Source organism: Cimex lectularius, unplaced genomic scaffold, assembly GCF_000648675.2.
Source record: "Cimex lectularius strain Harlan isolate CLEC.00 unplaced genomic scaffold, Clec_2.1 scaffold33, whole genome shotgun sequence".
Taxonomy (NCBI): domain Eukaryota; kingdom Metazoa; phylum Arthropoda; class Insecta; order Hemiptera; family Cimicidae; genus Cimex; species Cimex lectularius.
Window position 1 is genome coordinate 1,750,253 of NW_019392683.1, and position 60,948 is coordinate 1,811,200.

The 60,948-nt window shown below is 35.5% G+C and overlaps 4 protein-coding genes across 6 annotated transcripts; 1 reads left to right on the forward strand and 3 right to left on the reverse strand.

Annotated features, from left to right (window-relative positions):
* Positions 1-7,339: 7,339 nt before the first annotated feature.
* On the forward strand, positions 7,340-15,036 carry LOC106662619 (transmembrane protein 19). 3 transcript variants are annotated; one of them, XM_014386823.1, is made up of 8 exons: positions 7,340-7,658; positions 7,872-8,071; positions 13,751-13,855; positions 13,920-14,057; positions 14,112-14,261; positions 14,327-14,431; positions 14,486-14,701; positions 14,755-15,036. In XM_014386823.1, exons 2-8 carry the CDS (start codon positions 7,930-7,932, stop codon positions 14,913-14,915), a joined length of 1,017 nt encoding a protein of 338 aa, XP_014242309.1. In that variant the 5' UTR covers positions 7,340-7,658; positions 7,872-7,929; the 3' UTR covers positions 14,916-15,036. The 3 variants fall into 3 exon arrangements, with proteins under 3 accessions (XP_014242309.1, XP_024081464.1, XP_024081465.1); XM_024225696.1 differs by having other exon boundaries at positions 13,920-14,261; XM_024225697.1 differs by lacking the exon at positions 7,340-7,658 and having other exon boundaries at positions 7,886-7,941.
* Positions 15,037-20,353: 5,317 nt separating this feature from the next.
* Positions 20,354-21,572, reverse strand: LOC106662445 (exosome complex component CSL4). The gene is made up of 6 exons (XM_014386538.2): positions 21,444-21,572; positions 21,261-21,376; positions 21,128-21,202; positions 20,752-20,925; positions 20,601-20,682; positions 20,354-20,522 (listed from the first exon to the last, which is right to left on the reverse strand). The coding sequence occupies exons 1-6, from the start codon at positions 21,463-21,465 to the stop codon at positions 20,428-20,430; spliced, it is 564 nt and encodes a 187-aa protein (XP_014242024.1). The 5' UTR covers positions 21,466-21,572; the 3' UTR covers positions 20,354-20,427.
* A 3,914-nt stretch (positions 21,573-25,486) lies between these two features.
* LOC106662587 lies at positions 25,487-35,140 on the reverse strand. The gene is made up of 7 exons (XM_014386782.1): positions 34,567-35,140; positions 28,054-28,169; positions 27,866-27,995; positions 27,609-27,808; positions 27,185-27,387; positions 26,712-27,126; positions 25,487-26,168 (listed from the first exon to the last, which is right to left on the reverse strand). The coding sequence occupies exons 1-7, from the start codon at positions 35,015-35,017 to the stop codon at positions 25,509-25,511; spliced, it is 2,175 nt and encodes a 724-aa protein (XP_014242268.1). The 5' UTR covers positions 35,018-35,140; the 3' UTR covers positions 25,487-25,508.
* A 32-nt stretch (positions 35,141-35,172) lies between these two features.
* On the reverse strand, positions 35,173-60,369 carry LOC106662588 (cationic amino acid transporter 2-like). The gene is made up of 12 exons (XM_014386783.2): positions 60,099-60,369; positions 43,888-44,113; positions 43,699-43,827; positions 43,417-43,572; positions 42,991-43,361; positions 42,831-42,934; positions 36,130-36,269; positions 35,971-36,073; positions 35,770-35,900; positions 35,547-35,713; positions 35,374-35,482; positions 35,173-35,306 (listed from the first exon to the last, which is right to left on the reverse strand). The coding sequence occupies exons 1-12, from the start codon at positions 60,120-60,122 to the stop codon at positions 35,212-35,214; spliced, it is 1,755 nt and encodes a 584-aa protein (XP_014242269.1). The 5' UTR covers positions 60,123-60,369; the 3' UTR covers positions 35,173-35,211.
* Between the last annotated feature and the right edge of the window lie 579 nt (positions 60,370-60,948).

Consider the following 60,948-nt stretch of genomic DNA (forward strand, 5'->3'; position numbering starts at 1 on the left):
TTATAAACAAACGACGAGAATGTTGATGACCCCGCATGAACAATGAGCCACCCAAAACACAAACAGAGAAACTTCCATAAAATTGTTCAGGAAAACAGCAAGAATTTCATGATGAAACTGCCTATAATAAAAGTATACACAATCACTCATCGTACAGATGAGATGGTCGATGGTCCTAAGGATCCTACATCACCCACTAAGCATTCTTAAATACGATACCATACCTAAAGCATACCTAAATACCAAACGATAAACATTGCATCCGTAGCAGTATGCTTAACTACAAGAAACTATCATACTTACTGATGGAAAACATCTAAAATTTGATTATGAGACTGCTTATAAGAGGATCAACGGTTCGTGGCCTGCATAAAGCATTACTGTTGCTATAAACAAGCAAAACAAATTTTCTTGATGCTATTGATCCAGTATCAACCATTACGTATTCCTAAAAACAAACAGCGATTATTTCACGACGAAACTGCTTTTTATCCTCCACGAACCATCACCCATCAAAAAATGAGTGGACTGCTTATGAAATTGTCCTCAAGTAGGTGGAATGGATTATGTGTCATCAACTTTCTCATGAAATCCTCGTTGTTCTCCGTTTATAATTCTTACAGGGTCATCAGTAGTTCAATGAAATTCTTGCCGTTTGTCCTTCAGTCAGCAGGGTCATCAATAGTCATATTATGTAAGTAATTAACTAACTGATTGTTTTTGATACTGTATCTATAATGGTTGGCGTAGAGTTATGAGCAGTATGATTGAAAACTACTACCGTTTGATCTTTAGTGTATTGGTAATTATAGATTCTTATGAAGACTTATCATGAAATTCTCAGTTAGACCTTCAGTATGTGTAGGCTAGCGTGCACGGTCATATCCAGTGTCATGAAGTTATCGTTGTTGAATCCTTCAATACGCATGATGGGGGTTATCAGTCATATAGGATAAAGCTTTTTTATAATCCTTTATGTACAAATATAACAGTACACTGGTTCATTTAACGTTCTTGACCAAGAAATTAAGTGCGAACCTTGCTTTAAGGAAAAACGATTTGAATTCTGTGTAACTAAAAATTGTCAAAAATAATAGCTAATTTTGAAAAGTTCTGTGTGTTGGTGATTGAGTTACTTATTTGGGTCCGTCTTTACTCGCGGATTTACAAACAATAAACTCATTTTAAACAAAATTAGCTATTCCATTACACATGACTATGATCCAAGATAGTTTCACCTAATTTTTTGTCGTGTAAAGGTCATAGTCCTCTACCAATGGGGGTCAAAATAAGAAAAAGTCCTTTTCAGGGATGGTAATTATTAAATATTCAAATGCAGCAAAACTGGTCCGCGAAGTGTGACCGACCGGGAAGGAATGCAAAATCCTCAAGAGCTTTTCGTTCTTTTTTCCCCCTACGAGTTTTGCCACCTGGAAGCACCTTGTTTTTTATTTTGGAGATTAGCAGGGGAATATACCAGCTAGCGGGATTACTGACCGGCCAGTTGTTTGGAGTTTTAATAAGTAAACGGTATCTTTTAATAAAGGAAAAACTTTTTTTTTGACCAGTTATGTATTGTCAAGATTTTTACACAATTTTTATTAATAGTTAGTGTTTTACTATGGTTGCATTTTTAATTTTCAATCTTGAATTGTTGAATGAATTTTGATTATTACATTTTATATAAGAAAAGTATAGTTTTACTTAAAATTATAATTTTTTCACTTTACACATAATTTATAGCCTTTTATAGAGTTTTTATATTACTAGAATCTGGCATCAAGTTTTATTGAGTCTTGAAATTTAAAAATACGCCCTAACTGTTTGAATATTCAAATGATTCTTCATTTCCGATGCAGTTAAAATATACGGGTGAGTCATTTTTTGACGCACCATTGGAAAATCAACGTGTGTGCGTTTAAATCTGACTCGAGGCTTGTTAGTCTCGTACCAAAAACTAGGCGAGTCACTTTTCGACGCACCATTCGTTACAAATTAGTTTTAGTAGGTTGGAAGGAAAATAAACAAAACCAATATTATTAAAACATTATTCAAACACAATGTAAAAATTTAAAAAAAAGTTCTTCACAAATTAATTTGATTAAGGTTTAAGAGTATTTTTTTCTGGCAAAGTAAAAAAATTAAATAAATGTAACAATCTCCTTTTTTCTGGTAAAGTAAAAAAATTAAATAAATGTAACAATCTCCTTTTTTCTGGTAAAGTAAAAAAATTAAATAAATGTAACAATCTCCTTTTTTCTGGTACAGTAAAAAAAATTAAATAAATGTAACAATGTCCTTTTTTCTGGTAAAGTAAAAAAATTNTATATATATATATATATATGAATAAACAACTATTTTCTTTTTCCTTCTCATCAGAGACAGTTTCCGTTCAATGTTTTGCAGTCGTGCCATGTCACCGGTGACCCTCGCCACTGGTCGAATGCAAAAGAAGGCTTTACGAGGTGAGGGATTTCCGAAAGGGTGAATTCAGAACACTGATGACTTTGGGACCATTGCCAGAAGGTCGTAAAACGAATCATTTTGCCGTCTTCTGTGGCAACAATGCGTCATTTGCATCAAACTACGTTCGCCTATAAAGATGATGACAAGCTATGCAAAATTTTGACTTATGATTTTACAAGTTGGTTTACTTTTTACTAATTCCGAAGATAATTTCGACGTATTTCCAAAATTTCCTTTTAGAAGTAAAAACACAAAACTCGCTTTTTATGGCCTTCTCAAACCGTTTCTCTAGGGCATTGAACAACCCTTGTCTAAATTGATGATTATAGTAATGGTGATGATAATGATGAGGGAATACCGGGAAGTAGGGGGTTTTGTATTCCCCAAGCACAGAGGTCTTTTGGTTTATTGTACTTTTCCTAGTTCCTTAGTTCAGTTCAATTGACTCAATTGACCTTCTTTTAAGAAGTAGAACATCATTGTCTCATTGCTGCAATTCATTTTCAGGATCTTCTTGGCACCCTAGGTTATGCCTCAATTGCGTGGTTGCTTCCCATTATGCCCATCCATTCTGCTACGCCTATAAAAAGTTCAGTTAATATTTTTCTTTCGTTGATTTCATTTGATATTATTCTGATCCTTAATCCTTTTTCAATGTCTCTCAGGTAGGCATTTAAATGGGTACGACAGTGTCAGGGCTATAACATTATTAGAAGAAGGATACAGCCAGCATGAAGAGACTGAGGATAAATAACTCTACAATAGGAAAGCGCATCAGAGAAACAGGGCTTTACACTAGAAAGCACTAGATAGGGTCGACCTAGATCTGCAGATGAAAGAGACGATAGATTCATCCGCCATCAGATTCTACGAAACCACAGCATTACAGTAATTAGATAAGAAATCTGGTAAGACAAGTTTGAAATGTTTCGTTTTCTCCAGGACGTAAGAAGAAGGATCAAGGAAAATAACCGCAGGCTCGTGGACCTATTTTTACCACAGCTCAGAAAATGGCTAGTCTTCAATTAGCACGGAAAACATGTGAATTGGACATTAGAAGATAGGGGATAAGTTCTCTTTACAGATGGGGTGAGAGTTGGCCTTAAATCTTCAGATGGGCAGAATTCTTTGTGGAGACGCTCAGGAAAAAGGCACGCCCCGTGCTGAACGGTTCTCCAGGTGGCATTCCATGGTGGGTCATTGATGTTCTGGGGAGGCATTCCTTGGACGCCCGCACCGAATTGGTTGTGCGAGGAAGATCTCTAACTTCACAGAGGTATTTACAAGACATAATCGAATAACATGTAGTGCCAAACCCCCCCCCCCAACGGTAAGAGATTTTTTCAAATGCAATATAATGCCAGGTTCTGTAGAGCAAATATTGTGGATGACTATCTGAATAAGGTTGGTATTGAGATCTTGATATGACGAGCTCGAAGTCCAGATTTGAACCCAATCGAACAGGACTTTAGGACAACTTTAGGACCAACTTAAGTGACGAGTACGAATGCGAAACTCAGGTCCTAACTCCCTAGAAGAATTGAAAACGAAGGGGTTTTATCAGATCATAAAGTTTTTAGGTGTATAAAGTTTGTAGTGGAAACCTACGGTTCACCACGGTACCCGCTAGGTGTTACAGGGATGGTTTGATCTCGCCCTCCACTCTGCGGCGAATCAGAGCAGAGCCAGTGTGTATATGCACATGCAGGAGCACTGCCTCACTGGATTCAGACTCGTCTACTCGGCGAGATCTCACCTATCACCTCGAGACTCGTCTCTTCGACGAGTTCTCGCTTGTCACTAATGAAGTACCTACGACAATGGCAAGAGTACTCTCAGCGTTAACCGTAGAGCCGACTTGGCTACAGGCAAACCGTTGGAATCGGCCAACTGCTGCACCAGAGTCCCTTCAACCGAAGTAGAGTCATCCGACTCACATCCACGGACCTCAACCAACTGCTCTCTGTACAAACAGGCACACACACTCGGTTTAGGCCTCGATACATCGTCTCAACGCTACGCTTCCAAACAACACCGTCCCTTGTCAGGGCCACCAAAAAACTCCCAGTCACTAAAAGTTAAATTAAAGTGAGTACGTATGTCCGCAAGTACTTGTCATCCTCGAGTATGACATGAGATAGCGAGACCCAGCGGACCAGAATAGTCAATCATGTTCAAACCTTCTTGTGCAAAAAAAATACCCGCAGGCTGTGTGTATCCGTCAGGCTTTGTCTTTTGAGGCCTCCATGCCATCGCACCAACAAGACTAGGACAAATTATGAAATGTTCCGCGGTTTCTTCTTCTTCCTGGCAATATCTGCTCAGACTTGTTTTGCTGCTCTGAGTCTATATATATCCTCAGGAGTCAGCGGGCCAAGTCAGCAGTTCTACTGTCATTCCATTCCTGAATCGTTCTAGGTTTGTAGTAATTGTGCTGTTAAATTCTACAACGTCCTTTGAAGGAACTAAATTTTATTATTCTGTCCTGGAAAAGCAACCCCATTGGACCTCGAACATTTCTTCTTAACCAGTTCTTAACCCATTATCTCATCGATTTATATTGTTGGTATGCCCCAAAAGGGTTCAGGGCCGATAGGTGTCCTGATTAACTATCCTTAGTCAGTTTATCGGTCTCGTCGTTGCCCCCAATGCCTGACAGTGTCTTGATGCAATCCAAATTGGTTCTTGACTTTCTGTCGATGAGGCTCTGAGTCTACATGCCTCCGGTGAGAGCAGTCCCACTATAATTCTACTTCTGGAACGCCCTAGGTTTAGTAATTATGCTGTTAATTTCTGCGGTCCTGTAACCAACATATGCCAGTCCTCGTATTTAAATGTAAGGCTTTTTACCAGATCCTAAAGTTTTTCAGGAATTCTTCAGGATTTTGTCAGAAATCTTTTCCTAGGAATAAAAAGTCGTTTAACGGATGTGATTCGATGTGAGGCAAAATACGAATAAACATAATACACACATATAATACATTAAAATTGAAGGGTGGCGGGTATGTTTTTCCAGTTAAATTTCTTCCTGAACAACATTCGTAGTATAACAAAGTTATTCAAGACTTTGCCACACACGGTTAAACTTCAAAAAGTTCACAGGAAACCAAAGTTGAAAAGTAGAGCAACAAATACAACATACACACAAAATATTAATTTAAAAATTACGTAAAGTTTAAAAGTTAAAACCTCACGCATCCCGACCAAAATTGGTCTATTGGTTGCAATCTTTATAAGACTCTTCTTTATGGGTAAGGATTTTTACCAGATCCTAAAGTTTTTTTTAGCGATTCTTCAGGATTTTATCAGAAATCTTTTCGTAGAGATGCAAAGTCGTTTAACGGACTTGATTCGTTTCACTAAAGGGAACAAAACTTCTTTTTTCTATTATAATTTTATATGTGCAATTTTTTGTACTTTACTCAATAATAATTGTTTTTTAAATGTCATTTTTACAACCAAACCTATTTTTGTAGGCAAAATATGATTAAACATACACATATAATACATTAAAATTAAAGGGTGGCGCGTATGTTTTTCCAGTTAAATTTCTTCCTGTACAACATTCGTAGAATAACAAAATTATTCAAGACTGAGACACACAGTTAAACTTCAAAAAGTTCGCAGGTAACCAAGTTGAAAAGGAGAGCAAAAAATACATCATACACACAAAATATTAATTTAAAAATTACGAAAAGTTTAAAAGTTAAATGTGTTAAAAGTTAAAACCTCACGCATTCCGACCAAAATTGGTCTATTGGTTGCAATCTTTATAAGACTCTTCTTTATGGATAAGGATTTTTACCAGATCCTAAAGTTTTTTTTAGCGATTCTTCAGGATTTTATCAGAAATCTTTTCCTAGAAATGTAAAGTCGTTTAACGGACTTGATTCGTGTCACTAAAGGGAACAAAACTTTATTTTATTTTAATTTTACATGTGTAATTTTTTTGTTCTTTACTCAATGATAATTGTTTTTTTAAATGTCTTATTTTTTACAATCAAACCTATTTTTGTAGGCAAAATATGAATAAACATACACATATAATACATTAAAATTTAAGGGTGGCGCGTATGTTTTTCCAGTTAAATTTCTTCCTGTACAACGTTCGTAGTATAACATAATTATTCAAGACTGAGACACAGTTAAACTTCAAGAAAGTTCACAGGTAACCAAAGTTGAAAAATAGAACAAAAAATACATCATATCCACAAAATATTCAGTTAAAAATTACGTAAAGTTTAAAAGTTAAATGTGTCGATCTCTGTTTACGACCTCACGCCCACCGACCAATATTGGTCTATTGTGCAATCTCTATCAGACTCTTCTTTATGGGTAAAGCTTTTTACCAGATCATAAAGTTTTTCAGGAATTCTTCTGGACTTTATGAGAAATCTTTTCCTAGGAATGCAAAATCGTTTAACGGCGTGATTCGTGTCACTGAAGGGAACAAAACCTTTTTTAAAACTTTTTTTTTAATTTTTAATTTTATGTATAATTTTTTTGTTCTTTACTCAATAATTGTTTTTTTTAAATGTCTTATTTTTAAACCAAACCTGTTTTTAGTAGGCAAAATATGAATAAACATACACATATAATACATTAAAATTTAAGGGTGATATTTTGTCCAGTATGTACATAAATATATTTTTTGTGGTTGATTTTTTTTTCCTTGGCTACAAGTGTTATTGTATTTATTATTTAGTTATAATCTGTTCTTTTTATCTAATGTTAAGTTTTTAAATACTAAATTTTTATGTATGTTTCGTGTACTCTTGACTGTTCACTTTTGGATTATTTGACTCGTTTGAACTGCAATAAAATGAAAAAAATGAATGAACTGCCGACCAAGTTAAACTATAAGTGAATTTATTGAAATATAAGTGAACTATTTTTCCTTTTATTTGGATTAAAGAATTGAAATTCAGTAAGTTTCTTAGAGTAATAATATTAAGCTCTCCAGTACTTTGGTGACGATGGAGTAAAAAAGTAGGCGATGGCGACGTCCAAAGATAAGAAGTAGGTGGTAGGTCAGGAGTCTCAACAGTTCTTTATCTTCTCGTAAAGAACATGATTATCTCCTCTAGGCCACAAACGCAAGCCTTTATTTTGATAAACTTTTAAAAAGACTGATTAATTTTAGTTCAACATGTCTCAAGTTCAATTCCATTTGAAGTGATTAAGTAATTTAGGTGAGTAAACTTCAGATTTTGTTGGTTGTTTATACTTGTCCCAATGACCTAAAGTGCATGTGTGTTTGTTATTCTTACCCTGTTCTTATTAATCTATTTCAATCCTTGGTTTTTTTTAAGTTTTAAACTGTGTTCAATGAATTCATCTTGCAATTTTATTAATTTAAATTATAATTCGACTGTCTTTTTGAAATAACGCTAAGAAATTTTCAGTTCCAGGAGAGAAAGAATCAGCAGCTGGAGTAAATAATCAAAACGATACTGGTTTATAATGGAGAACGAGGCGAGTAAAAGCTCGCAGTGGAAGCTTGAAACGTTTACGCCTGTTTTTCTCCTTCTAACTGCCGTCCCGCTTGCTATCATGCTCTGGTTGGGCAATGTAGCTTTCAATATAATCAAATCTGGAAATGATGGTATTGTTGTACATTTATATACTTTGGACAGCTATTAACTATATTTTTAAACTGTACACTAGATAAGGTTTGTTTTAAAGGGAGCTTTGGACCGCTGTCTCGTACAAGGCTTGGTTGAGATTTCGTTGGAGCCTCTTGTTTTGTCTGCTTTTCTTGTGTTCCTGGTTGACCTCGGGAAGATAATTTGTTCTCACTTCACTCAGACAAGTTTCATAATAGGAAAATCAACCCTCCCATTCCAGATTTCAACTAGTTGTGTTGTTAAATTAGCGAAAACATTATTAAGTTGAAGATGGGATGATGTATCGACCCGCTTGTTGAACAACTTGAACAGAGGGTCTTCGGTGAGGTCACAACAGAAACGACAATTTTTATTTTACAATTATATCGAAGCCCTGATGATGACGACATAATTGTCGAAAGCTCGGCAAAAACTTAAAAAATTGTCCTTTCTGTATTGACCTCACCGAAGATCCTTCTGTTGAAATTATTAAGTTGGTTCCAGACATGCGATATTCGCCGAATGCCGCCGAATATTTGCCAGGTCTCAAGATGCTCGTCTTGGCATTCGCCAAATAGAGTGCTTACGGGATTTTTACAACCAGTTTGTGCAGAAACAGCGAATATTCTGCTACTGTTCATATTCAATTACTGTTTTGAGTAATGGCTTCAGACTCGGCCACAAATCAGCCAGAGAGTACTGTTGCCCCATCTTACTTTCGATCAGTTTCAAAGCATTCCAAATTATTGGTTCATTTATATGGTGTTGATAGAGGAACTCCAAAATTGTAATGTTGGGCCAATCCATTCTTAACCAACAGAAACAATGCTATGTTGTTCTTTCATTAACACGTTTATACTAGTTAGGAATTGTTTATTATTTAAAAAAAAAAAACAGTAGTTAAGTACTAAAGTAGAAAGTAGAAATATACTTTTGATCCGTTTCCAAGCACTTGTTCTGATTTCTTAATTCGGAAGAGAAGCGTTCCAAATTTTTGGTTCAAATTGAGGAACTCCAGGACTGTTAAATTGGACCAACAGAAATAAAGTTATGTTTTTCTTTCATTAACACTTCTATACTTGTTAGGAATCGTTTATTATTAAAAAATAAATATCCGTAAATAGAAGTAAATAATAACTGTTGATTGATGATTACATTTCATGATTGATGAGTACAGTTGATTTCCGAATGTTTGGATGCTTTGAGTTGGGCAACTTCATCAATATTCATGCACTTTGAAGTGGACAAGAAAAACCAACAATTAGCTGAGGTGGTGAGCATCAAATATTGTCGCCCGGTGAATAACGAGCACCGATCCTCACTAGTCTGGATTTGGCGAACCTTTGCTCGGCATTTGGTGAATCCACATGTCTAGAGCTACCTTTACACTGCTTCATTTGGGATGCTTAACTTACTTTCAAAGAATATTGTAACTTATTAAATTGTAACGACTGTGTGCTACTCCCCCTCATTGCAAGAATGACTGATTTTTTTTAGCCCAGGGCTTTCTAATTGAGGTACCCTTATAAGCTCAGCCAGAATCCTGAACATCCTCTTCTCCTTACTAGGTTGATGCAATTGCAGCAGCTGCGCCAGATATTCTGTTGGAGATGGTCCTCAGAGTGTCTTATCCCCATTAAACCTGGGGTAGTGGTCTTCCTCAAGAGTACATGCAGCTCCTGCTTAGCTGTAATTCTTTCCAGGTCCTTGTGCACAAGGGTCGTCAATAGTAAATACTAAAGCTAGTTCTTTTTTACGACTTGCCCACGACATAGTAACCCTCCCTCTTATGGACTTAGGACCCTACTTCTCTTTCTCTTTTATGCAGTGATTTTCCCCCAGAATGCATCTTTTGTTTTTATCCATTTTTTTTTTTTTTTTCAAAAAATATACAATTTTATTCATCACGTCTGCCTTGTTTTAATAGGGTGACTTTGGGAAAAATATTAAGACAAATAAAATTTTATTATTTTGTCCAGTCTCTCATGAGCCAAAACGTTTTGATGTAACTTTCCAGAATAGTGAAAAGGAGAGACGTAACTATTTCAAATGCTCATCAATGTACATATTTTGAAAGGTTTTTTGATCTGAATTCATTGGTGCAAATGGTTTTCAATTTGAAAATCTCAGGTTATTCAAACCAAGAGCCAATTTTTTCTTGATTCACTCCACTTTTTCTTTTAACATTTTTTACCATAAGTCGAGCCGTATAAAAACTAAAATTTAGTGTGATGATTTTTAAGATGAGTGTTAACTATGTATTAAAACATTCCAGTCTTTTTTTGGGATTACTTAAAAGCCTCAAGTGCCAACAAAACAATTTTTATTTATGTTTTTTTAATTATCAGTTAATTCCTTCTTTTTTTTTCTTTTTTTTTTTCCGGCTGGCTAACTACTAGGGTCATTGCCGGCACCTCATGAATATAAGCTTCGTGCATTTTTCTTTGTTTCATTTCAACTTTATCTCTATCTCATTCACTATATCTCTTCTTTTAATTTTGTTTCCTACCGACCAAACGGAGGAGTGTCTTGTTGCTCTTTCCTACCATCCCACACGTGGTTTGTTAAAAATACTTCAATATTTACAGACTCACGAACAATACCCACTCACGCTTATTTATTACCTAATCTACAGTTGGCAGGGCTCAGAGTAAAGGTGCACGACTGAGGTCCTGCCCCTACAACTAAATAAAAAGTCGGTAGGATAGTCATAATCCTACCGACTTTCTTCTATTCATGCTAATAAATACATTCATACAGTATGTACAGCATTTCATTCATCCATTAGACTAATTTCCTTTTGACGGGCTTGTGGAGTACTCGATATTCCTCGACATCCACGTCCATTTACACAAAACATTCACGCTAATAAATACATTCATATTGGAGAGGTCACAGCATCTCGGTAGTATTACTACAACCTTGATAGCGACCTGTCCCTCACATCACACAACAAATATATAATTACCTAAACTAATTTGGCGGGCCTTTGAGTTAATTGATATTCAGTCACAGCCACAGCCAGATATACCTCATCACTCACGCTAATAAATACATTCACACTGCAAAATGGAGATATACCATGTTGGTTGGTTATATGTATCCATACGCATTTATCAATTTTAAGTACCTAATAAGATTATCTTTGAAGTCACTGTTATGCTTAAGAACTATTTCCAGATTAGATGGTAGGTCACACTGTTCTCGGTACTCTCTTAACTTATTACATTCCTCTAATAGGTGTCTCACCGTTACCGGGTTTCCACAGAGTGGGCAGCGTTTTTGACTTCTACCCACTAAGAGGTGACCGTGCGTGAGACGGGTGTGACCTATTCGCAACCTTGTTAATATTATTTTGTTACGTTTTTCAAAATTCTCCACGGGCCATGGCCTCACCGTACTTTTATGTATTTTTACTTTTTCATTACTTTCGTTCCAGCGAGCCTGCCATTTGCAATAAATCGAATTCATTTTTGTTTTTAGATCCTTCAGGCTAATGGTCGGGGTCATGTGGGGTCATTAATTCCTTTAAATTTGTATTTGTGGACCAAAATTTGCATCAAGCTGAATCACACTTTAATGGGCAACATCTAGAGCATCCTGTTAGCCATGTTATTTGACGGAATTATTGCTAAGTTTTGAAACATCTGAAACGATTAATTTACCTACCAGTTAAAATTATAAACAAATAGATTGATTCTTGGTTGAAGAGGATTTGATTTTTCTGAAAAACAATGTTCAGAAGTAGTATTTTACAAATAACTTGAGAAAGCTTGCTCCAAATTAAAAATTGTTTGCAATGTTGAAGTCAATGCAGAAAAACCGCCAGAAAAATTATTTCTGTATAATCTTGTGCCTCGAGCTACACTTCCGCTTGATCTCTCTACGCTAAACCTCGTTTTTACACCTATTTAATTACCTGTTTTATTTATCTTATGAGTCAGTTCTTATTTAATTTGTGAAATTTGAGAATAAGACTCCAAATTATACAAGACTATGATTGACTCAGGCCTAAAGTAGCGTTGTTGACTGAAATTGATATGTTACAGAAAAGACCTTGGAAATATTTTTTGACAAACGTACAATACATTTAAATTGTCCACATTGAATTCCTTTCCTTTTATATATACAGGGTGAGTCAATTTTCGGTGCACCATTGGAAAATCAACTTGTGTGCATTTAAATCTGACTCAAGGCCTATTTCTTTTGATTTTAACATTAAAAAAAGGAAGCGAGTCAATTTTTGATGCACCATAGGAAAATCAACATTGGTGCATCTAATTATGACTCGGCACATTTTATTTTGTTAGTCTCGTACCAAAAAAATAGGTGAGTCACTTTTCAATGCACCATTCGTTACAAATTAGTTTTAGTAGGTTGGAAGGAAAATAAACAAAACCAATATTATTAAAACATTATTCAAACACAATGTAAAAATTTAAAAAAAATCTTTAGAAATTAATTTGATTAAGGTTTAAGAGTATTTTTTTCTGGTAAAGTAAAAAGATTAAATAAATGTAACAATCTCCTTTTTTCTGGTAAAGTAAAAAAATTAAATAAATGTAACAATCTCCTTTTTTTCTGGTAAAGTACAAATATTAAATAAATGTAACAATCTCCTTTTTTCTGGTAAAGTAAACAAATTAAATAAATGTAACACTCCTTTTTTCTGGTAAAGTAAAAAAATTAAATAAATGTAACAATCTCCTTTTTTCTGGTAAAGTAAAAAAAATAAATAAATGTAACAATCTCCTTTGTTAGCAAACCAAAAATGTTCAAAATCATTATAATAATTGTTCGAACAGACCTCTATTTGCTGCAACACAGTATCCTAGTCTATCGTAAAACGATGATCGGACAAAAAAAAAAAAACTTTTAAACCTTAATCAAATTAGTTTGTGAAGAATTTTTTTAATTATTTTTACATTGTGTTTGAATAATGTTTTAATAATATTGGTTTTAAGAAGTTCTTTTCAGAGGATCTTCGGAAGAGGTCAAATACCTCAAGAAATTTTGACCTCTTCCGAAGATCCTCTGAAAAGAACTTCTTGTATCCAGCAGGTTGATAATCTATTTTCATCTTAATATTGGTTTTGTTTATGTTCCTTCCAACCTACTAAAACTAATTTTTAACGAATGGTGCATCGAAAAGTGAGTCGCCTATTTTTTGGTACGAGACTAACAAAATAAAATGTGCCGAGTCATAATTAGACGCACCAATGTTGATTTTCCTATGGTGCACCGAAAATTGACTCAGTTTCTTTTATTAACATATTAATCAAAGGAAATAGGTCTTGAGTCAGATTTAAACGCACCCAAGTTGAGTTTCCAATGGCACGTCAGAAAATTACTCACCCTGTATATATATAAAGTTCTTCTTTTTTGTAATTTCTTAATCCCACTTTTGAAATCATTAGCACTCGGTTATAGTCTGTGAAGTAAAACATTGTGATTTGTTTGTGCGGGGTCAAACATTTGTCATTCTAGTCCGACTTTGCATGCACTCTGGTTTTGTCTGTCATGTATGTTTCAAATAATCGGAGACAATCAAGCGACATATTTTAAATATGGACTTAAGTTAGTCATGTCTGATTATCTCTGAGTTCAGTTTTTCTTGATTTGTATGAATATTTATTAGAAACTGTTCTATGTAAAATTAAATCATACTGTTTTTTTAGATGTGATCCCTCCAACCAGATGGCTCATGTCTACATTAGCCCCGATGCTTGTCGTTTCTTGGGGTTTAAAAAAAAAGTCTCTCAACAAAAGTGGTGCCATTGTTGGTGTGTGCCTTTTTATAATTACAGCAATTCAGAAATATAAAATTTATAAACAATTCTTTCACAGGTTTGTTTATCGGTTTTATTCTGACCCTTTCCAACTATGGATTCATGTTGTCCCTAATTGTTATGTTCATTACTTCATCCCAGGCAACCAAATTCAAATCAAAGCTAAAAAAGAGACTCGAAGTCGATCATAAAGAAGGTAAGCATGCAAGTTTTGTTAAAAAGGAATGGAAATTTTGTATAATATTTATAGGAGGTCAGAGGAACTGGATACAAGCGCTGTGCAATGGGGGGATGGCAACACAGCTCGCGCTACTTTATTTACTAGAGGCTGGAAGTGGAGAAAGACCAATAGACTTCATCCAAGACTATCGCTCATCCTGGTTAGCACTTGGTGTTGTAGGTAACTTTTCTCTATATAAATTGTTTCTCTAAATGTAATTGTACAAGTTTTGAATTTTTCTTTAGGAACTATAGCATGTGCAAACGCTGATACCTGGGCTTCAGAGTTAGGCACCGTTTTATCCAAATCCGATCCTTGGTTAATAACTACTGGCAGGAAGGTTCCAAAAGGTGAACGGTTAATTATTATTCAAGACATTGTCGTCAATTTCAGTTACATTTTAGGTGTGAACGGTGGCGTATCACTGATCGGACTTTTAGTGAGTCTTGTCGGTGGGTGTGTGATCGGTGCGAGTTATTACCTGGTGGTTGTTTACACAGCAGATAGTAAACACATCGGGGAATCACCACCACAATGGCCCATCATTCCGACTTCAGCTTTGGCCGGCCTCCTGGGCAGTGTAGTCGATTCTGTCTTAGGCGCTACACTCCAGTACTCTGGTTAGTATATTAAAAAAAAAAAAAGTCGTAAACTTGACATGTGTTTTGTCCAGGTGTGGATAAAAAGACAGGATTGGTCGTTGAACATGTTGGACCAGATGTGGTGTACATTTGTGGGAGACGGATTCTCGACAACCACAGTGTGAACCTAATTTCAACGATAATCACCGGACTGGTCACGCCGCGGATAGCCAACATGATCTGGCCATATTAGCCACTAAAACATTCCCTCCATTAAAAAAAATATATAAATGTCCTAGGTATTATTATTATTCAAGAAAACTGTAAATAAGTCTTTATGTATATGAAGAAATAAAACACTTTGAATATTGTAAGTGTTTGGTTTTATTATTAACCAGTTCATTATTTGTAATCCTGATCCATGTACATAGCTTTTCAAAGGAAGTTATATTTGTTAATACTTATTAGCTATTACCAACTAAAAAAGATATACAAACATGAATTTACCAGTACAAATCTATGTAGAAAGATTTTTTTTTTTTTTTTAGAAAAGCAGACACAAGAAGAATCTTCCTCAGATTATTTTTACATTTAAAGCCACAGCTTAAAAAGCAGGAAATAATTTACTGTTTATAAACAAAAGCTAATTTAGAATTGTAGTTTGGTCTGCCTATCCTCACTGGTTGGGTCTGTGTGTTTTTTGCTACCTTTAGTCCTGGGTCAGAGTTGATTACTTGGAAAAGTTAAAAGTTTCTACTTCCTAAAGTTTTACATTTATAATTTAATAAATACAGGTAGAATTTAACTAGCATGTATTTATGATTGAAGATGGCAAAAAATTCAAAAGCATCTGTCACACCAAAGCACAAATCAGTTCATCAAATAGACCAAAATGCCCATCACAACAGACTAAAATAGGTTCATCACCCTACAAAGAAATATTTAATTTATTTAATTTGGAATTACTTAGTACTAGTAATTCCAAAATTCAGATTTGATCAATTTCAAATTGAAATACCCCCATTGGTCAGGAGTTAGTATCTATGGGAATAAACCAAGAACAGGAATATAATTACTTGGACAACATGCTGCAGTATTTTAGGTGGAAACTGTGGCAATTGAACACTGTGCCAGGGAGATTTTTACTATGTATTACCAACAAAAGAATAGCCATTGCTCGGACAGTCACACAGCACTGAAAGCAACTACATCATCAGAATAAAGTTCAAAGCTGTTTGGGACTGCATCAAAACCCTGGTAGACGTGGGAAAAACAAAATTACCCTTATTTGGGTACAAGGCTGATATATTGGACAAGGAAAGTTCAACGAGGACACCTAAAAGCCCTAAACCTTTTGCAGCATACTAAATTGCCAGAAACGTACATTCTTTATTGTATTCCAAGATATGCAAAAAAGTTCATCAAAGGACCATCAGAAAAATACTAAATCTAAGACATGGAAAAATTATGGATTGCAGACCCCAGAGTTATAAGTATAGATTCAGAACAGCAGAAACAAGACTGTGCAAGGAGGAAGAAAACATGTCCTCTTTGGTGCAAAGGCTAAGATTCATTCTCCTGGGATCAGAAAAGCCCAGGCCTGAACACCGGAGCCCCAAACAAAACTTCATGAAAAGTTCTAAACAAATATAGAGATTGAATAATAGACTAATATCGGTGACAATGCATAAGGTCATAAAGAGGCTGACTTCTAACCTTAACCTTAGAACTTGATACCATCCTTGGCCTAAAGATATAAATTGGAGGAATTTAGGCATGATAAAATTACTCCACCAGGACTTAACCCACCTATTCTATAAAATGAATTAATAATTAAAAACCATTTCCAGATTTTTTTGTGTGAAATTCATCTGCCTTTCTCCTTTATCTTTACCATGAGTGGAAAACCAATATATTTTTATCAAAGCATTTATCTTGAACTTATTGTTGAAGTAATGTGTTATTATCATTCTTAGCCTTTACCCCTTGATATTTTCTCTTGATTTCAAAATTATTAACAAAGCATTTTCAACCTGATTTTTCTTTTTAATCAAACCTTCACGATTCAGTGGTTCAGCAATCAATAAATTTTTCCCTTTTTCATCGTTAACAGTTTTTATTATCATCTTCCTTTTATCTTCTACAGTTTGATCGCCGATAACTTTATAAATTTTGGTTTTATTTGAGATGAATCACTGCAGCTTATTAATCCCCCTTGTTGTAAGGCAGGGGTCGGCAACCTGCAGCCCTTTGCAACTTTTTGCGCGGCCTGCCAAAGCCCAATTTAATTTTAGGAAAAATCAACAAACTTAGAGCGTGAGCGCGCCGAAATGTGTGGTGACAATGCGCGCTAACAGAAGCATAGGGAAACCTATTTTACCCTAAATTAAAAGAAAATTCTTCACATTTTGAGTATTTTTCACTAGCACTTGATGAAACGATATAACTAGCACCGCTCAATTGTTGATTTTTATCTGTGGAATTGATAAACAATTTTTTGTAACAGAAGAACTTGCTGCATTAAAAAGCCTCCATGGGAATACAAGAGGTGAAAATTTTGCAACTATTAGATGTTTTCAATATGTACGATCTCAAGTGGGAAAAATTAAAAAATGTGACAACTGACAGTGCAAAGAACATGGGTCACAATACTGGTTTGGTAGGCATGATTAATCAAAAAAATTGAAAGAATTAAATATTACACAGCCTCCTCTACAACTTCAATTGTATTATCCATCAACATGCACTTTGCGCAAAAGTTGTAAATTTGAAAAATGTTATGAATATTGTAGTAAAGTCCATCAATTATATTCGCAAAAACGGTATGAAACATCGAACATTCCGGAATTTCTTAAATGAAATTGACGCAGAATATGAAGATATCATTTATTTTTCTGAAGTAAGATGGCTCAGCCGTGGGAAAGTTTTAAAAAGATTTTTCAAGTTGATAGACGAGATTGAAATGTTTTTGACAGAAAAAGGAAATAATATACCAGAATTATCAAATTTTAAATGGATAAGCGAGTTAGCTTTTTTTAACATTACAACTTACCTCAATAAATTAAATATAACACTACAAGGCAAAGGAAAGTTAATCAATGAGCTATTTACAGAAATCAAAAGTTTTCAGCTTTTTCTCAACTTGAAAAGAATAATTATTGTGATTTTCCTACTTTGCAATCGTTTTTAACCAAAAACGACAAACATGTTCTTCGAATATTTTTATTGAGTCACTAAAAGTACTGGATGAAAATTTTCATCGTATCAAGATTTTTATGCAAAAGAAATGGACATAGTAATATTTGAAAATCCTTTAAAATTTGATATTGTAAAAGCACCAGACAATTTACAACTAGAGTTAATTGATTTGCAATCTAACAATGTATATAAAAATAATTTTGATGAAAATAATTTAATTGTATTTTATTCAAATCTACCAGAAAACAAATTTCCCAATTTAAGAAATTTTGCAAAATCAATGATTTGTATTTTTTCAAGCACCTATTTATGCGAACAAACATTTTCAAGAATGAATTTCATAAAATCAAAATATAGAACGAGGTTGACAGATGAAAATTTACAAAACTTGAGGATCTCAGTATCCCAAACACAACCGGTCTTAAATGTATTATCAAACAATATTCAAGAACAAAAAGCGCATTGAATTTTAATGAATGAATCAAATGAAAGATAAACTATTTTCCTTAATATTTTATACTTTCATATTTATATATTTTATATTTACATATTTATACATATGGATCCATCTATAATTGGAATTGTATTTTCTTTTTTTTCCCTTTTAAGAATTGTAAAATTTTTGTTCTCTGACATTATTGTTATTACAGCATGTCAATCAAAAATAAATTTTTTCTATATTTATTTTTAATAATATTTATACTCGTATATGAGACATGCTATAATAACAATAATGTCAGAGAACAAAAATTTTACAATTCTTAAAAGGGAAAAAAAAGAAAAGAAAAAAGAAAACTGTGGAAAAACCATCCTTCACTCATGGTTCCAAGAGATGACATGAACAGTTTGAATTTAACCAAAAATTCCGAATACATCTGGGCACCAAAAAGGAATGGGAAAGAAAGGGAAATAACTCCCTCAAAAATGGCACCATCCTTTGGTACACAGATGGATCTAGAACACAGGAAGGTACGGGGGCAGGAGTGTTTGGACCCGGAACCAAATACTCAGAACCCATGGGAAAGCACACCAGTATCTTCCAAGCTGAGATTCACGCAATTGAAAGATGTATCCAATTCAATCTAAATAGAGGATACAAAAACAAGAATATAGCTATCATGTCAGATAGCCAAGCAGCCATCAAAGCACTAAGCTCAAATACCATTAGTTCAAGGATGGTGCTGAACTGCAAAACCAAATTAAATATATTAGGCTCGCAGAATAAAGTCAGCCTCTGCTGGGTCCCAGGACACATGGGAGTAGAAGGCAACGAGAAAGCGGACACCCTTGCAAGGAAAGGGGCTGCCACACCGCTGATAGGACCCGAACCCTTCTGTGGCATAGGAATCCACACTATTAACGAATATCTCAGACAGAAGGACAAAAAGAAAATGAGCGAACTTTGGAATTCACTTATTGGACATAGACAATCCAAGAATCTTCTAACCAACTTTGGCAAGAAAGAAATCACAGAATGTGTCAAAGGAAGCAGGAATAGACTGCGAATCCTAACAGGATTCCTGACAGGACACTGTAGATTAAATGGACATCTAAAGAAAATTGGAATAATCCAAGATGGCACATGTAGATTCTGCAAGGAAGCAGAAGAGACACCAACACACTTACTAACAAACTGCGGAGCTACATTAGCCCGCAGGAGGAAGTGTTTTGGGATGTACAATGTGACCATAGAAGAACTACAACCTCTGAAACCGGGCCTATTAATCAAGTTTCTTGATGAAATAGGACTCAGCGATGTGCTTTAGGCAGAGCACAGGGGATACAATAGCTCTTAAAGGGCGCAGTATACCATACTCTGAAACATTATATCTACATCTACATTTGAATGTGCGGCCCGCATAAAACATTTTATTTTGAAAATGGCCTGCAGTCCGAAAAAGGTTGCCGACCCCTGTTGTAAGGGATCATTTTGCCGTCTTATCCACTGCTTTTCATGAACTAAGCTTCCGCTTGCTGTTATTGTGTGCTATGTTATATAGCATGTGACTTGTATGCTCTTTGCAAAACTCATCTTGGTTAGGGTAAGACTTGAGCCAAATCTTGGAAGGATCCGTGTGCACTCCCGATTTGTCCAAATTTGTCTAGTCCTGAATCCTTGTTGCCTTCTCAATATTCAATTGAACGTTTCGGGTAATCAGGTCGTTCCATTCTAGAAGATTTATTTTCATTCTCCACATAATTAAAGTAATTCCTTGGTGTTCAGAAATTTTTTTTTGGACTGTAATAGTCTAGGTAAAAAGGTATCTTGTCATTTTGTGCTGGTATATCAACAAATCAGAAACGAATGAACTTTTATAGCGGTACATCAAAAACTGGGATGACTAAAATAACTAAAACGCTTATTTAATATGATAAAAACTGTTTCATCATTTGTATGCAAAGATGTATGTATAAGTGTACACAGTAATGTCTCTTGTATAATAAGGAATTAAATAAAAATAAACAAAACCATCAATTGGTTAAAAAAACACACACAAAAAAAACAACAGTATATTTACAGTAGTGAATTTAAACAAATTTAAAAAAAAAAATCACATTTTGAAAGACTATTCCGGTATGATTTTTGCAACTTGCCGCCATTCTTTCAACAACGTTTTCGGGCATTGCATCTGTGTCCAGCTAGTAGGAACCATTACTTCACCTAGACATTTACAAATAAAAAATTAAGAAACAAAAATCTCTCAGGAATATAACAATGACAAATTAAAAAATGACAAACCAGCTTCACTCTGAGCTATAACGACACCGAGCTCATTTTCTGCTGTGGAAAGCTGATAAGACTGAAGTTCTTTTATCGGCAGCTTGATAAATCAATTAAGGAAATATAAACGAATCAATCATTTAACAATTAATATCATTATTTAGGATACAACTCTAGCTAGAATGATATCGCCAGGCCTGAAGCACTTGTGGATCTCTACGGTATCTTTGTTCGTCGCCCTGACGTCTTCCTTTTTGATGATACCTCTTAGTGTTTTCTCTAAAGGGGTGTTTCTTATACATTGAATATTGCAGCGGACAAAACGCTGCGTCACTACTGTAATCTGCAAATATTAAATAAATAAAAAATTAAACATTTCCAGTGGTCTTCCAATATTCATAGTATGCCAGTCTAAAAGAATCTAAAAGACAGATACAGTTAAAATATGACAAACCAGCCAAACGAAATACACAATTTAATATGTTTTCTATTTATATTTGGAAATAAATAATGTTAATCCTCAGACCAATTTGCGGAAAACATACCTGCGCTGTCACAATATCTCCTGGTGTTGGTACAGTGTGCTGGCCCTTGTTTGTTTCGACTCCGACGATATAGAGCTGGAGAATAAATTAATTTAAAGCTAAGTGTTACAAATTAATAATATAAAATTTCTACTTTGTCTTTTTTATCCACAACGACGACCCCTGCCAGCGTTGAATATATGTAGCCTTTTCTCTCGTAAGTCCCTGGCCCAGAAATATGACTTTCATCTGCTGTGGAAAGTCTGTCACCTGGGGTTCAATAACAATAACACAAATTTTAATTTATTTTCAATTACCATTGACAATTTAACATTACCTGGTAAACAGTAAAGGACCATTTTTATTTGTATCGGTCAGTAAACAAATTTTAAAGTTAACACTTTAAAGATGTGTTGTCATTTAACAGCAAACAAACATCGGCGAATACTCCCAACGACTGTTATAAACCAAGCACGTGCTTTTTATCTTGGCAACTAGTTTCAGTGACAACATATTTGGTCATAAATTCATAAACTTTCAGTCAAATAATAATTAAATTAATTAACCAACATTAAAAAGATTTTCACAGTTTTAATTTCATTAATTTTTAATAGCGAGTACATTCAAATTTTAAAGTTTAAAGATGTGTCATTTAACAGCAATAATAATAATAAATTAATTAAATAAAATAACCAGCATGCCAATAAGCTTTTAAAAGTCTAAATAAATCAATATATGTATCTCATTATAGATTTCTATTGTCTATATGCTGCTTCATTAGTTATTTGAATTTTTTTTCTTCTAAATATTGTTTTTTTTTTTTTTACTTGATTAATTAGTTTATATCCTCCCTTAAATTTCTCTTCCTCTTCTTTCCACATGTAATTTGATGAAGATTCACATTTATACGCTGGACACTCATCGTATTGAAAATAAATATGAAATATTTCCAGCAAAATTAACAATTATTGGCCCAGTCTCATTTTTCATTGTAAGACTACATCGTATATTGTTTCCATTTTATGTTCACTAAGAAAATATATTTCAAAAAATTTCAGGCTGTAAAACATGTCATGATAATTATGCTGCATCATGAGAAATATCCACTTCAAATTGCCCCATTTGGCTACTGTGTTTTGGCTGAAAGGGATGCCTTCAGAACAAAATTTGACTTCAAGTTCATTCGTTGATACCATTAAGCATTTTTTGCTTTGCTTGCGTCAACTGTACAAACTTTTTTATATTATTTTTAACCTAGGAAAGAAAGTTCTTAATACTTAGATTAAGAATACAAATAGATTATTAATACAAACTTTTTAAAAAAATACAGCATGATTTTTGTTTGGCCTAATTCATTTATTAGCAGATTAACATTGCAAAATTGTAGGTAAATTGTTTCAGTGTTTACCAAGAAATTAGTTTTAATTAAACAATTAAGAAAATTGTAGCAGAGGCCATTTGAGAAGGCAATTTGTGCAGCATTGTTTTTGCTTCAAAAAGTGCACCACTAGGACAGACAATTATAATATAGAATGGACAGGTGATAAATCTTGCCCAATCAAATAAGCCATAATTTCTAATAAATAAAACAATAAAAGGGAAAAGTAACATAATTCCTGTTTTACTAGTTGGGTGTCACAAAAGAGGGGTCAAACCACTTTACAATACCTTTTTCATACAATTCTTAATTTTTTAAAAACTACGAGCTATGCTGGGATTTGAACCAGGACTGCTAACATGTATGAGTCAGATACTCTAACCACTTGGCCATCGCAGCCACATTTTATCTATTTAATTTTTTCTTCTATATCTTGGTTATTTTTGACTTTATTAATTAGTTTATATCCTCCCTTAAATTTCTCTTCCTCTTCCTTTGTGAATATATATACAATATTGATAATTTTATGAAAGTTCTCTGTTTGCACCAATTCTTGCATGTTCTTATTTAAATGCGGCATCGATGTTAGAATAAATTAAGAAAAACTTGAACAGAAGGATCTTTGGTGAGGTCACAACAGAAACGACAATTCTTTAATTTGCCGAGGTTTCTACGATTATATTGTCATCATCAGGGCTTTAACTTGATGAGTGTTGAGATATATCTTGAGAGCAAGAAACTGCATTTATAATAAAATTAATTAAAATTAGGTTAAGCGTAGTATCTCGGTTAAACATAACTATAAGTACACGTCTCTTTTTCTTAAAATATAATAAAATAAAATAAATTTTTTTCTCAGGTACATTAGAATATCACAGTTGAGATTAGTTAAGCTTTTTTTTTTAATTGTACTATATATAGTTAATTCAAAATAAAAGTGCCAACTTATAACAAAAGGGAGAGACATGAGGCTCAGGTGGCTTTTCCATTACAAGTGTGATTTAAAAAAAATCTAAATTATCGTTTCTTTCATAATTTTCACCATATTTCTTAAAAAGACCTATAAAATATAAATTTCTAATTTATATTGTGAAAATTATTCACTCACAACTGACATAAAAATATCCTTCTCAGTATCCAGGAATGAAACCCTGTCCAGACCTTTCAAGACTACAGCTGGAGTGCCCCAGGGGTCAATTTTGGGCCCTGTATCTTTTTATGTGTATACAAATCTAAAAGTCTGCCCGTGAAATTGCCATTTGGGAATGTATGTAGATGACACTACTTTATTTTGATAAAGAACCTGAATCACGACTTAAAATCCATTAACAATTTTTAAAAAAGGTAGAAGCTCAAAATTAATACATAAATTGAAATGATTTTCTTGATCAGAAGGTGTCTTGTTATTCAATATCATGTGACCTTTGATGTTTTGAAAAAAAATTGGTTAGAAAATGTTAAAATTCTTAATGGTAACTTAAGACAAAAACCTTGATTTCTTTGAAAAACATTTCTTAATCACAGTTTGCTATTTTCAATTATCCGGATTTCAGGTATTAAACACACATCACCAGTTGTAATTCCTCAAACTGATGATGAGTGTTTAATGCTTGAAATCTGAATCATTGAAAACAACAATCTGTGAGTAAAAACTGTCTTTTTAAGAAGTTGAACGACATACTCACCCCACCTTTATTAAGGATAATTTCTCTAACATAAGAAAATTTAGTTTAAAAAAAAGTAGCTATTAAATCCTCATTTCCAATCAAGCATGTTGCAAAAAAATCTTGATTTACATGCTTCTTTAAGCTGTCCCAGTCTGGAAATATATATGCCATAGTAACATCAAACATTACAGATAATTATAATTAATTAAGGTTTTTAGTTAAGATAAAAAATTCAATGTCATGAGTGGGATACGAATTCACAATCTTCGGCTTGATACGCCGCTTCTCTACCACTTGAGCTATCGTAACCTCGATTTGCTCGGACACCAACTTCCCATCTCAACCGCACCTTTTGAATTTTCCCTTCTTTTTGCCATTTTTCAAGTGTAGTGTATTTGGATTGGATTCTCGACGACAAATGAAATGGCCACGGAGAGCTTTAGTGAAGTATACTTCATTTTCAATCATTAAATTCACTAATTTCGTGATCCACTTGACCAATTAATATATTTTAATTAATTAAGGTTTTTAGTTGAGATAGAAGTTGGTGTCCGAGTGGATCGAGGTCACGATAGCTCAAGTGGTAGAGCAGCGGCGTATCAAGCCGAAGATCGTGAGTTCGTATCCCACTCGTGCCATTGAATTTTTTATCTCAACTAAAAACCTTAATTAATTATAATATATTAATTGGTCAAGCGGACCACGAAATTAGTGAATTTAATTACAGATAATATAAAATATATTTTTAAGAAGGCATATTCTGCTACATGAAATCTGGTACATAAAATTTAGTGACTTCACCATGCTCTATTTAATATTGGAATAGTAAAAACACTAGTATTTTCTAGATTTCTAGAAAAATATTTTAAGAGAGTAGCCAACAATCTACTTTGTAGTAAAAATATTGGGAAAATTATACTGAAATCAGGTAACTCTAATGTGAACGGGCTGACAATTGAACAAAAACTGTAGTAACCCCCACACCCTTTGGACCAAAACCACAAATTGGCATGCTAAAAATGGAATGAAACAAATGGTTGGAGAATTAATGGTGGTTCTTCTAAAAGTGGAACTGAAGTAAGGAATGACCGCACACTTAATGTATTCAACAGGTGCAAAAACAATAAGACATCTCAAGACAGGAGAGACTTCAAAGACAAAGACATAAACATCTCAACTATTAAAACAAAAAGTCTCTCTTTCTCACTAAGCAAAAATTAAGGAAAACAATAGGCCATTGCCTATTTAATTACCAACTCAAAAAAATTAAAAAAAGGTCAAAACTGAGCCAGAAACTTGCCGAATTTGTCTTGAAGAGGCAGAAAGATTAGCAAATGACATAAAAAGGTTTTATTTTTTAAATGAGAATTTTTTTCACTATAGTTGGGTGCTTTCTGAGCACTTCAACCATACATTTAATTCTTTTCTTTTTAAACTCTTCAAATGTGAGGTTGTGGCTCGATTGCGCCATACCGACTATTTTCAGTTCACCTTCAGCATCTTTCTGTTGAGCTAGTTTCTTTTCTATAGCTTTCTTCTTTTGCCTCTTTAACAAATATTTTTGTTTGTCAATTGGCTGATCAGGCTTGTAGTCGCGTTTTTTGAGCAGGTAATCAAGGGCTGATATGTAGCGGCCTACGAGTGACACCCCGAACGGGATTCTGTCCAATTCATCTTCTGTGAACTCGTACGTAGGCGGAGGATCGTTCGTTTCTGGGCATGTACATTCAAAACGGTCTTTAACTTTGTCTTTCGTTTGTAGCAGTTTTCCAATTTCAGTTTCAGAGTCCATAGGCGTCGCCAAGGCTTTGTCAACAGCTTCTTTGACAATCTTTTGAACTGATTTAAATTTCACAAAACTTTCGGTAAAATCTGGTCGGTTGATGAGCAAAGCATCATCATCGCTCGAGCTCTTCTGTGAAGGCGGTCGTTGCTTTTGATCCATCTTGACTTTGAGCTTAGACAAAAGAAGATTTCCGTCATCTTCTGAGGAAGCTTCAGAGTTTCGGTCCTCTCCCTAAAACAAGATTTTCAATTCTCACATTCAATTCATTAATTTAAAAAAAAATTAAACCAGTGATTCACAAACTGTGCGCCATGGCTCCTTAGGATGCTGTGGCTGTGTTACTAGGGCATTATGAAAATTTTGTATAAAAAATATTATTTTTATATTTAGAAAAAAAAACCCTAAAAACTAAGACCCTGGTGGCCATCCAACCTCAATATGGATGTTAACGAGACAGCTGCAATTGTATATTTTATATTATACAATAAAGCTTTAAAAAAAGTATTCCCTTTTGTATTTTTGCTTTTAAGTATATAATCGCTTTTCAAAATTTCACAAAAAAGACAGGAGTTAATTATTTATTAACTTACAGACAAAATAAGAAGTTTAGATGTATCAATGCTTTTCTGAATGGAAAATGAATTACTACTATTATCATAAAATTCACTCTAAGATGTTTTGATTTGGCACGCCGTGGAAAAATTCCAATATATTAAGGGCGCCAGAAAAAGAAGAAGTTTGGGAACTGCTGATTTAAAATAATAATGCGGTTACCTGTAATATCTCATCCATTTGGAGTTGGAACATTCGTTGGTAACTTAAGAGATATTCACCCTGACCCGGTTCTTCTTTTAGGGTGTAAGAGATGAATTTCTGGTATTCTCTCATAATTTCCTTAATAAGTTCCATTCCCACTGTTTTCTCCTTGTTTAGCATTGCATTCAAATGGTTTGATTCATCGAGATCACACATCAAGTTGACTAAGATTGTCAAGAGCGATTTTTCTCTCTTTTGATGTTTCATTTCCAAAGACAAGAGATTTTTTCTATGCTGTTTCTTAAGCTTTATGAGAAGATCATAGGTTTTCTTTGTGTAAGCTGTATTAGTAAGGTGCCCTTTGTATTTTTCTTCCGCTTTCATCTGGGATTGAAATTTTCTCATCCATTGGCAACATCTGCGGTGGAAATCCCTAAAAATCCAAATTTGTTTAATTGTCAATTCACTTGCATTTAATAGTTTATTCAAACCTCATTTTTCCTTGCGCTTTTTCAACACTATCCAAAATTTTCATTTCAGCATCGAAAGCGTACAATTTTTTAATATCTTCTTCTTTTTGTTTTACTGCATTTTTAAGCTCGCATGACATTGAATTTTTGAGGTTTTGAATTTCTAAGCTGTGCTGTTTATCTAATTCGTCTTTAAACTTTGATAGCGTCCTGTCCATGAGGTTCTGTAATAACATCATGATGAAGCAATTGTTAATTTTGTGGCTTGATCATCCTGGCCTGCCTTTTCTCTCTGGTTGAAATTTAACCATTTTCGATCAACCACTGAATATGGCAGAAAGCCAAAACATAGCTGACAGATGAGATAAGCCTGGTTGATCACATTGATCAAGCTTTTCTGATCAAACCTATTGCTTAGTTTCACATCAATCCAATGAGATCTTACCTCAAACTCCTTTTTCATGTTTTCTGTTTCAATTGAAAGTTTTGTATCATACTTTTGCCTCTCCAGATTTCTCAGTTTGACTAAGTGCTCTTTCAAAGCATGAGTAAATATAAGATCAGCTCGTTTTATGGCTGATTTAAGAACATGATCAAACCTTTCCATGACTGCTTGTTCCTCAACATCTTTCTCAGTATTAGAATCTAAAATAAATATAAAACACTAATAGCAATAAATATAAATAACACATAATAGCATACGCTGCGCTTTTCCGGGTATTTTATTCATGTTGAAGGTTTTCAACCTGCTTATTGGTGGCTTATGGATGAACCGAAGAAGTTGTCTGTCAATATCTGAAAGCCAGATTGTATCTTCATTGATTTCCCTTTCCTTCGAATAAATAAATGTAATGAAAAATGTGTATTAATTAATGAATGTATAAACTCACTTTAACTGGCTCGGCTGGAAGTGGTAGTACAGTACGTCTAATCTCATCTTTAAGCCTAGGGCCAAACTTTGATATGTACTGCCTTTTTCTGACGTTCCAAATGTTCATGCGAGTGTCTGTAAATTATCAGATTCAATTTTGTGTGAACTGTTATTCGTTAGAATTGTTTCCAACATGTTATGAATTTGTGTGTTTTAATTTTTTTAATTGTGCTGTAATTGTCTTCTGATTAAATAAGAATGATAGTGTACAAGTTTGCAGAATATTACTTTATTAATTGAGGTGAGCAATAGAACAGTTAAACTTCTATACGGCTACTTCCATAATTTATTCTCAAAAAGCATAAAACATTCTTTCAAACAGTAATGATGCTTTCAAGATAGAAATATGTACCAGAATTTAGATTTAGATTTTTTAGTAAAAATAGATTTTCTTTGTTTCTATGTACGATAATAATTTATTCTATCAATCAATAATGGTAGCAGATAGTGTGAGATTCATGTCAGATTTTGCTCACTAATTTTTTTATTGTTATTTAACTTAGATCAACATCATAAAAAACTATAGTTATACATAAATTCACTAATTTCGTGGTCCGCTTGACCAATTAATACATAACAATTAATTAAGGTTTTTAGTTAAGATAAAAAAGTCAATGGCACGAGCGGGATTCGAACCCACGATCTTCGGCTTAATACTCCGCTACACTACCACTTGAGCTATCGTGACCTCGATCCACTCGGACACTAACTTCCGATCTCAACCCCACCTTTTGAATTTTCCCTCCTTTTTGCCATTTTTCATTCAAAATTTAAAAGGTGGGGTTGAGATGGGAAGTTAGTGTCCGAGTGGATCGAGGTCACGATAGCTCAAGTGGTAGAGCAGTGGCGTATCTAGCCGAAGATCGTGGGTTCGAATCCCGCTCGTGCCATTGCCTTTTTATCTCAACTAAAAACCTTAATTAATTGTAATGTTATACATAAACAGAACATCTAGTACTATATGTCTCCTACTAATCACAGTAATTTAATCTATCTATATGGTGCTAGATAGTGTTAGATTTGGGGATGCCTGTCAATCCCATGATCCCAAAATTCAGATTTGATAAAAAGTTTCAAATCAAAATACCCAATATAGTTGATAAAGTTCTTTGCTTCTCTAAGAAGGAGAAAGGGTCAGGAGCTTGGATCTACAATAACCAAGAAATTGATCAATTTGCCACTGCTTTTCAGGTGTCTGTTATCTACTAGCTGTCTACTCAGTCATGCAATACTAAAGACAACTATATCGCTAGTAAACAGTTTGGGGACGCTTCAAGTCGAACATTGGGAAACAGAAAAAATTTACTCTTCATCACCAAGATACAGGGCAGGTGGGAAACAAAAAGGCTGATAAATTGGCGAAGGAAAGTTCCATGAGGACACCTATTGGCACTGAACCTCTGTGGCATATCTAATTTCTAAAAATGTAAATCCATCAGAGAATGGGTTAAGAACAGGTCCTCTGTTAATTTGGAATCAACCCAGAACAAAGGCATATGAAAAAGTTCATCAAAAGCCCATCACAGTACTACAAAACCTAGATATGTTGGGACTGAATTGGTAGTAACACTGCTGACTGGATACAGCAAGCTCTGAAGACTGAGAGCAGTGGAAATAAGCCTGTGCAAATATTGTCAGGAAGCAGAACAAACAGAGGAACAAGTCTTCTGTTAGAGTGAAGGCCTGTACATGCAGCGATTCTTCTGAAAGAGGAAAAACCAAGGACTGAAGGATACACATGGGAAACTTTAACAAAGCTTTGGGATCTGGTAAAAATTAGTTAGCCAGTTTAAGCTTAATGAAGAGGCGCAATAAACCAATAATAGTTGCAGTGTGCATGCTCATAAGCTGACACTTTTTAACCTCAACCTTAACCTTAGCGTTAAAATCATCTCAGATTTTTCCCATTAATGAAATATTTTTATTATTAGCCAAATAATAATTCAGCATCATCAAAAACAATAAATAACAATAAATATAGCATCTAATAATTGATACAGATGTCACAGTTTCTGGCAAACTAATGATACGGGATGGATAGTGTATATGTTGTGTACAATAGAACATCTAGTCACCAACATAAGTTATTCTCTTAATCAGTAGGTAATTATGCTTTGTAGATAATAGTAAGAAAAAATTAGGAATAGGGTGAATTTGAAAGAAAGAAATATGCTCAGTTTCTTCGTCAAGCCATTCGAGGAATATATCTTATATAAAGGGTGGTGCATTCTTAAACGCGCCATAGGAAAGACAATACACTGCTTGCTAAAATATATTTTTCTGTTATTTTCCAATGAAAACAAATGTTTTTGGTAAACATTGAAAGAATTGAATTCCAATTTTGCAATGTAAAGGTTACATAAATGAATTTTATTGTGCATCAAAGCTACATAATTCACTGATGAGAAATGAAAATAGATTAAATACTTTTCTAAATTAAAAACAATGTGACATTTTTTTTAGTGAAATTCTGAAAAAAAGAAGCATAATGTTATTATGATGAATGAAGTCAAATGAGGAGTTCAAAGACATCTCCTTCAGCTGGAGCGCTGTTAAAATCTGTTATATTCCTGTTGTACTCAGTCATACAGGTGTGATATTACAACATGCTTGTATAGCATGCTGACATCGGTTTAGTTTTCAAAGCAAGTGGAATTGGTATAAATTTTAAACTTGATATGATGTCAAGGTCAGGCAAACGAGGTAACCATATAAAATGTCTTCAAACACATTCCACATGTAAATTGATGAAGATTTGCAATTATATGCTGGGCACTCATCATATTGAAAATAAACATGAATATTTCCAGCAAAATTAACAATTATTGGCACGGTCTCATTTTTCATTGTAAGACTACATCGTATATTGTTTCCATTTTATGTTTTCTAAGAAATGAAAATTAATTAAAGTTTTTAGTTGAGATAAAAAAAAGTTAATGGCACGAGAGGGATTCGAACCCACGACCTTCGGCTAGATACGCCGCTGCTCTACCACCTGAGCTATCGTGACCTCGATCCACTCGGACATCAANGAGTGGATTGAGGTCACGATAGCTCAGGTGGTAGAGCAGCGGCGTATCTAGCCGAAGGTCGTGGGTTCGAATCCCTCTCGTGCCATTAACTTTTTTTTCATCTCAACTAAAAACCTTAATTAATTGTCATGTATTAATTGGTCAAGCGGACCTTGAAAGTAGTGAATTAAGAATTTTCTAAGAAAATATATTTCAAAAAATCTCATCAGGCTGTAAAACATGTCATGATAATTATGCTGCATCATGAGAAATATCCACTTCAAATTGCCTCATTTGGCTACTGTGTTATGGCTGAAAGGGATGCCTTCAGAACAAAATTTGACTTCAAGTTCATTCGTTGATACCATTAAACATTTTTTGCTTTGCTTTCGTCAACTGTACAAACTTTTTTATGTTCTGTTTAACTTAGGAAAGTGCCTTTTCATTTCATATCAGTATATTTATTTAAATATAGAATGATGTTTTGTTTGGCCTAATTCATTTGGTAGCAGATTAACATAGCAAAATTGTAGGTAAATTGTTTCAGTGTTTACCAAGTAATTAGTTTTAATTAGACAATTAAGAAAACTGTACCAGAGGCCATGTGAAAAGGTGATGCATTGTTTTTGCTTCAAAAAGTGCACCACTCTGACAGACAATTATAATGTAGAATGGACAGGTGATAAATTTTGCCCAATCAAATAAGCCATCATTTTTAATAAATAAAATAGTAAAGTAAAAGTAAAAAGTAAAGTAATTCCTCTTTTACCCATTGGGTGTCGTGGAAGAGGGGTAAAACAACTTTACAATACATTTTTCATAAAATTTTTAATTAAAAAAAATTATGCACTATGCTGGGATTTGAACCTGGACTGCTAACATGTATGAGACGACACCCTAACCACTCAGCCATCACAGCCACATTTTATCTATTTAATTTTTAATATTGTGAGTTATAAAATATTAGAAATATTTCAAAGTCCTGAATTAAGGTATCTTTTGAAAACTTGATGAAGGAACTTGGAGTAGTTTCCTTTCTGTCAAATTCATCTTAACCCGGATTTTTTATATACTATTTTAATATTAAGGAAAATATAATTCAGATCAAGATAATTTGTACAAAATGTAATATGTATTTTGCTCAGTATTTTATTGTTTCTTTAGGAGGGTTAGCATCATGGCAAAAAATAATTATAGAATAAATGGAATATTTTCTTTCCAATTTATTATATCAATCAGTAATGGTGCTAGATTTTTTAGATTTTGATTGTTAATGAATTATAAAAGACAGAATTATGAATTTTTTAAATTTTTCTGATTTTTTTTCTATCTGGCATTCTAAGAAATGTTGTTCGATTTGTCCCACACCACCCACGATGTGTGAAGGGTGCAATTTCCTGGCTCTGTATAGAAAGCGCGTAGGAATACTACTCAATATGAGAATGGCAGTGAGTATGTGTGTCCTGATTGGAGGAAATGGGACTGTTTTATTGTATATAGTAACAGCTTTGTCTATCAAGCTTGTGTTGAGGGTGAATGTATTTATTAGCGTGAATATGTGGCGTGAGAGGGTTGTTGGTGGCATATTGGCATCGACCCTCAAGTTAGTTATATAAAAGGTGTAAAGGGCGATGGAGGAATTTCGAGTACTCTACCACTCTGAGTGATTGGTGAGTAAATTGGAAAGAATCTATTTAAGAGTGAGTTAGAGTGTGAATGAGGATTGGATGGGAGATGATTGCTTGGGTGCTGAAATGACTTAAATGTTGATAGCACCTGCCCAACCTCAATGGCTGGACAGATAAGACCGAGGTCTGTGACTCCGGATCGCCAACACCTTGCCAATGGACTGTGAGATGTGATACGTTCAATTCTGTACACGTGTGTAGTAGATGCATGTGCAGATTTGAGCTCATATAAATCAGTAATCATCAATCAGTTTCCCATTGGGGTCACAATTTTTTTTAGGAAATGAGGTTCTTTAACGTGCGTACCTGGCACATAGGTCTTATCACACATTTAGTTTCTCAAGTTAGGATTGATTCACCTCTGCTCATGGTAGGCAGTGTGAATACTATGAGGTTCGGTGTAGACACCAAACCCACATTCTAATCAAACAGACATGCTGACTTCTTTCACTTGCTTCTTCTGAAGAGGTGGGTTAACAATTTGCCATGCATAAAGGGATACCTGAAAGAGCTGAATCAGCCGGTCTTCCAATGCATTGTTTAGAGAAGACAACTCTACCTCCCTGAGTGTAGGGCCCTGCTAGCACCGAAATTACTGAATACGCTCCGGCCGTTGTTTCAATTAAAGTGGAATTTCTAACCACCCCCTAGAGGAGACTGCTTTCAGTAAAGGAAGCCCATAAAGGCACCACCGAACAACAGGCTCTTCTCTAACTACCCACCAGGGGTCTCACCTATGGCCAACGACAAATCCATTCCCACATAGCACGCTACTTGGCTTGGAACTGAAGATACTGTGCTATCCCACTGTACAGCTGGTCATGCACTCTCCCCTATCTATGCAGACAGGATCTGGTACCCTAACCCATGTGTGCCACTAATCAAGCACCCACTGTCCGTGGCCAGCTTGCAAGCCAACACTCCCTTAATGCATTTCGAGGGACTGGGTAGGTGTAGTCTTTGCAACCTCGCATACTATACACTTCCTTCGTCCTATCTTCCAAGAAACATTAAGCATCAGACCGTGTGCCGCTCAGAAAGGGTAACCCCAAGAGGCTGAAATGCATCAGCCTAGGTCGTCCTGCCATTCTCCCTAGATAGAGAAGGCAACCCTATCTCCCATTGTATGAGGCTCCTCCAGCGTAAGAACTACCGGATCCGCTCCAGTCATGGTTTTGTTTAAAGTGAAATGACTAACCACCCTCTAGAGGAACACTGCCCTACTCATACTAAGTTCTCGCCAAGAGCCTCGCCATTAAGCCACTACGAGTCCATTCCCATGTAGCAGGGTTTGGACTTGAACATTTTTTGCTACCCTGTAGGTCAGATGGTTTGCACCCTCCCCCGTCTATGCAGACGGGCTCTAGTGCCTTAACCCTAGTGTGCCTCTGATTCAGCACCCGCATCCGCTGCCGACCCGGAGACCGACACTAAACGAGCTTGTGCTTTAAAGAATGTGCCATGTTCTCAAGTTACACCATTATTTTGTGCCTGGAAACCCCCTTGCGACCAAGGGTAGGGAAGGGTCTGTTGAAGCCTCCTTGTAGAACCCACTGCACAGTCCCGGAAATTAGATTGAGAGAAAAGGACATGCCGAGGCCCAAGCTCACCTTTGCAGGATACACCCGAGCCTCTAACACGATCTACCGCTCATTGTTATCACGGTCCTTAATCATAAATCAGTAATCAGTATAAAATGTCAATCTAAATTAATTGTTTAAAATTAAAGACATATGGTATTAAATTTTTGTAAGTTAGTGAATCAGACTTTACCGCCGACTTCTTTGAATGCGTCAAATTTTCTGAACAAGTCGGAAATCCTTGCGTTTTTCGTGTGATCGCAGATGCATTTCCACTCAACATCCTTTTCTAACGAAATGACCGATGCGTCGGTCCTGTCGGCCGACCGGTTCACCTTTTCTGCCGACTCATCCGTCCTGTAGGTCTGCTCTTCCAACTTGTCGGCAGACGTGTCCGTCAAGAAGGCCTTCTCAGGCATTTCTTCTTTCTCCTCGGCATCGGCTACTTCTTCTGCATCGGTCCTGACCTGACTTGCCGACTTGTGGGACTTCGTGTCTCGTTCGCTCTTTATTTCCGCCAGATCAAAGCCGAAGGAGGTGAAGAAATCCGTCTCCATCTTTTCAATGTTGGCTTGGGCTTCTTCCCTCCTGTGAGGGATTCGGCCCGAAGATAAATTCGTCGAAGGTATGCTGAAGTTGACCATTTCGGTTATATTCGGTACGAAGACCCTGATGGATGAATTTAGACGAACAGGGCAATTTTTCAGGAAACGTTTAATCGGAAGAACAAAAAATTGTGACGAGAAAATACATATGACTTCGAAACGTGCGGTAAAATAAAATAATTAAAAACCAAAAGTAAATTTTTATAGTTTTATTAAAAAAACAAAAATTGACTTTAATAAGTTAAAACATTTCGATTTTTATCTCTTTCCTCCTGAGGTATCCTCTCCTTACTGTTCCAAATGCCATATGCGAAATACACCAGCAAACCTAGAACACCAATCGTATTTAATTTGGAATAATAAAATAAATACTTTGTCATTAAAAAATTAATTACCCATTAACAACCATACAACAAATCGGAGCCATGTCGCAGGAGGGAGTTTCAACATTAAATAAACATTAATAAATATGCAGACAATAGGAAGTAAAGGAACAGGCGCAACCTGTGGACAATTTAAGTTTATCAAAAGAAAGCTTATCCTTAAAAAAACAAAAAAACAATATTACCTTAAAAACTAATTTCATTTTCGATTGTGGCTGTCTAGTTATAACGACGATTATAAGTACAAGTAGCAAGCTGAAAATAATAGCCAAGATTATCGATGATGATTCTTCTTCTACCAAACTTTCTTCGAGAAACGCAAAAACCGAGCCGAGAAGAAAAGACAAAACGACTGAAAAAAAAATTTCCATGATTTTCTTTTTACTTTTGCCCTTGTCATATTCTTACCGGCCAGGTACGTGCTAATTTTGACCACGTTGCTCGATGTTGTGTCCGGCTCGTTTGTCTTCGGCACGTTGAACATCTTCTGGAGAAGAGATTTGTCCCGTTGTGTGTCTTCCATGATGCCGTCTTCATATCTAAATTTACAAACAAATTTTACCGCATTTACCAAAAATTTATTTTAAAATGTTAAACGTTGATATTAACCTTAATATTAAGATGCATACACCGACCATCGTGTAGGCCATGAGCGTACCGAGTGCTGTCATGTCTAGAAGCTGGCTCGTGTTGAAAATCAGCGATATCAGCCCTAAAAAAATAAATCGTTGTTTTATTGATTTATTCAGAGATTTGGCTTTCATTTACCTGTCAAAATACCGGAGACGATCGTAGCTCTGATCGGCGTTTTGGTACGAGGGTTGATTTTTGCAAGCCAGGAAAATATGAGACCGTCTTCTGCTATTGAATACACGATCCTGGCCATCCCAAAAACTGAAGAAAGCAAACTAAAACAGAAAAAAGATTACAAATTTAATAACCACGGCCAGAATTATTTACGAAAAGACCCTACTCCTTTCCCAACCAGCCTTTTTGGAATTTGAGCACTTATTTCTGTCCTAATTTTCTGATTTATGTGGGGTTATTTCATTTTCAAAGTAGCAGTCTGCAACCGGGGTAAATTATCACAGTCTCGAAGGAAAAGTTTCAATATATCTTCATATTTTTTACAAAGTCGCCAAGGTTTTGATTCAGCGTTTTGAGGTAAAGTTCAAAGCGCATTGGCCAGCGATAAGCCCACAATCATCCAAAACTGGAAAAATGGCTTGAGAAATAAAAACTCTTTCACTGAACAGAAGCATCAGATAGCAACTAAGAAATTTATAAATCTCTCAAAAAGGAAGGCAAAATTTGAGGAGAATTTATAGGCCTCTGGTCTGTAGGTGTATATAGGGTCTCTGTAGGCCTATAGGTCTACTGGTTATAGCCCTCTCCCTCCCAGAAACGCCGACTCTGTCAAGAGAATCCACATCGACAATTATATTTTGTGAATGTTAGGCACTATCCCGGATACAGTATTCCCAATTAGGTAAGCTGTCACACCCATGGGACCGAAACCACAACTAGCTGGACTGGAGAAGGTCGAAAACACCAGTTGTAAGGCAAACTAAGAGACGATGGACAAATCAGAGACACGGTACCTGTATAAATGTGAGGCACTAGGCACGCCAGTAAGACGATTCTCAAACTAAGAGGTAGTTTTGTAAGGAAAAGCGCACATACCACGGTATAGTCATAATCATGGTGTTCCACAATAAATTATATATGAAGGTTGTGATGATAGTGTCATAATCTTTCCTTTATGATTTACCAGGTTATCTGCATAACCTATGGTATGTATTCTAAGCTGTTAAATTCTGTGATTAAATCATCAACTACTAGCAGCCATAGGAATGCCTATAGTACCCATCCATGGGATGCTAGATGAGATAGTTATACATTGCTATAATTGTGAGATTTCTCCAGTCTGCGGAGTGAAACCTGTAATTTAATCGATACCGTCATGACCAATCCAGCGAGAAGACTGGCAACAACCAAAATGGCAAGTACTGTTGGGGCGGCAGGCTTCTGGGGAGGAGCGAGTGTATCCTGAAAAGTTGAGCTTGATAAGCCTTGGGGACTGACGTGCCCGGAGCCTGGCGGGATGGTTGGCTCTTGGAGGGTCTCGTTCTAGAGATCCACAGAAGGGAGGTGGTTATAATGTGGAGAAGGGTAAAATTGAACGAACAGGTCGGATGCCTTTTGGGGCAAGCGCATCGCGAAAATTCCTTTTTTTCTCAATCCAAATCTTGGCACTGAGCATTGGGTGCTCCTAGAAGACTCCAGCAGACCCTTCCCAACCCTTGGTTGCAAGGATTTCCAGGCAGAAGATAATGGTGCAGCCTTGAGAATGTGACATACACTCTCAAGCATAACCTGGTCGACTTCCTTGGCGCGCATGATCGCCTTAAGCATCCTCTGCGTGCTTTTGGTTGATAGGTCCAAGGAAGGGTATATCGTGCGAGGATGCTAAGACTACGCCTATCTAGTCCCTCGAGATCCGTTAAGGAAGTTGTTGGCTTAAGAGCTGGCCTCGGATGGCGGGTGGTTAGGGATGGTTAAGGATGGAAGAAATGGTGTAAGAAGTGGCTCCTGAACAGAAGCTGTAATACCCACATCAATTTGATGAAAGATCTTTCCCTTGAACCCTCTGATTGGAGTAACTATTTAAGGATGGATGAAACGTCTTATTTATTCATTATATTTAATGTTCTATTGACAAAATTACTTCTTTCAATTAATTATTTTTTGTAAGGTTTTGGATGAAATGAAAAGCTAATGCCACGAGCGGGATTTGAATCCATGGCCTTCGGCTAAATACGCCGCTGCTCTACCACTTGAGCTATCGTGACTTCGATCCTCTCCGACACCAAAAAAATGGCAAAAAGAGAGAAAATTCGAAAGGTTGTAGGTTGAGATGGGGAGTTGGTGCCCGAGTGGATGGAACTATCGAAGTCAGTATAGCTCAAGTGGTTAGCGCAGCGGCGTATTTAGCCGAATGTCGTGGATTCGAATCCCCTCGTGACACTAGTTTTTCATTTCAACCAAAACCTTACAAAAAAAAGATTAACGTTTTATTTATATTTACTCCAGCTTGTTACCCCCTTCATTAGAAAACAAAAGACAGTCATGAGAGAAATCATCACTACATGAAAGGTTGGCAACCACATTACGATTTCTCGCTACAGGGATGAACTACAAAGAACTTAAGTTCTCTACTACGATTTTTGATCATTGTTAGGGGTTATCAATACTGCATCTCTCGTTGCATTTGTATCCTTTGTTTTGGAAACGTCGACCAACTGGTTGAGGATCGAATTTCTTTTATTCATCTAGTGAATTACCTTCTCAAAATGGATGACGATCTCTTGTGCTACGCTGTCGTTTATTTATATATTAAAAGCAAAAAACCGAAGAGGAAATGGTGTTAGAAGTGGCTCCTGAACAGAAGCCGTAATACACACATCAATTTGAAGAGATCTTTCCCTTTCAGTTCATGAAGTTTCATGAAAGAACCCGCTGATTGGAGAAACTATTTAAGGATGAATCTTATTATATCGTCTTATTATATTCATCTTTAGTGTTCTATTGACCAAATTACTTCTTTCAATTAATCTTTTTTGTAAGGTTTTGGTTGCAATGAAAAGCTAATGCCACGAGCGGGATTTGAATCCATGGCCTTCGGCTAAATACGCCGCTGCTCTACCACTTGAGCTATCGTGACTTCAATCCTCTCGGATACCAAAAAATGGCAAAAAGAGGGAAAATTCGAAAGATAGATTGAGATGAGAAGTTGGTGTCCGAGTGGATCGAACTATCGAAGTCACGATAGCTCAAGGGGTAGAGCAGCGGCGAATTTAGCCGAATGTCGTGGATTCGAATCCCCTCGTGACACTATTTGTTCATTTCAACCAAAACCTTACAAAATAAAGATTAACGTCTTATTTATATTTACTCCAGCTTGTTAACCCCTTGATTAGAAAACAAAAGACAGTCATGAGAGAAATCATCACTCTTCATGAAAGGTGAGCAGCCACTTTACGTTCTCTAAGTTCACTTATGTTCTCTACTACGATTTCTGATCATTGTTAGGGGTTATCAATACCGCATCTCTCATTGCATTTGTATCCTTTGTTTTGGAAACGACCAACTGGTCGAAGATCGAATTTCTTTTATTAATATCGTGGTAATGATTGTCCACAACTTTCCGTAAACATAGTAAACTTTCATACAATTCAATCACCTCAACAATATAATCCCGATTGGATGTCATTACCAATAAAGGATAAACGTTTTTGACTTTTTGAGAATGTACGACGGAGATGTTTGCTTAGTGACAGAAAGACGGAGACTGCGCCAAAAAAACGAGGGTTTTCCCATTCACGACCAGGCCACCGCGCCAAAATCCACACCCTCCACGCCAGATTTTCCCATTCACGAACGCGCCATGCTGTCGTCGCGCCGTAGATTTTTGGAGTGGCGCGATGGAGTTTGAACCGGTCGAATATTCGGCACAGCCGGGCACGCCAGTTCAGTTTTGCCATTGACGTGTTTTTTGAAAGTTTGGACTGCTACGAGCGATCGTGAATGGCCACCTTAATCTTATGCGTGAGAAACGGTGGATGGGGGCGGATGTTTTTCGGTGGTGCCTGTATGGGCTCGCTCTCACCGAAGGCATGGACTCCTCATTACGGTCAAAATATAACACATTGTTTTATGTACATCAGGAAAGAGGAACTGATTTATTTTTGTAAATATAGAGATGTGTTTTACGAAGTGTGAAAACAATGATATAACATGTAGGGGAAATTAGTTTTGTAGAATCGTTGAAAGTGACTCATGTTGATTTTCATGACAAAATAATTTCAAGGTCGAATCTAAGACAATTATTTCAATTTGCAGAAAAAAACCGCTTGTTTAATCTTAGCAAATATTGTTTTTCAGCATTATAGATATGGGTATTCATGAAAAATTTTGCTAATCGGGCTGTGTGTTAAAGTCGATAAATTCTGTGATGCAAACGTGTATTGGCCATGAATAAATCATCGGCAGGCCTTTATTGTACTATGTTTAACTTGATTTTCAATTGGGGTAATATGGTTAAAACATAATTGATTACATACAACACAATTAATGGTTATTATTAAATTACTATGTATGTTGTTCCTCTAAAAATATGCATAAAAATTAATCTCATTATACAATTCTGAAGACAACAGGCTTAAAATAGTTATCCAAGTTGCTTATTTTTTGCTTTTTTTCCAATAAAATGTAAAGACATCGACGCACTTTTGGAGCAAAATACAACCTATGTTGGAACCGCAACGTTTGTCCGTTTTTATTATTCTCCATTAAAAAACCATAGGCTACGACGGGATCCGAACACTCGGTCCCCAACCGTGGCATTAATATAATTATAAATTGTAATAGACTCGATCGTCTTTGTGTTGGTAAGAAAACTCAAAAATAGCGAAAGCAATCTCGGGCAAATTCAGCGAGTATATGAGATGAGACCAGGATCAGGATCGACTAGACTAGACAAATTATCAATCTTCGAAAATTTAATATAAAACGATGTGTGCATGGCAAAATTGCATTTATAACCATAACATATAGATCATTCCAGAAAAAAAATCTTCGTTTCATTTTTTGTGGTGATTAGTGACCGTTAGTCGATGATTATTCAGAAATCGTGAGATGCGGTCTGGTGTAGGTATCAGAAAAACATTTTCTTTACCGTGCCAATGTTTCGATCTTTATTGAGAACATCATCAGGGCCTGGGATTTATAAACATTGTTTAAATTTAACAAATACATGTAGGATGTGGAAAAAAGTGAATTTATACAATGAAAAAAAATATTTTTTTATATTCAATCAAAGCATTTCTACTCACTCAAAGTGTTTGTTTTCTGCGTAATTGTCGCAAGAATGGCACAAGAAAATCCCCGGCCCTGAAGATGATCTCAATAAAGATCGAAACGTCTCTGGAAATAGTGACCGAGCAATGAAGATAGTACGATTACGATAGTGCGTGAAAGATCTTTCAATATTCTCAAACGCCAAATGATACGATATATTCCTAGCTTTTCCTATAAATTTTGTAAATTCCTGTTCGTGATTAATAACGATTTAATTGATTTTTTTAAGCCAAAGAAGTACTTAAAAAGGTAGTTTTTCAGTGAATTTCTATCCTGCTTTGGCCATCATTTTGATCTTTACTTTTCAACTTAACTCGTTCTTTCTTTCTGATTCTTTGTGAACATTTCCATTTCTACCACAGTAATACGTGGTAAGTAAACCGAAATTTTGGAAAGAAAGTGTTTACGAAATATCACAGTTCGACACCAGTTAATAGAACCTAAGGCCATGCTGTCGACCTATTGAGGATTGCATCACAGAACTTATCGACTTTAACGAGAAGTTTTTCATGAATACCCATAATATCTATAATGCTGACAAACTACATTTGATGAAATTACACATGTTTTTTCCGCAAATGGAAATAATTGTCTTAGATTCGACTTTAAAAGTATTTTGTCATGAAAATCAACATGAGACACATTCAAAGATTCTGAAAAACGAATTTCCCCAACCTAAAGATGTTATAATATTGGATTTCAATAGTCAAAAATCTTCTAAAAAGTTGAAGAATTTTGTAAGTTTACAAAATAGCACACTAGGTTAACAGATCCAAAGACCATGCAGTCGACCTGATGACGATTGCATCCCAAAATTTATCGACTTTAACAGAATAGCAAAGTTTTTCATGAATACCCATAAAATTCATAATGCTGACAAACTATATTTTCTGCAATTAAAAAAACATGTTTTTTCCGCAAATTGCATCACAGAACATATCGCCTTTAACAGACATCCCAATTAGCGACGTTTTTCATGAATAGCCATAAAATTTATAATGCTGACAAACTACATTTTCTGCAATTACACACGTTTTTCCCCGCAAATTGAAATAATTATCTTAGATTCGACCTTGAAATTATTTTGTCATGAAAATCAACATGAGTCACCTTCAACGATTCTACAAAACGAATTTCCCCAACCTACGGATGTTATCATAGAATATTGGATTTCAATTTCTAAAGTTGAAGAATTTTATTTTGACTTTAACACACAGCCCGATTAGCAATGAATACTCATAATATCTCGCCTAATGCTGAAAAATCTCATTTGCGGAAATTACACAACACTAAATAGTCGAGTTCAATTCGAAGCTCTTTTCACATAAATCATCTTGAATCTCCTACGATGATTGTACAAAACGAATTTTCCTACCAAAAATGTTCTCATAGAAAATTTATATCAAACAGTTAAATAATTACTCAAGTTTACAAAATCTAAAATGAACTTGCTATTTTTTCTCTTTTATCTTTTATCTTTTTAGTAATGAATAAATATGTTTGTATGTTTTGGCCGTGCAAACTTTTAGAAAGAGAACAAAAGAATTTACCATCCTGTAACAGCGGCTACCGCTCCGGTGACGACTATCCACTGGACGTTGTGCCACCCTAGCTTCTGCAGAATGTAAGGGTATGGGGCATTGCTAGAAAGGAGCTGTAAAAGCATAGGTTAACGTTTTGAAATGGAGACTTACACACCGAAAGACTTACAGGATCGTTGTATGGATACATGAGAGAAAAAGTCGCCGAAATCGCTGTATAGACGACAATAGCGCAAAGTATGCTTGTCAAGAGTGATATGGGTATGGTGCGCTGCGGATTCTTGGCTTCACCTCCTGTTGTTGCTACTGTGTCGAACCCAGTGTAAGCGTAAAAGCATTTCGACGCGCCTTTCATCAAACCTGAGAATCCGAATGGCATGAAGCCTCCTTTTCCGCCTTGGGGGGTTGGCTTCAACCGCCAATTGGCGATGTCGGCGCTCATGAAACCGATCACAACCAGCACGGATATGGTGATGATGTTGATCACCACGAATATATTGTTGATCGTTGTCGACTCCTTCACACCCGATATGACTACGACTGCAACATCAAAATAAATCGTATATCCGTTAAAGTTCAATTCTCATATCAGTACCTGTAAATAGCATGATCAACGCGAAAGATAAAAAGTCCGGGTATTCTGCCAAGTTGGTAAAATTCATCGGCATCGTGGAGTTCAGACTCGAGCTTATCTGCCCGTCGAATATCGAATCGATGTAACCGCTCATTCCTCGTCCTAGGCAGGCACTTCCTAAAATTAAAAACACAGAAATCTTCCCCATGTATCTATAAATAAACAATACCATAGATATTTATATATACGCCTTCAACATATCTAAAATTTAAAAGTAATAAAAGCAATATAATAGATATTAACCGATGACGAATTCCAGGCAGAGATTCCATCCAAGGATAAATGCGGTGAATTCACCGACTGTTATGTAGCAGTAGGCATATGCCGAACCAGTGCCTGGTGTACGGCCTGCGAATTCTGCATAGCACATCGCTAAAAGAAAAACAACCAGAATTAAATTGAACGGAAGGTTTATCAAGTTTAGTTCTTTACCGGAAAGTATGCAAGCGAAACCGGCCACAACAAAGGAGAGTAACATAGCAGGTCCGACGGTGTTGGAAAGATCGCCGACCATGATGTAAACTCCCATCCCGAGCATAGATCCTATACCGAGAAACGTTAGATCTAATATTGTCAGCACTCTATTCAAAGGGCCTTTCTCTTCATATCGAAATTCCTTCTTTTTGCTCATATAGCCGAAGAACTTGCTGAAGTTCTCCTGAAAATGAAAACATGGTTTATTCTTAGAATTCTTCTTTTTGGTATGTCGGACATGTTTTGGCTTTTCGTCGTAGTATTATGTATCAATTAATTATTTCTACTAAACAGCCACTTAATACCATGGTCGAATCAACCGAAACAGCAAGGATAGATATGTCAAAATTATATGACTATTGAAAATTTGTATAAATTTTAATTTTGATGTAACCATGCAGTTTGATGCTTGGTCATGACCCCCAGTTTAAGGTTAAGGTAAAAAGGTGTTGGTCTCTTTAGAACAGTACGCACCAATTTTGGTCTATTATGCAATCTCCATTATTATCTAGAATCTCACGATATCTGAATAACTATCTATTAACGGTCACTAATCTCTACACATTATCTAGAACTTTTAGTTAAGCTTAAAACCAGAAACACACTTACCCGATGCTACGCCAAGCGACGCTACCCGACGCAAATCCAAACTCCGATTTTCCATAAGGTTGCATTACCCCTGTGCACATCTACCCGATGCTATGCCACGCTAACCTAACCTACCCGACGCTCTGCGATCCCCACTGTCCAGATTTTCGTCGGGTCGCATCGAGTACAGCCGAAGACAAAAGAACCGGATACTCATATTTTTATTCAAACTGCATGTATTATTGTCGTTATATTAATTACAACATACTTATTTTAATATAAACCAAATTAACTGTGATTAAAAATTAATTAGTTTTTATTTAAAAAATTAATTTTAATGGTTTGGTAGAAAATTAATCAAAACACCGGAATACGATTTTTTGATATAATGAATTTAACTAACAATTTATTGTACTCGCTTCGGCGGTACATATACTAAAATTGGAACAATTTATTACACGGTTTTGCTCATAAAATTTAATTAACAATTTATTTCATAGTTTTGCTCGTAAAATTACACCATTTTGTAATGTCGGGTAGCATCAGAACAGGACACTCATATTTTTTGTAGTTTATTTCAAACTAAGTACATGTAATTTTGTCGTTATATTAATTACAACATGTTATTTTAATGTAAACCAAATTAAACGAGATCAAAAATGCATAAGTTTTTATAAACATTGTTTAATTATGATGGTTAGGAGTAACTTTATTTAAAACAATTAAGTTTAACAAACAATTTATTAGATGGTTGTGCTCATAAAATTTAACTAACAATTTATTACAAGGTTTTGCTCAAAATAGTGCATTAAGAACAAAAGATGCGTTGCGATTGTGATAGTGATTATTGTGATAAACGCTGTGGACTGTACGCGACATGTGCTTGCGTCGGATAGATGTGCACACCCCACCAAAACGTGGCAAGGCGTCGGGTTAGCATCGGGTAGCGTCGCATGGCGTAGCATCGGGTAAGTGTGTTCCTGGCTTAAAACTTTTCATGAGATTCCGAAGCTTTGTAACTTCTGCTGTGTATATCCGTCAGTCTTTTCCCGTCCCAAAAGTAGGAATCTCAGCCTGTCTAGGCACCAACAGACTGTCCAGTCGGCAGTCCATCATTCTAGCCCTATCAGGTCATAGTTTTTGTAGTTCTGCAATGGCCCTTCGATGAATCTTTTTCGCATGGTTCTCTGCTGAAACATAGTCTCATTAAACCTAGGACTTATTTTTTAACCTGTTGCTTAATGGATCCATGTTTTTGACATTTCGATATGCACCAAAAGAGTTCAGAGCAGATAGATGTCGACATCGAACTTTCCTTGGCCATTTTTTAGGTCAAGAATGGCACTAATTTCTAGTGCTATGGTTAACGTTAAGGTTAGAAACGACATTGCGCACTGTGACCATTATTGGTACTTTCTGACAATATCAGCACAGGGTTTTTTCTGCTGTTCTGAATCTTCTTAATCCATTTTCATCACCCCCAGACCTTAAAGATAATCCTACAGGATGTTGTGGAAAAGTTTGATTTAAGTACTCATCAATCTCCAGTTTTACTACATGAAGGTGGATAACCGAATAGACCTCTACTAGTCAAAACAACTGGCTGGGATAATTATATCCTTCATACTGCAGATATCTGCAGGGGAAAAGTTTTAGGACTTTAGGACATAACCATGCCACTGGGTAATAAATAAAATTAATAATTTCAGCAGAAGTACTGATAACTCGTGAAGGACACAGTACGGCTATGACCAAAGTACAGTTGTCTTACTGGGTCAAATACTGCTCTCTTTTCAGACATGGGGAAGAAAGAATCTATAAGAAGAAGTTTCTGAATAAGATGGCAATGGTCTTTTGAAAAAATAGACCATATTTTACTCTGCAAGAAAAGATGTTTCAGGACTTACGACCCTGTAATGGGGTTAGGTGAGAAGTACTGTAAGTACAGAACAGGGAAAGCAATAGTCTTTAAGTACGCAGTATGGCCTCATCATGAAATCTACAATCTACAACCCACATATAACTTAATCTTTAATTTGAATTTTGAACTTTTTCTATGATCGAATGTTTTTCCCAAGTTCTGGAATTATTGGAATTTTTTGTCCCAAATGACTCGCAATAAAGCATAAATTATACAATTAAGATTTCAAAGCACGTCTGCGAAATGCCACGTCCCGTCTCACGCCTCACCGTCGCTCTAATTCCATAGAAAGAGGAATCTTTCATCTCGGATCCTTTGAGAAGAGAGAATGAGCCAAAGGTGTGGCTTATTCACCGTTAACAAGCTCCAGTCGTCTTCCTTTCTCGAAAGGATTATCTCACGGTTTTTATTATTAAGTACAACGGGTCAGTTCTGGAAGAAACTCGAGAAGGATTTCACCGGCTATCTTTTAAACTTTAAATTTTACGCGGATCTACGTTGGATAGAATTTAATTGTGTGAAAATTCCTTCTAACTTGATCCTTTTTTTGCAAACTCACCGACTCCAAAATTTATGTGACAAAAGGCGAATGTTCATTTAAAAATAACAACAATCTGGTTCATAGTGTCAACCTAGATACCGCTTATTAAAAAAAAATATGGATAAGGTTGAAAAAACTAACGATAACGACTGATAATAATGACTTTGTACACAAAAGTTCGTTATTAACTTTCACAAGATGGACTTTAAAAAAGAAATTAATCTGTGAAAAATCATGATTAGAGCTGCCCTTGATCTACCTCGTCTTCTGTTTACACTAAACAACAAAATATAGTATACTATAATTTTTTTTCCCCTTTCTGCAAACATTTTTGAAATAAACACCACACTTCAGATTTATTTATTTAGAAATCGTGAGATGCGGTCTGGTGTGATAGGTTTCAGAAAAACATTTTCTTTATCGTGCCAACGTTTCGATCTTTATTGAGATCATCTTCAGGGCTCAAAGTGTTTTTCTTTTTTTTCTGTGTAATTGTGCCATTCTTGCGTGTCGTGTCGAGAGTGTTTTTCTGAAACCTACATCACACCAGACCGCATCTCACGATTTCTAAATAAATATCGATTAACGGTCACTAATCACCACACACTTCAGATTTATTGTAATTTTTGGGTTTTCCGGCTTCATTTAAAAAAAAGTGTATTGAAATAGTTTTAACTTTAAAATTATCATATTTTAATGTTGAAATAGGGCATAATTTTTTAGAGGATTGATTAGTAGATTTAATATTTTCATTAATTTTATCGATTATTGATTATTAATCAAGCTACAGCTTCATAATTAGTCCTCCCTTGTGCTGTAAAAGGGTCATCAAAAATACCATCTTAATCTTTCACTATTTTCACAAATTTACGCTGCAACTTTATTTCTACTTATTAAATCCATAGTTAGTGGTATTTTAACCCAATTACTTCTTTCAATTACTTAATCTTTTTATGTGAGGTTTTGGTTGAAATGAAAAAGCCAATGTCACGAGCGGGATTCGAACCCACGATCTTCGGCTTGATACGTCGCTGTTCTACCACTTGAGCTATCGTGACTTCGATCCACTCGGACACCAACTCTCCATCTCAACCTACAATCGCATTTTACCCCTTTTTGGCATTTTTCAAATGTGCAATCAGGATTCGATTCTCGGCGACATATGAAGTGGCTATGGGGAGCTGTTAGTGAAGTTATACTTCGTTTTACTTATTAAATCCATATTTAGTGATTTATTGACCAAATGAATTCTTTCAATTATTTAATCTTTTTATGTAAGGTTTTGGTTGAAATGAAAACGTTTATTTCTACTAAAGTCGTATATGTTGTAAACACTTTTATTCACTTTTAGAATTGCTTTCTTAATTTAGTTAATTTTAATAGATCAATAATGAAGTTTTTATTGAAAATATTTATAAAGAACAGTTTTGGGCGGAGTCCGAGATGCTCTTGCGTGTCAAGAGCACGATCTATAGATGGCCCTCCCTCAGCCCCCTTATGCAAAGAAAGGTTGATCGATGTGTCCCACATAATTGAGGTTTGTCATGCGTTGGCTCCTTACAGGGAGCGTGTAGGCATGCTGCCGAATTGAAGAATGGTTCTCGGGGACGGTAGCGGGTTTTAAGTCTCATGTTTCAGGACTTTCTTTTAAATCGATATATGTTGTGTCTGTGTGAATATATTAGAGAGATTGATGAGGGGGTAATGGTGTAATTAACGTCACCATCGCCCCTCCGACAATGTGTTTAAGGTCGGCAGCGAAATTGTTTATAAAAGTACTCCATCGACACCAATTTAGATTAGCTTATTACTTTTGTATGGAGAGGAGGAGATGGAGGAATATCGAGTACTTCACTGACCAACCAGAATGAGTACAATCTACATATGTGTGGTATTAAGTGACCGTTACTTGATGATTATTCGGAGGTCGTGAGATGCGGTCTGGTGTGACGTGGGTTTTAGAAAAACATTTTCTTTATCGTGCCAACGTTTCGATCTTTATTGAGATCATCTTCAGGGCTCAAAGTGTTTGTTTTCCGTGTAGATGAGTCATTCTTGTGTGTCGGCACTCTCAACACGACAGACAAAAAAAAAAGAAAACAAATAAGAAAAGATGACAGGATAAAGAAAATGTTTTTCTAAAACCTACGTCACACCAGACTGAATCTCACGATCTCAGAATAATCATTATTTTTTTTTTTTAATGGGGCTACCGACAATGAGTCATAACAGCCCTTAATTCGCCCACGATATTCCGACATAGTAGAATTGTATAATAAGATTAATTTTTAGGCATGTTTTTAGAGGAACAACATACGTAGTAATTTAATAATAACGATCGTTCTCCATTAATTGTGTTGTATGTAATTATGTTTTAACCATATCACCCCAATTGAAAATCAAGTTACACATAGTACAATAAAGGCCTGCCGATGATGACCCTCAATTTATTCATGGCCAATACACGTTTGCATCACAGAATTTATCGACTTTAACACACAGCCCGATCAGCAAAGGTTTTCATGAATACCCATATCTATAATGCTGAAAAACAATATTTGCTGAGATTAGACAACCGGTTTTTTTCTGCAAATTGAAATAGTTGTAGTAGATTCGACCTTGAAATTATTTTGTCATGAATATCAACATGAGTCACCTTCAACGATTCTACAAAACTAATTTCCCCAACATGTTATATTATCATATAATATCGGATTCCAATAGTCACCAAATTTCTAAAAAAATTTAAGAATTTCTTAAGTTTACAAAATAGCACACTAGATTAACAGGCCCAAAGACTATGCAGTCGACCTACTGAAGACAATTACAAGATCTTGTTGAGAATTTAATCCAAAATAGTCACCAGTCATTCAAATACACAGTCGGTTGGTGTTTTACGAAGTGTTTACGAAATATCACAGTTCGACACCAGTTAATAGAACCTAAGACCATGCTGTCGACCTATTGAGGATTGCATCACAGAACTTATCGACTTTAACGAGAAGTTTTTCATGAATACCCATAATATCTATAATGCTGACAAACTAAANAAGACTATGCAGTCGACCTACTGAAGACAATTACAAGATCTTGTTGAGAATTTAATCCAAAATAGTCACCAGTCTTTCAAATACACAGTCGGTTGGTCATAATTGTGCTGCGAATTTGACCCTTCATTTTGGCTATCAATTGCCCACAAGTGATCAATGTTAGTCTTTAAGATTTATTTACCAATGGATGATTTACTTCAAATTGGTAAAACCTTGTGTTTTCAAGGAATGTTTCTTCAGAAATATCCACCCGTAATGGTTCTGTCATTGACTGACACTCGCATATTATTTTAGGTTGTACATGGCTAAAACTGACCAATTTTGATTAGACCTCTTTATGAAGTTGAAAATTGTTTTCACAGATCGTGAGATGCGGTCTGGTGTGACGTAGGTTTTAGAACAACACGTCACACGAAGAATGATACTTCCACACGGAAAACAAACACTTTGAGCCCTGAAGATGATCTCAATAAAGATCGAAACGAGGCACGACAAAGAAAATGTTTTCTAAAACCTACGTCACACCAGTCTGCATTTCACGACCTCCAAATAATCACAATGTACATAGTTGTGAATGTATTTATTAGTGCGATTGAATTATAGATTTTAGTTAGTTCTAGGCTAGATTATAAGTGTTGGTAGCTGAAATGACATAGCTGGGGAAAGCTCACGTTGGCGCCTAACCCGTTGGTTGAGGGAAGGGACAATCTTTCGATCTTTCGGGCCAAAGTATAAACCCTAGGGTTAGAACATCAGGGAACCTTTCGGAGTTGAAAGTCCCCCCCCCCAAAAAAAAAAGGTTTTTGTGAAATGTAATAATGGATTGTGAAGTTAACGTATTAACAAGTTTTATATATACATATTTTTAGGGTAGTTTATTTTGATCTTCCGTGTATCCTGCTGTTAATTTCGATTTGTAGTCGGTTCCTGGAACCTTTTTCCACTGAGAGGGTAGCTATGTTATTAGCAATGCTGCGATGGCTATGTTTTCCTTCTGTAGCAGGTCATTTGTATGCAGCAAATACCACCATGGCCTAGGATGCAATCTTGGTTTAACTTGGAACTACCTTTTCCAAAGATAAGAGGTAATTAACATATTGTCTTGAAAATATTATTTTTTGTTTTTATTAGGTTTCGTGGTCCGCTTGATCAAATAAATACTTTTCAATTAATTAAGGTTTTGGTTGAGATAAAAAAGTCAGTGTCACAAGCGGGATTCGAACCCACGACCTTCGGCTAAATACGCCGCTGCTCTACCACTTGAGCTATCGTGACCTCGATCCACTCGGACATCAACTTCCTATCTCAACCCCACCTTATTAGTTTTTCCCTCCTTTTTGCCATTTTTCAAATGTCTTGTAATCTATTTGATTCACGGCGCCAAAAATCGACAAATGAAAAATGGCAAAAAGAGGGAAAATTCGAAAGGTGGGATGGGAGGTGATCCGAGTGGATCGAATCGATAGCTCAAGTGGTAGAGCAGCGGCGTGTTTAGCCGAAGGTCGTGGGTTCGAATCTCGCTTGTGTCACTGACTTTTTATCTCAACCAAAACCTTAATTAATTGAAAATTATTTTTAGTTTATAATATTTTTGTATTCTTCAGACTTCTCTATAATATCGAGACTCTACGTGTCTGATCTATGATTGCTTGGCTCTAAATCCAAGTCTTTAATATTACCTTTTTTAAATGTAGGATTTAAATCTTTCCAGAACTAGTTTTTCAAATAGTTTTGAGATTGATGGAATCAATATGGTTGGATGAAACTTAGGGTGAAAGATTAGCTGGCTGTGCAATCATTGTAGTATCATCTACTTTCCAGATAGTTAAGTACTTAAGTCGGGTAACGTTTTCAAAACTTGACTGGAAAAATCCTGGAGCTTTCCTCGTATGTAGATTTTTATTTATTTCATTAGCTGTATTTTATTTGGAATTTTCTAAGAGATGATGTCAGCTATTCGTCATTCGGTTTAAACGTCTCTGCCAAATGAATTGCAAATGTATTTGCTCCATTATCTTTGGCCCGGGAGCCGTATTTTTTCTAAGTGGAAGAATTTGAATAATGTATTATAATTTTCCTGTTGCTTTTCACATTGATTAGTTGGGTTTTAATGCCTGCTTTTAAATCTAATTACCAAGAGTTTCAACTTTGTTTTATTTTAGTTTTAGAATTACCCGTATTTTTGGACGGTACAGAAGCAAGTACGAGTGGCACCCAGTCTCCTTTTCTATGATAAATCTCCTCGCAAATACGAAACTGACAATGATAATAAACGTTTAGAACTAAAATGCTGGTTTATATCAATATCTCAAATCTTTAAATTTTAGACAGTTTTGATTCTTAGGCATAAAGCTAAGATTTACATCTTGCTGGCCTCATGCCTGGTTTACGTTCGTAGTATTTGTTAGTCAATTTCTCATTTGCGAGGAGATTTATCATAGAAAAAATTATTTTATATCAAATATTTTCTAGCTAAATGCCAAGACAAACAAAGAATAGATACAGGAAATGAATATGATGGAAGATTTGGTTTTCTCTAAAAGCGGTTACTAGCAATAAATAACAATATATGAGGCATGAAAGACCAGGAAAATGTGTTTTTACATTGAAAATAATAGAACTAATTATTTAAAAAACAAAACAACAAACCTTTAATGGCACGTTCTGACCTCGAATAAAGAAGTAGGGGCAACATTTTTGACAAAATTGCTCAAGGATCCAAAGAAACTTCTTAGGCTTTTGGCGTTCGCAATTAAAATTCAGGACATCACCAGTTTCAATAAAACTATTGAAATAAAAATTAAGTCCGTACGATCTGAGAAAGACCAGTCAAGTTTAAAATCAATATGTGTTATCACATGATCTCGCGTAAAATGTTATGTACACTTCAAACTGTCTCATCGATAGAAAATTAATAAATAAATCAATTTCAAAATCTGATTGATTTCAAGCCGGCAGAGTGATTTGGGCAAGATCTTTTCTTGTTTATGCTCTTTCATGATTTTTTACGTTATCCGTTTCAAACCTGTGTACAAAAATCGTGCTAAATTAATTTCAGACCTTAGTCAAAACGACTGCAAATTGGAAAGTTGACAAGAAAAATTTATTAACTTGAGACATTGTAATTAATTAAAAATAATTCTGATTGTATACGAAGATATGCACAAATCCTTCCTTCTTCCTCAACTGTATTTTCTTCTTTTTATCCAGGTTTGGTATTAGAGTGTAGAACTCTTAAAAAACACAATCACCAAGATCATGATATGATTTATTTATTGCATTTGACTAGGCTTTTCGTCCTGTTTAAAGGTCCCTCTTAAGGACTTTTACAATGTAAAACCGGACTCCTGAAGCTATGTCAAGTCTAAGTCTTTCTAATTGAGTTTCTATGTGGATTTACAAAAAATAATCAATTTGTTGAATTCTTAATGAAAAGGTTTGAAAATTTTTAAATTCTATATCATTTTTTTTTAAAGTCAACACATTTGTTCAATTCTTAAAGAAAAGGGTTTGAATTTTTTAAACACATTGATGTTGATGAAAGGAGTAGGGATAAAAGATGCGGCCACAAGGCTTTCTGCACTTCGACCTGAATAGATTTTTATAATTCATTGGTCAGCCAGGTTGTTAATCAGCCTTCATAGCTTTGCCAGCGGCTCCTTAGTGTAGAATCTCGTTTGTGGTTTTTCCAGCCCTAGTTGCAAGAACCCCCATCCCTATCACTATCCGTGATGGTGATGATGGTGATGAGGATACTAGGAAGCGGGGTTTATGCTTTCCAGGCACTGCAGCCTTCTGGCTTATTGTGCCTTCCTAGTTCCCTAGTTCAGTGCAATCCTGCTCAGAAGTATTAGACCACTGACTGTTGCTGCTACAATTTCATTCCCTAGGTAGATGGTAGATGATCATTCCTAGATGATATGGGTGGCTGTTTCCTCCTCGTTGCATAATGTACAGATGGGATCATCGTTGTGCACGCCCATGTTGTGTAGATGTTTTCCTAGATGCCAGTGACCGGTTAGTAGTCTACCATACCTCCGAGTCCCCCCTCTCCAACTGCAGCAGTGAGTTTGCCAGTCTTGATGAGGGTTGTTTTGACATAAATTTACTGTATCAAGTGCCTCTAGAGTTTTGTCTCCTTTTTTTCATTCGGATCCATTGCGATGCTGTTTTTGTTATCCCAACTATATGGCTTGAAGCTCCTCCTCTGCCCAGCGGGTCTGATTTTCGTTACCCAAAATTCCCTTGTGTCCTGGCACCCAAGACATGATCAGGTTGTTGCGTTCCTCCAGGTTTTGGAGATTATGGATCCATTCACTGACTAATATGTGGTGATTAGTGACCGTTAATCGATAATTATTCAGAAATCGTGAGATGCGGTCTGGTGTGACGTAGGTTTTAGAAAAACATTTTCTTTATCGTGCTACGTTTCGATCTTTATTGAGATCATCTTCTGGGCTCAAAGTGTTTGTCTTCTGTGTAATTGTGCCATTCTTGCGTGTTGTGTTGAGAGTGCCTGGGCACGCAAGAATGGCACAATTACACAGAAGACAAACACTTCGAGCCCTGAAGATGATCTCAATAAAGATCGAAACGTTGGCACGATAAAAAAATGTTTTTCTGAAACCTACATCACACCAGACCGCATCTCACGATTTCTGACTAATCACTGACTAATTTTGATGTGATCTAACCTGCTTGGTTATCAGATCTTATGAGGAGTGCACGTTGAAAAAATATTTAATGAATTTCTTAAGCGCCTTAAAATTTGTGATGTGTACTTTTTTCCTGTCGTTTTATTACAGAAATATAAAGTGAATAAAATTATCCTAAATCCTAAGCTTAATTTTTATTTGATCTTGAGAGATAAATAACGTTTTAATTAGGGTTTTAATCCTATCGATCATTCCCCACTTGAGCTTCTTTCATCAGATGCATTTCCTTCATTAGAGCAGGGCTTCCCAAATCTTTAGCCAGCGGAACCCTCACAGAACAAAATCCAGTCCCACCTTTTATCACTTAGCCAGTCCATTCCTAATTATGTGATAGGGACGTCACTATGAAAACGAAAATTAGATTGAAATAGTCAACTTTGATTAACGAATTAATGAGAAGAGGGAGGTTGTTTTAGCCTGCACAATTTGGATATGTTAGATTTAATTTTTGATTATTGGAAGCGGATGTCGTGTGTAGCATCAAGATATCTCCGGTATTTAGTTTTATTGGCTGTATAGATAGAATATCCGGATTCATCTGCTAAAAAAAAAGTTTGATTGAAATGTTTTGTTACAATCATAGCCAAAAATTGGGGTAACTATCGGACTCGAAAGTATTTTTCAATGTGAAGTCTGAAGTAATGTCTATCAAACATTCGTATTCGTTGAAGATAGACTGGTTGGATTTGTTGTAACTGAAAACGGAGTGCCCCCCCCCCCATGGTCTTCCAGCATTGTATCTCGAGCAGTTTGGAGGTAGTGCACAAAGGACATCTCCAAATTTTAAACGTGTCCACATATTTTATCGCAAGCTCCAGTTTGTTTTCTTTTAAAAAAAATTTTAACGCAGGAAAACACTCCACCTCTTCCTTCTCAACAGATTCATCCCAAAAGTGGATTTTTCTTTTGAAGGGGCGAACTTTGTCATTAGTTCATAAGCATCGAAAGTTGTGATATTCTTACCTTGCACAGAAAAACTCATCTCATTCATTTTCATGAAAATATCTCATAAATACAGTACGGGCCATTTCTCATCATTGAAAACGTTGGCCATTGTGGTCCATCAAAAGAGATGCTTCAGAATGTAATTCCTGTAGTAGGGAAAGTGCTTTTCTTTTATTCTCTCTATGGAGAACCAGGGAATGATGAAGTCTTTCCATATCGTCAAGTAGTATTGTGAAAAGATGCGGCTATATAATTAATAATTTGAACAGACTCATTCAAAAATTTCTTAAAATAGGCTGGCATTTGTTTCATAGCTAAAGCATGTCTGTGGAGAACAAAATGACTGCTGCTGCGATTCTTCGATTTATCTTTCATTTTAGTAATCAGTCCGATAATTTGGTCAGACATTGCTTTTGCACCATCTGTGCACGCTTCAATGCAATAGAACCAAGGAATTTCGTTAGTTGTAAACAAATCGTCCAACAAACGGAATATATCAGCATCTGTCGCATTGGCAGGAAGTGGTTTGCACAAGAGGAAAGCCAATAAAATAGCCAACCAAACGGTTTGAAAAGAAAATGAATTTTATTGGATGTGAGAAACCAGCGATTCTTTCACACTATCTGATAAATGAAGTATCCGTCTTTTGACTGTATTGTTTGATATGGGCATTGAACATGCTTTAGTACTTTTTCTTTAAGAGCTTATCAACATCTAACGGTGTCCTTGAGCGTTTCGAGCTGGTGTGCTGAGCTTAAAGCTTCAAGCCTGATGTCTGTGAGCACAAGGTCTTTCTCTCGGAGCTGTTTCTTTAGTTCTCCAACGATATCAGGACCAGATTCCTTTTTTTCCTCAGTGGGAAAATGACTCACTTGGCTGTCTACACTAGTACCATTCATTTGGTGGAGCAGTGGGGAAGAAGGCGCACTTTATCTACGGCATCGGACTATACCGAACCATTTCGGTTTTGCTTACTTCTGGAGAAGGCTTTGTTGAATGAACTCCTTAACCATCTCCGCTTTTTCTTCTTTTCGTTCTTCTTTTCGGTTTCTTGTTGAAGAGGAGTGCTTGAAAGGCTGCATGTTGAGCTTAGCGAATTGAGACTGGACACAGAATCGGTTGACAGATGTGAGATATCTGTTTCATTCGGGGGGTCTGTCGTGTTTATGGTGTGCCGCCTTGCCAAAGATGGTATTTGGGAAGTTAGACCTGCCTCAACACTCTGCTTCCGCAGAAGCTCGAACGTCTGCCTCAGCTCGAGAGCAGTTCTGAATCTTCCTTCTCGGCAGTAAGCTGCTGCAGCCTGTGTCATGCTTGAAAGTGACTGCTCAAATGCAGAAACAACGTAGGCTTGAATAGGTAACAGCATTTGGTCCTGGACCTGGTAGTGGCTAACTCATACCAACGCCCGACTGGTGCCTGAAGCAGACCGGAGGCTCTTCTGACAGGGGCTCGAGCACACGGCCCTACCGAGGGAATGAGCTTTAGCTGCCTGTGCCACTCGATAACGAATCCTGACGCTTTTGTGAGTTTTCATTTGCATTTTTTGCATGTGTTTTAATGAAGATTCGAGCAGCCAGTACAACGCGCTTTCTCATGAAAAAAATCTGTTTCTCCCGAGTTGTGTCAAAGTCAAAATGAAGACGCAATTTAACAGGAAACATTGAACTGTTTCGAAGGACTTTCGCGCAAATCACACACTGATCTTTTTACCCTCGTCACCCTCTATAAATCCCAAATCTAAGTAGCTGTGGTGGTACTAACGCATCTATTCGCGAAACTTGTAGAATATGAGCATGCTGGATTCAGTATTATCAATGAAATTTTTAGGAAACGATCGTCTTACCTTAAAAATTTATCGTTTTCAGTACTCATTGATATGAATTTTTTTTAAATTTTATTAATTCATTCGACTTTATTTTTGTAATTATTAATTTTTCTCGAAGTTCACCGCGGACCACCGTTTAGGAAGCCCGGCATTCCTAGTATACAGATGAGAAGAAAAACCTATGAAAGGGCAAAATTAAAGACTACAAATTAGATAGTTTACAAAAAAGCTTATTAACGACTTAAGACGTTATAATTAATTCAAAATAATTCTGATTGCATCCGAATAATTAAGTTTCTAATTCCTTCTTCCTCTTCTGTTTTTTCTCCTTCTATTTAACCAGATTTGTTATTAAAATGTTGTACTCTCAAAATAGATACACTCATCAAGATCAACCTTGCGATTTATTTATTACATTTGCCTATGCATTTCAGCCTGTTCTAAGCCCCTTCTTCAGGACTTTTAGGACTAGAATAATATTCCTGAAGCTCTACTAAACCTAAGTGTTTCTAATTAAGTTTTTATGTGGATTTTCCAATGAAAAACTCGAGAAAATTAAATATTTCCTTTTTTGTAAAATTAAAGCTTTATTAAGACAGTGTTTCTAATTAAGTTTTTATGTGGGTTTTCCAAATGAAAAACTCGAGAAAATTAAATATTTCCTTTTTTTTGTAAAATTAAAGCTTTATTAAGACTGTGTTTCTAATTAAGTTTTTATATGGATTTCCAAATGAAAAACTCGAGAAAATTTAATATTTCCTTTTTTGTAAAATTAAAGCTTTATTAAGACTAAGTGTTTCTAATTAAGTTTTTATGTGGGTTTTCCAAATGAAAAACTCGAGAAAATTAAATATTTCCTTTTTTTTGTAAAATTAAAGCTTTATTAAGACTGTGTTTCTAATTAAGTTTTTATATGGATTTCCAAATGAAAAACTCGAGAAAATTTAATATTTCCTTTTTTGTAAAATTAAAGCTTTATTAAGACTAAGTGTTTCTAATTAAGTTTTTATGTGGGTTTTCCAAATGAAAAACTCGAGAAAATTAAATATTTCCTTTTTGTAAAATTAATTGTGACCGTTATTTAAAAAATGTTAATCCATTAACTGTTGAATACAATATGAATAAATCTAAGAATTGTTCGAAAATCTTTAAATTCCACATCATTGTTTAAAAATAAGTCAATCCATTTGTTGAATTCTTAAAGAAAAGGTTAAAAGGAAATTTTTTAAATTCCATTCTGCGATGGAGGATTCTGATAGGTTCGGGGCCTATATGGTCTTGCAGATCCTTTTCCTTACCCAAAATTTGTGTCCTGGCACCCGAGATATCATCAGGTTATTGCGTTTCCCCAGGTTTTGGAGATTTTTTCATTCACTGACCAATTTTGATGTGATCTTTTGACATGCTAATGCTTTAATAGCTGCTTTATTATCAGATCTTATGAGGACTGCACGTTGAAAATTTTTTTAATGAAATTCTTAAGTGCCCTAAAATTTATGATATGTACTTTTTTCTTGACGTTGAAAGTTTACGAAAAATACTGCGTTTTTATTACAGAAATACAAAGAGAATAAAATTATCTTTCATTCTAAACTTGTTTTATTTGATCTTGACAATAAATAATTGCCCGTTTAAAGTTTTTTTTTTTACCGCTATCGATCATTAATTCCCACTTGAGCTTTTTTCGACAGATGCATTTCATTCATTAAAGGGTTAAAATCACTACAGTGGTCACGACTGAAAAGCGATTACGGATTAAACTGAAGTGTTTTGTTCAAAAGATCGACGCATCGAGTACGTTTTTAAATTGTGCTATAAAATGAAGCCTCAGGCCAGAGATCCGATCCTAATGGATGTTACTTTTCAACGTTGATATGTTAAATTTTTTTCGGACTTGGCAGTTCAATTTTATATAAGCATGTATAAAAATATAGCCGGTTTGGACTTGACAATTGTGAATGTATTGACAATTTTGAAGATATGCCTCATCCATCAATTATTTTTTCCTCTTGGAGATTTTTTTTTATTGCCAAAAGAGAATACACTGTTAATCTTCATCCGAGATAATTAATACAGTCGAATAAAAAAGTTTTAATATAACTTGAACAAAAAAATTAATTCGGTCATATTCTTTGAGTTAAACGATTTCGTTTAAAGTACCGAATAAATTTTAAATTTTATTCTCTTGGGTTAAAAGCGTACACGTGTTTATTTTTTTAAAATAAAATAGTAATTAGATGAACAAAAGGTACATGCGAATTGTTTTCTTAAGTTAAAATTTGTCTATTTGTAAATTGTATATGCCAGAAAATATCGATCTTGGCTAATGAGCTAAAAATTTACATTTTCTTAGAAAATATTGTTATTTATTATAAAGTAGTAAAGTGTTAAATCAGGACTAACTTCAAGACTATATTTTGACAAGACTGTCCTTTTTCAAAGATGTCACTTCTTCCTCATTGCACCTAGATTTTTTTTTCATAAGATAATAATATTGATTAAACATTTGTATTAAAAAGTGTCAAAATTAGTTTATTAGCTAGAAATTGAAGTTTAAATAAAAGTTTACGATATCAATTACCTTTTTGAAGATTTCAAAGATCATTTTTGGCGTTGATTTGGGTTAAATTTGAGACATGCGAACAAACACAGGGCACGATTCCTTTGTCAGTATGGTCACTGGATACGACGAAGCGAGGTCATCTCGTCCTTTTGACTTACTGTCCACCGATTTGAAGACGAAGCCGGTGGGCAGTGTTAATGCTGACGGCCCGAGCGTGGAGTGTTGACTGAGCCGCGAAAAATTTCTCCGTCCCACGAGCCTTATCGAACGCGAAATGACATCATTTCATTTTCACTCGAGATCCAATTTTGAGACGGACTCTCCTAGAAACCCAAATCTAGGGATCAAAATAACAATAAACACTGATGTTTAAAGCGTAACGTAATCCGTAAATACTCAGGAGTTGATCCGGTTTTACAAACCGACTAGTACTCTTCATTAATAAAATGGCCTGGAGTGCAGCTTAAAAAAAACACTATAATTATGACTTCCATAAAACATTTGAATAAATTGAGAAAGTTACGTACATTTTTTTTTTAATTATTCCGCTATTTAAAATGATCAAAATAGAGGCTTGAAATGATAGTGGACAAGATACTGGTACTATACGGTGCAAAAAATAAGACATTTTTAAGAAAAAGGAGAAAGCAGGCCAAATATTTGGAAAGTTGTCCGATTTTTTTTTTTATAGCGAACTTTTAAGTACTTGCGTCTGTCAGGCAGATGCGTGCGTCAGCATCTGTGCTTGCCATAACCATCCAAAAATTTAACCTAGGCGATTAAAAAAAGAAGGAAAAAAAGTTTAAAGAAAAAAAGAAAACTGTATTTATTTTTTTAAATTTTTTTTACGAGTGTTCGCAACAGCAGA

Coding starts and splice junctions, on each gene's coding strand:
- LOC106662587 (XM_014386782.1), bottom strand. CDS start 35,017: ATGGTCAACTTCAGCATACCTTCGACGAATTTATCTTCGGGCCGAATC. Junction 28,170..34,566: donor CGCATTCAAAGAAGTCGGCG/GTAAAGTCTGAT, acceptor GATAATTTACAG/ACACTCGCATGAACATTTGG. Junction 27,996..28,053: donor TTCCAGCCGAGCCAGTTAAA/GTGAGTTTATAC, acceptor ATTTATTCGAAG/GAAAGGGAAATCAATGAAGA.
- LOC106662445 (XM_014386538.2), bottom strand. CDS start 21,465: ATGGTCCTTTACTGTTTACCAG. Junction 21,203..21,260: donor TTGTGGATAAAAAAGACAAA/GTAGAAATTTTA, acceptor TTTATTCTCCAG/CTCTATATCGTCGGAGTCGA. Junction 20,523..20,600: donor TATAGCTCAGAGTGAAGCTG/GTTTGTCATTTT, acceptor GTAAATGTCTAG/GTGAAGTAATGGTTCCTACT.
- LOC106662588 (XM_014386783.2), bottom strand. CDS start 60,122: ATGATCTTTGAAATCTTCAAAAAG. Junction 44,114..60,098: donor TCTTTGAAATCTTCAAAAAG/GTAATTGATATC, acceptor TTTCATTTTCAG/GAGAACTTCAGCAAGTTCTT. Junction 36,270..42,830: donor GTAGCCGCTGTTACAGGATG/GTAAATTCTTTT, acceptor TTTCTGTTTTAG/TTTGCTTTCTTCAGTTTTTG.
- LOC106662619 (XM_024225696.1), top strand. CDS start 7,930: ATGGAGAACGAGGCGAGTAAAAGCTCGCAGTGGAAGCTTGAAACGTTT. Junction 13,856..13,919: donor CAAAAGTGGTGCCATTGTTG/GTGTGTGCCTTT, acceptor ATTCTTTCACAG/GTTTGTTTATCGGTTTTATT. Junction 14,262..14,326: donor GTTAGCACTTGGTGTTGTAG/GTAACTTTTCTC, acceptor ATTTTTCTTTAG/GAACTATAGCATGTGCAAAC.